The sequence below is a fragment of the Aedes aegypti genome, chromosome 2 (assembly GCF_002204515.2).
Source record: "Aedes aegypti strain LVP_AGWG chromosome 2, AaegL5.0 Primary Assembly, whole genome shotgun sequence".
Classification (NCBI taxonomy): domain Eukaryota; kingdom Metazoa; phylum Arthropoda; class Insecta; order Diptera; family Culicidae; genus Aedes; species Aedes aegypti.
Window position 1 is genome coordinate 161,533,161 of NC_035108.1, and position 72,089 is coordinate 161,605,249.

The following is a 72,089-nucleotide window of genomic DNA, read 5'->3' on the forward strand; positions in this document are numbered from 1 at the left end:
AAATTCAGATCATCAAAGTCTAAGTGGTAAAAAAAATCGCAATACTTTTGTGAAACAAGTATTTGCTAGGCCCCCTCCAGACGAGAATCCTAGCTACGCCAATGCATGTTGTCACGTTGAGAGGGGTTCCAATAAATTGGTCAGATGAAGTTAAGTATCTAGGGCTCATGCTAGATAAGAATTTAACGTTCAAAAATCACATTGAGGGCATACAAGCCAAATGTAATAAATATGTACACAGCAAAAAAAGTTGTTGAATATTACATCGAAACCGCTGCAACCAAGTCATTCCCTCGCTTGTGTTATATTACACAGCCCGACGTACTCGCGGGCTATTGGTGTAATAAACGCGACCGATGTAATTTTTCCGATGTAGTTGTTTCAACGTACCCAATACGATGTAATCGATGCGATGTAATATTAGAGCCATGTAATCTAAGCGATTTGATCGAAAAAAAACGATCACAAATTCTGCTCAATGGTTGACTAAATTGCTTTTTATTCTTATTAGCTCTTAAACTATATTTATGATTTAAAATCGACTTTTACCCATGCAGATTGGGTTAGTAAGTGTTATAATTTTGGAATTAATGAAAGCAATTTAATCAACCATTGATGAGAACTTGATGGGAAAAAAGATAAAATATGTTTTAAACAAAAAAAAACATCAATAGGGTTTATTCACAAATTTCATAACGCTGAAAATATCCGTTTTCGACACCCACCTACCCCCTAGTGACGCTTTTTATATGAATATTATCCAAATTTTGTATTGGCTGTAACATATTCAGGATACCCACCGACCCCCTTCAGCGTTATGAAATTTATGAATGGGCCCATACGGAATCATTTCAATTATCAATTATTTTTATTGCAGCATTTAGGTATTACATATTTATTGGAGAATTATTCAAATGCAGAGCATAAGGCTGGGAGGCTTCAAATCATGAATCCGAGGAACCGCAGTGAACCCTTCCAGATTAGATACGTGCACTCGAGGATGTGGTTTGGTTCCCTCAGCAACCAGTTCAATGATTCACAGAGCCCGTTCATGTTTTTCGTACCAATCTAAAACCAAAGAAAAGAAAATTTTGTATTAGTTTATACATGTTTAGGATTGTAGTATTTTGCATTAACAGATCGACAGGGGCATTCTTAGGTGCAAAGATTTCAACAAATTTGCTTCAGGAAATCTTCCTGCTATAAGTTTACCTAAAAATTTAGAAATTCTAAAAACAGTTTCCTCGTCTGATTGTTTGCAAGGAATTTCTCTTCTCGTCATCTAGTTGAAATTCCAACCACGGTTCCTCTGAGGTTTTCAAATTTATTTTCGCTAAAGAAGCCATTCGAGAATTCCGCGAGGAATTCCTGTACAGATTTCTTTTATCAAAAGATTATTGTAGGTGATTTGCATAATACAGTAACATTTCCCTAACTCGATATTGAAGAGATCATCGAGTTAGGGTGACTCCGAGATACAGAACACTTTTTTTTTAATTTTTGAGCAATTAAATTTTTATACAGTTTTCGATTTAGTCAAATTTACTGCACTGCTCAGTGATTTTCACCAGATTATAGTAAACTTAACAGATTTTTGTAGTCGGTTGAAAATTGTTGGTGCAGTTCTTAATTCTGCCATGGCTTCGGTAAATTATTCAAGAAAATTTGTTTGCGTGAACGAAATAAGAATTCTCCTTTTCAAATTTCTCCTGTTATTACTTGAGAAGTTCCTTTCTAAACTTGTTCTATCTCTATAGAGATCCTGATGAATTTATCTAAGGAATACCTTATGTAAGAGCTTTTTTTTGGGAGATTCTTCCGAATGTCGTCAAGAGCTCCTTCTTTAAAAATATCTAAGTAATTCTTCCTGGCATTTTCGAATTTCTTCAATTTTTTCTCCAAGAATTGCTTTTGAGTTCTTCCTGCAATTTATTTAAAAACCCTGCAATTTATTCAGAAACCCTTTCAGAAATTCCATCAGTAGCTTCTTATCAATTCCTTAATGAGGAAATTTCTTAAATTGGATGGGGTTTCTCACTTTTATATTGCGCATTTCTTTCACCACTGGACTATCGCAGAAGTTTTTACAAGTGCGTAATCGCCAATAAAAGTGCGCAATGGCATCAAATCGGAAAGGTGTCTTCGGGGGACTTATTCTTTGTAAATCAGAGAATAAGTGCTCTGAAGACACCAATGTGATTCGATGCAAACCCGCACTTTTATTCACACCTTCGCACTTATGAGGCCGCAGTTCGCAGTCCAGTCCGCAGTCTTCTGAAATTCCGGCAAAGTTTGATTTTCACATGAATTTATTTTTTTAATCCCTCATTTTTTCAATTCTTGCACAGGCTACATTCCGATTTTTCCTGGAGGTCTATGTGAAATTGCTTCCAAACTTTATCAAGATATTATTTTTTGAAATTGCACAGAAATCTTTCTGGAATTCCTACAAGATCTCCTGTTAAATTTGACCAAAGGTTTTTGAACCAATGATAAATTCCATCTGGAGGTATCTTATGAAATTACTCCATAGGCTACTTTTGACATTTCTTTAGGAATTGCTTATGGAGTAATTATTTGAGTCCTTTTAATCATATATGAATTCCTCTTTAATAGCTTTTAAAAATGCTTGTTAAATTCCCTCTGGGTTTAATACTGCAAAAACTTAGAGTTTCATTTGAGATTCTTCCAAGATTTCCATATGAAGTTTAATAAATACATTTAAATGTTCCTCGAAATTTCATAGGGGATTCCGAAAGGATAGATTTTAAAAGTCCTATTTTTTATGAAATTTCATTAAAATTTATACAAAGGGTAAATCATGTATTTTGGACAGGCTCAGGATATGTCTGGGAACGGCGATCAATTTACTGCATAAGAGACTAATATATTATTACTTGATGTTACTTATATGCTTACTGTCTTGATGTACTTAGAATTTCTGGGGATAAAAAAATTAAAAACTGTAGCGTTTTTAGAGACCTGTTATATATTTCGGACACTAAATATACATTTTAGACGCCTTTATATATAATTTGAACAGGTTATCTCAATATCCATACAATGGTTTCTTAAAATTACGTTCATATCATAAAGTTTAAAGAGTTTACATGTGCATTATGCATTTTTCGCTTATTGGATGTGTATATTAATGATAATAATTTCATTTAATGCAAGCAAATATTATCAGATCCACGAAATTCGCCTGCACGTGCACATGCATGCGACATTTCAGTGTGTTTTATCAGATGGCCAAATTATATCTACTGAACAAAAACCATAATCTATTTTGGATATCATCTGATTTATGCCTTATAAACCCATGTTAAGATTCTACATAGACTTGGCTTTCATATTAGACATATTTCATCACATTACCACTTTTAAACCTTTTATGAATGCCAATTTTGAACGCTATTATTGCATTTGTTCTTGAGATGTACATTCTCATGAATTCATAGGTTTCACAGATTCTTTGTTCATACAATTTACGATTTTTATATTTTTGAAGCCATTTTGTAATTGTTATGAAAATTGTCATCATGATTTAGTAGCATAGTGTCTGAATAATGCAAAAGATGATTTTCCGTACATTTATTTCTCACCATCTCATTGTAAATGAGCATAACATGACTAGCCAAGCAAACCATTTTCGACCTTTTGTCATTTCGAAGTTTTGTTTTTCGACCTTTTGTCCATAAACCCCAAATTATATACGTGTCCAAGTTAAATACCCTAGTTCCTGCAGGAGTTCTTACCCAAGAAAATTCTTTCAGGAGCTTCTCCTGGAATTTTATCTATTGATTCCTTTTGGATTTTTTCCATAATTTATTTGATCTCAGGATTTTTTAAAAATCCTCGGGCTTTTAGAACTTATCCATAGTTTTTTTTTCTACTCAAGATACTTGAGAATTCTTTGAATAGGGTTTTCACACAATACACTAGGGATTTTTTATTTCTTCTACGAATTTTTCCATGTTTAGATCGAAAATTTTCAAAAAAATTATTAGTCTTTTTTTTTCTCAAAAATTTTCTTTTTATTTTTTAATACTTTATGTAATCGCTTACCATTTTTTTTGAATTCATAAGATCTTGTATAAATCCTGCGAGAATTTATTCAAGAATTCTGAAAAATTTAGTGATGATTTATTTTTGATTCGGAGGATTTCTAGTCATAATCAAATATATTCAAAAATCCCACAGGGTTCGTAGTGACCAAGCGTCTTAAAAACTAAAAAATAAAAATAATCCATTCTGAAAAAAGGATCAAAACGAGATCATACAGGATCCAAATAAACAAAAAAAAGAAGATATAAAAGTTCTTATCGATATTTCTCAGATAATCCAACCAGACATTCCCTAAAGATATTTTCAACAGTTTTTTATGAATTTCTTTTGACATTACGACATTATTATAGTATGTTTTTGCATGATTTTCTCAGAAACTTAACATAATTTAACTCATGTATTTGCTCTAAGTTAGATACTTAGAAGATTTCTTCAGGAGTTCATTTAGTATTTTTACAGAGCAATTCCTTTAAGGTACCTGTAAGAATTAAGATAAATTTTCAGCCTAGTGATGATGTCCCAGCGGGGATTCGCTCATTGGAACACGACTGCCTTCCAAGTAGCGAATCCGACCCGTTAGGAAGACTGACAGCTGGTGAAAACGTTCCAGACTAACGCATCAGGAGAGCAAATCGTCATGAAACGCACATATACTAGGTAACTGGATCTAGGTAACTGATAACTGGTTCGGTAAGGTAACTAAGATAAAGTAACTGGGTTCGATTCCCGGTCGGTCCAGAATATTTTCCTAATGGTATTTTTTGGACTTTCCAGAGTATAGAATATCTCCGTACCTTAGCAGCTTTGGAAAAGAAAGCTCTTAGTTAAAACTGTGGAAGTACTCTTAACACACTTTAAACAGCTGATAAAAAGCTATGTACCAATAGGGATGTAATGCCAAGAAGAAGAACTTTTATGAATTAAAATTATTGAGGATAATTCCAGAAATCTTACACTGGAATTTCTTCAGGAAGTCCTGCATAAACTATTGAGAAAATTTCTAGAGAAAGTTCCAAGTCCTTCAGTAGTTTATCCTTTGATTTCCTTAGGATTTGTTCCATGATATTTTTTGGAATAATTCATCTCCAAATATCTCTCCAGAGTTTCTTCCACGATCATTAGAATTTTCTGCAAAAATTTCGCTATGGGTTTCTTTAAGATTTTAACCAAGAATTTCTCTAAGAATATCTTCAAGACTTACTCCAGAAATTCCTTTGAAGATTTTTTCAAACAATTCATCCAGGGATGTCTCTAGTGAGTTTTCGAGGATTTTATATAGAAATCACTGAAGAGATTTCTATATAAAATCCAGGAGATATTTTCTTAGATAATTTCTGTTGTAGCTTCTGTAGAAATTCCCAATAAACTTCTGCAAACACCTTCTCAAGAAATCCTGGATTCTTGGGGAAATCTTGGAGAATTCTATAGTTAAATTTCTAAGGTTATTTTTGAAAATTGTCAATCGAATATCAGATCTGGATTTAATATATCCAGCTGAATTAGCTTGTTTAGGGGTATCCAGTTTTTTACGTATTCTGATTCTACGTTGAAGCCCAATTTCAGCTGAAATCGCTCAAGAAATTTCTTGATAATCCCTTGCAGGAATTGTCTACAGCAACTTATGTTTGACTTTTCAACTGCGTACTGCGATCAGTGCAATCTTAGGCGATTCCTTGACTGAATTTCCCACGTATTAATACAGTAACTCATGGAAGAGTTCCTAAAAAGCGGTAAAAGTAAATAAAAAATATACCTACGAAGGAACTACTTGAGGAATTATTTTATGATTAGGAATAGAGTGTTGGTACTTTTCAACAAAAATTGCTGGAAAATTTCACAGAAATTTCAGTAAGAATATCTGGAAAAATAATTAGAGGATGATTACTAGGAAAATGTTTACAAATAATTGTAAAAGGTTGTATGGTAGCGTTGGAATGTTGTAGAATTTCATGGAGCAGAGCATACAGTATCATGGATGGTCAATTGGCAAAGTAAGCTTTCAGTTAATAACTGTAGAAGTGCTCTTAAGAAGCCTAATCTGAGGAGCAGGCTCTGTCTCTTTTGTTACGTAACTTCAGAAAGAATCAGTGATAACATAGTCTTTATATCCATTAAACATTTCCAGAATTACTTAGCCTTAGCTTTATCAGAATTTGAGAAATTTCAAAATATGCCTAATGGATTTTTTTTTTAATAAAATTTTCAGCGTTTTCAAATAGTTCGAACACAAAACAAAAGAAATATAACTCCTTTTTTATTTTTTTCAAAACTCTAGCCTTTGGCCGAATACCGGATAGTTGAAATAACATTCGGCCAAATAAATAATAACTTAATATTTATTCGGCCAAACAAAATCTATATATTTGGCCGAATAACACCCTGATGCTGGTCCAATTTTTTAAAAAATACTTTTTATAATCTTTGATTAAAACAAAAAGCGAGGTGTTTTGACCAGGGAAAGATTCATCGGTAAAGAATCGAACTCAGTATGAATGGGAATAAATGAGTCTTCTCGAGCTTTTGAAACCGTTTGCAGAATTTACGAAAATCGTAAGTTCTGAGGATTTCTGTATTTCTGAAGTTTCTGACTTCTGAACGTGCTTCATAGAAATATGAGCAAACAGACCGCAGACCACTGCCTCGCATAATTATAAAGGAAGAACGTGAACAGTAGGTGTCGCAAAAATATGGAAAGTCCTGATAATTGATGGGTTATATAAAAAGTGTAAATGTCCAAACGCATCAAACTACTTCGCAACTTCTACCAGATTAGTAAAAGGTTGATTTACAGAAAAAGGCTTGTGTATTTAGCAGCTTAATGCCATAGAACGGAGAAATTCTCAATTTTATAATATTTGGCATCCATAAAAAAATCAATATGCGATTACTTGAATTAATCGTTTGAACTTTTAAACTTTCCTTCGTTTCTTGAAACCTAATATTCTATTACAATTTAGTATATTTTGTTATTATTCGGTCACTATACGGCCTATTCGACCGAATAACAGATTTTATTATTCCGCTGACCGAATAATCGGCAAAATCAAAATAATCGAGATATTCGGTACATCTCTAGTACTAATGAGTTACAAAGAATATCGAATGTTGAAACATTGGAACAAATGTCACATAAAATAATTAATAATTTAAGACAAAAATCGTTGCAATCTTCTATTGCCACGATTAATGTGTTATATATTTAGATCAAGTTAGGTTAAGTAAATTTATTTGTTTTTCTCTCTTGAGAGCAGGTTAAGTTAACTCTTCTGTAAAAATTCTGGGCTGCTACTGCAAATGAAGTATAATGTTGTTAACCACATGTTAACAAAAGCTTAATTTTGTTTTACCAAATTAAGATGATAGTGCTGTCCAACACAGAACATCTAGATATAAGAAATGAATGTAATATAATTAGAAGGATTTGTTCAATGCTTGTATCTTGTATCTTTTGGATGTCAAATATTAATTATTACAAAACTAGCAAAACTATATTTAATAAAATTATTAATATTTTTTATATGGTATTCAGTTGGAGCTGCCTGACAGCTTAACTTGTCAAGGCTGAACCCTCGGTCTGATTTTTGCCAAGTTTCCCCTCTACCAGGACCAATACTCAGACGGACTAGGCTATGGTGCCCACATGAACACTGTTTGTTATTAGTATTGTGACGTGGTAGTTTTTGAAAAATACCCATATTCCCTTGCTTCTGAGAAAAGGAAGCATTGTGAAAATCAGCAGCTCCATCAGAATTTGTTTGAAATAGTAGTGCAGTAGTGTCATTACTAATACTGTCTACTCGAAATGATTTTCTGCTAATCTGCTAATCTGCTAATATCAACGCACCCCCTAGCCATGGCCAATCTGCGTTGTTTACACAAACATCCCTATAAACCCCCCTATAAACGCCCGACGCCCACCGATGACAGAGTGGGTAGGCTCGCACCATCGTCCCGCCCTTCTTACCTATTTTTGAGATAGGCAGTTCTGTCAGGGTGTAAATAGTTATTATTATGCATGTAATCAAACCGATTTACGACCTTCCACGTGTTAACGGTATGCGTATCTTCCTGTTGTGACATCACTTCTCCACAATGGCTTGGAGGTTTCCTTCTTCATTTCGGTTGTTCTGGAAAGATAATAAAACAAGGAAAGGAAGGGGCCACATCACTCCACAGAATGGCGGCCCATCTGATATTAGTTTGTGTTAAATAATTATTGTTGTGAGTAGAGATCCTGAAAGGGAGAAATGCGAGTAGGCGGTAAGCCGCCAATCGAACCGTCAAAATCCCTTTTCAAAATGCTTTTCATGTGCTAAGTAACTTGTAAACTCCTACTCAATTATGTTTTGTTGGCCTGCACGTTTTATTTAGACACAATTTTTATTTAGAAAACTATTTGGATCCAAGATTTTAGGTGCAGATTGAGCATGTTTGATAAACAAGCATCCTGTTTTCAGTTAAAGAAAGTTTAAAAAGTTGATGATTCTGTCATTTATACTAGCTATATACAAGAATTCACTGAATAAGTTTCAACGCGCGATTATAATACTTCAGTTTTTGTGCTGTTGTATTGGTGTATGTAGTGGGAAACCAATCAGTTTGGTGATTCTAACGGTAAAAAATAGCACGACGAAAGGAAAGTTGATAATCTATCATCATTATGATTTCAGTCCTAATTTCATGATCCGTTTAATAAATTCCGCGTATGATTCGGCAATTTCAACAATTTATACATGTGTATTCGAAGAAAACAGACTATGAGCATTTATTACCTTGCAGATATTTATCATTTTCTACAGCCTAATTTAATAATTCCTACATTGGTTGTAACAAAAATTTGATCTTGGGATGTTGATTTGCCTCCTAATCATAGTTTCGACAATAGTCACATGCTTACTATCCCTTATGGCAGTGTTGTTGATTCTATTGTCTATCGCTCATCAGTTTCGCGCCACCCGGCAGGGACTTGGTCCTATGTACCCAATACTCTGCTGTGTCTTAACTTCACGCAATACATTCTGTAGATGTGTGATACAGTTTGCGGAATATTATGATTTATCACTTCGTTCAGATGGAAAATTCTGTTATGGTACCATATTCACATATCAGATAACTCCCACCTGGAACGATGTAATACATCGGAGACATGTAGATTCAGATGTATGTATACGATCTATGCCTAGTTCGGCTCTGATCGACAGGCAATCAGTGTATTCAGTTTTTCAACTAGCTTGAAGCGATGAACGTTTCAAGACAAGCTCTCCACTATATCTGCTAGCAATCACCGGTCGTCGATAGACATTTCGGTTCTTTTCTGCTGAAGAAAGATCCGATTGTATGCCAAAGACTATGGCTCATGCTTTTCAATACAGCTGGAAAAACAAGAACTACACCCAGCACCAAATAGTACGTAACTATGAGGCGGACCGGAAGGTTTGATGAGCAATCCCCACCAATACTGTCTACTCGAAATGATTTTGTCATTTAAGTGCTATTCTGATTACTCCTGTCTTTTACGTAAGATTAGAGTCCTAAATGTCAATTGTCGTCAAGTCTTAACAAAAATAGGCTGTTTAGTAGTAGTTCAAGTTAATTTCATTTTTTGTTGTTAAAAGTATTTATTGATCATTACGTTCATATATTCTTAAAGAAAAAAGCCACTTTCTTTGTATGTTCAACAATTTCTCGAAACTAGCAAGTGTATCCTAATGATCGATCTCAGCGTCTTACTTTCCATAGTCATTTTTATAGTGAATATTTAAGATTAAAGTTGCCTTAGACTTCTATTACAGTCTCTTACAAGATTCACTTTTCGGTGGCAAATGCAATGCTTCACAACGCCTACTTTCTACTTGTAAATTTTGCGAAAATGAAGCTGGAATTAGATTATTTATACCGTTGTTACAAAAGAGGCATTTCTTATTATGGCAATGTAAAAACCATATTAAAATAAGGTTGTCGCCACTCATTTCTACTCAGTGAATTTTCCTCAAAGTAATATTCCCTACGTCGTACATGATGACGATGTTTCTCGTTAGCTTATAGTAAGAGTGGCTACGGATCATCCTGGTTAGGGGCGGTCCATTAATTACGTAAGGCAAATTTCGGGGTTTTTCAACCCCCCCTCCCCCCATGGTAAGATTTTTTGTATGAAAATCAAAAATAAATTGTATGGCGCGTAAGAAATCTCAGACCCCCCCTCCCCCCATAAACCCTTACGTAATTAATGGACAGCCCCTTAGCAAAAGGCAAACTGATCGACACCAATAGTATTAATGTCTAGCCATTCCCTTGCTCAACACATGGCAAAAAAGAAAATCTTAAAATTAATCGAATGGCCCACTACAGGAAAAGATTGCTACACTTTACAAATTATAAATTTTGAAATTCTGAAATCACAACAAGCAGGTCACACTACTCCAATATGCAAAATCCCTCCACGGGCCGCACAAAACCTGGTTGAGGGCCGCAGTTTTGTGACCACTGTTTTGAACTCTTATGGGAAGTATGCACTTCAACAGAAAAGTAATCGCCTATCTCGATGCGTAGGAAATTTCTTGCAAGAAATGATCAAGAAAAGCATTTTTCTTTGATCGCAGTACGCAGTTGAAAAGAAATGTCATTTCAAATGGAGCTCACCGTAGAAAATTTCTTGACCAAATAGAAAAATCGTTCATATTATATTGTTGAAATTGTATGTCTGATTTGCTGTAAAAAATTCATTCAAATGGGTCAATAAATAACTGAGATCTGGCCTTCCATAGTTGACCATTTTGTATGGAAAATCAAACAAGTTTCAAATGTTTTGTCCAATACTGTGTAGGGCCGGATCCTATTCTTGGCACTTTTGATTCACTTCGGCAGTGGGGTTTTTTGGAAGCTACTCAGCTCATATTTGGTCACATAGGCGTCGTATTGAAGTGCTTATAATTGCAAATTTTCAGACAAATCGGCCGAGAAAAAACCCTCGTGCCAAAGTGAATCATGGAAGTGCCCAAGTAACTCTGCACCCTACTTGGTAGAATTTTCGGAAATATGTCTTTTCCTTTACCTGATTGAAAGTTTTGTAACTAACAGGCTGAATGAATGAATAAAATTACAAACTTCTTAGATGAGTTTCAAAAGAACACCTTAAGAACTTAGGAGAAGTATTCCTTAAAACACCTTGAGAAGTATTCCTCAGTAGTAGAAGACATTACTGTGGAGTTACATGATATGTTCTAGCTATTTTGATAGGGACAGTTCTGAAGAACTGATTGTGTATTTTTACATAGACCCATCTGCACGCAGACTCCTGAGAAGATAACTCAGGGAATGTGAGGATGCCGCACAACCAACTTTGTACTCACCCAAACCCTTCCATGTATTGTAGATGTGTACCGAATACACAAACCCTAAGGAGCCTTAGCATCAGAAACTTTTCTCCTCGGAACCTCCTTGCGGTACTTATTCGGGGAGGTGCCAGCATAGACTTAAAGAGTGCCAGAGTGATGGTGCCAGTGCATATATCACTTTAACACATCCTAGCCGGGGCCTTCCTTAGCCGAGTGGTTAGAGTCCACGGCTACAAAGCAAAGCCATGTTGAAGGTGTCTGGGATCGATTTCCAGTCGGTCTAGGATCTTTTCGTAATGGGAATTTCGTTGACTTCCCTTGGCATAGAGTATCATCGTACCTGCCAAGCCAGCCACACGATATACGAATGCGAAAATAGCAACTTTGGCAAAAAAAGCTCTCAATTAATAACTGCGGAACTTTTCATAAGAGCACTAAGCAGAGAACCAGGCTCAGTCCCAGTGAGGACGTAATGCCAAGAAAAAGAACATTCTTGCCGTTTTAAATATTGTTACAGAGGACTAACCTCGGCAGGGCTAATCCTCTGGCATAGGCGCTGCCATTCCAGCATAATTTGAGTGTTTGTACTTACTAGATTACCATTGATTTTCACCTACTTACCTGTATCGTTATCGTTGGTTGGCTGTATTAGGGATTCACCGGATCGGGCATTCATGGATGTATTTGGTTACATTCTCCAGCTCATCCAGGTGCACAACAAAAATCCGTAGGCTTCTCTGCCATTGTACTTCCATCCTCCTGTCATGGGGAAACTTCCCCACTTCCCCCAATACCTACGTTCGGACTTGTATTCCAAATCTGTTCCTTCCATCCTGGATGTGAGTGGCACCGGAACCTTCTGCTTCCGAACGAGGAAGGTGATGGATCCGAAGAAAGTGTCCGAATTTACAGCTACTGCGACCGAGATGAGCCGTACCTGTTGAAATTGAAACGAAATATTAGTATCTTACGTGTAAAACTCGTTCTAAGGAGATTTTTTCCAATAAAACTTACCAAAAGCCGCAACGAAACTCAAAACAACACGAACTGCAACATCGACCGCCATGATGCGCAAAACAAACTATGGCAGTGTTGCGAGACTTACTATCGCATCAATGAGAGATGCAAAATAACATTCGAATCTGTGTAATATGACAACGTTCGTCAGAATGACTTGGTTGCAGCGGTTTGTGTGTAATATTTCTATATTTTAGATGTGAATATTACGCAAGAACCATGTAATGAGAAATGATAATCTTGTTTCCGTGTAATTTCAGGGCGATGTAATATAACATCAAAAATATGCTATTATGCATCTGATTTTTGCTGTTACATCGGATTTTCATTACATCGGATGAATTACATCGATGCAAATTACATTATTTTTTGCTGTGTATGTAAAATGGCTATCCCCTTATTAATAGAAAATCGAAACTTTGTTTGAAAAACAAGCTTTTGATATTCAAACAAATTTTCAGGCCAGCCATGTTGTATGCTGTACCAGTATAGACTAGCTGTTGTAATACCAGGAAGAAAGCTCTGCAGAGAATTCAAAATCAAATTTTGAAAATGATTCTGAAGCTTCCTCCCTGGTATAGTACTAATGAGTTACATAGAATATCCAATGTTGAAACATTGGAACAAATGTCAAATAAAATCATTAATAATTTCAGGCAAAAATCGTTGCAATCTTCTATTGCCACGATTAATGCGTTATATGTTTAGGTTAAGTAAATTCAAAGCGTTTTTTTTCTCTCATAAGCAGGTGAAATCAACTCACCTGTAAAAAAAATCTGAACTGCTACGGCAAATGAAATGTAATATGTTGTTACCAAAATGTTAATTAAATCTTAAATTTGTTTTACCAAATTAGGATGATAGTGTTGTTTATTAACACAGAACACCTAGATATTAGAAATGAATGTAATGTTTGGAATGATACTAATGGAGAAAATTTAAAAAAAAATCAAAGAAAAAAATCAAATTTTTGTTTACACTCATTAATTGAGTAGATATTTTTTAATGTGGAGTTCACACCTGCGTTCCTCATGTGCTGCATGTGTTGCATACTTCGTGGCAGTTAGATATGCACTATAAAATAGATCCACTCAGATATATTGTTAGTTCTATGCTAGGACAGGACGTGACAGCTCAACTAAAACTGCCCGGTTGTTTTTAAGCCGATAACCTTGACGATACAATAGCCAGTGTTACCAGTATGCTTTTTGAGCAAATCTTGTGAACAAATTCAAATATCAAGGCGCATAATTTGACTGTTTCTTACACGCTTCATCCATTTACTGCAATAGAGGATGCTTTATTTTAAAAAACTCAGGTTGAAATTCAGAACCGCAGATATTTTTGGAGAAAATTGACACAATTTCCACAGACAAACAGACGTCACACTCTCACCGATGTCCATCGACCACCTTTTTAACGGCCGATTCAAATATATGGTAGGTGGCCAATCCACCACCCACAGCGCTCGCATCGTTTTTGTTCGTGTTTGACGTTTACACACTACCGCCATCTGTTGGCCTGTCGGCCAAACACACCAATTTTAGCATTGGGCGTACATGTCCTCGTGACTATGATTTTGATCGAGATTTGTTCTAAGTGTTACGTCTGTTTGTCTGTGCAATTTCCATCATATTGGTCTAAATTAGGTTTTTTTTTATATATTTTAGTATTGTATGAACACATGCTTTGAACTTAATATCGAATAAAAATAGATTTGAAACAAAATGATTCCATGAAAAATTTCCAAACTTTTGATGCAAACTTTAATCTATGAACTAGCAACACGGCCGGGCTAGCAACAAAGTGCCCTGTTGCAATCCAACTCAACGATGTGAAAGTAGGCTTTTGCCAAAACGACCAATGAGAAAGTCCAGTTGTTAATTACACCTATCGTTTGTCTGGTGAGTAGCACGCTTACTGTCAATGATGATGTCACGCTACACGATAAGTGTTCATCTGCAACAACCAGACAGCTCACCAATCCACCGCGAGGTGGATCGTGCTGAGTTGTTGAGTTGAAGGAGAGCGAAAGAAGGAAGGCACAAAAGTCTGTTTGACAGCTCTGCAGAAAGCGCGTGCGCACGGACAGAGCGCGTGCGCACGGAAAGAGCGCGTGCGCACGAAAAGAGCGCCAGTTCGGCTCGATTTGCAATGATCGGTTATTATTATTATTTTTTCGCTATTGGATATTCTATGGTTTGGTTGATCGATGTTAAAGTTTGTTTTAAAAGCAGCTCCACTTATTTTGAAACACATTGCCGTGTACAATAGTAGACAACACAACTAATTTAATTAAAATAATTTGAAATTATAATTAGTACATATACAAAAGGGCAATAACGTTTAGGCTGGTTGTGCATTACGATAAAATCTCTTAACATAAGCAATGCTTGTTGTTGGTTCTTGTGGAAGGATCAACATGTTCGGCTTAACGAATCTTATTTTAAATATCGAATAACACCACATGCTATTGAACAAAAAGGATGTGATTACAATAGACTTTTGATATTTTCAATTCTGAACCACCGCAAAAAAAAATATTGGGAATCAAAATTCTCCTGAGAGGGATGATGTGGGGGAGGCTCATTCTAATTAATATTGTCGTTCAATTATGGGGATAAATTAAAATTGTTATTGTTCTATACATACTTATTTATTATAATTACCTGTAAATATTGATACAGCACAATTCAAGAATTTAAATATCAAATAGCAAACATAGATATGGTCCGTGTTCAGACAGACTGAACCAAGTGTTTTTTTCAATCGAGTAAGAAAAATGTACTCCAAACATGTGAAACATCAAAATATTATAGATATTTACTGTAATAATGGAACTTATCTATTTGATGATACATTTGTATCAAAATAACATGGAAGATTTAAAATTGATGGAGTTCTTTACGTATCCTTAGAGCTCCAAAATTCATCTAGTCTGGTCTGTCTAAACACCGACCATATGATTCTCAAAAACTCATGAGAATGGTATTTTACTCTTTGAACTGTTATTTAATTTGGATGTGTTTAAAAGATTTATAAATTTAATTTATTATTGATGTTACGAGCTATGTCTGTAGTTAAACTTAATGCTACACAAGAAATATATTTGAATCAAAGTATTTTTATATATAAATCATATGAAAAAAAAATGTTCCAGAAAGTACTCTAGAATTCTTTGGGAGCGTCTCCCGGGATTCTTCCTTAAATCATTCATGAATCCTTCAAATCCTCTCTGGGATTGTTCTGCTGAAAATCTTGAGATTATTTCTGAATTTTCTTCCAGATATCGCTTTGGGATTCATCCAAAAAAAACGTTACCATTCCGGTATTACTTCTGAGATTCTTTCGGATATCCCATTGCGATTATTCTGGGCATCTTTTTGGATTTTTTTGCAGAACTCTGTATGTGATTTTGCGTGTATCTCCTTAAGGATTACTTTTGAAATCCAGGAAATTAAATTCTTTGAAATTCTTGAAAATTGTTTTCGAAATACTATGGAAGATTTTACCATAAATCCTGATGCAATCCATTTGGATATTTAAAGAGGATTTTATCAAAAAATGTACGACTCTACTAGAAATTCTTCGAGAATTCCTCCGAAAATAACTCTAGATTTTTATCCGGAAATACTTCTGGTATTCTTATGAGAATGCCTCTGGTATTCTTTCAAAAATGACTTGAGATGCTTTCGGAAATCTTTCTGAAATTCTTCAAGAAATTCCACTGAGATTTTTACGCCAATATCTTTGAAATACTCCTGAGACTCTTACAAAAATCCTGTTGGAGTTTTTTTTCGGATATCTTTCTATTCTAAATTTTTCAATAAATTTTGCTGGGATTGTGCTGTAAAACCTACTAAGATTCATCCAAAAATACGACTGTCATTCTTCCGGATATCATTCAAGAATTCCACCGGAAGTTTTCATGAGATTAATCGTTCTGGTATTTTTCAGAAATTCCATTGAGATTCTTAAAAATATCCTTCTGAAAAATTTTCTGAGAATTGTTTTGGGATTATAGAAGGATTTCCAGAAGAATTCCAAGGCGATTCACAGAAACATCACTTCTGTATGAAGGATTATCGTTAATATCTGAAATAATCCCATGAGAATTCTAAATCCAAATTACAGTGATATTCAAAAGAATCCCAGAAGTTATTTCGCCAGAATCCCTGAAAGATTTAAAGGATATTCACAGACATCCAGAAGATTTCATGAATATTTTCCAGAATAATTCCGATGTCCAGATGAACTGCAGAAAGATTCATGGAATAATTTCAAACGGGATTTTCGGAATCATTTGAAATTAACTTTTAGAAGATCCTCAGAAAAAGAAATCAGTAATCAAAGTAATCGAAAAAATCTCATTATTTCAAGCAATGCTCGTTGGTTCATGTCGAAGGATCAACATGTTCGGCTTAACGAATCTTATTTTAAATATTGAATGACACCACATACAATCAAACTAGTATGTGATTACAATTCTAAATCACCGCAAAAAAAAATATTTAGAATCATATTCCTTCTGAGAGGGATGATGTGGTGGATGCACATTCTAATTAAAATTGTCGTTCAATTATGGCGATAAATTAAAATTGTTATTGTTCCATAAATACTTGTTTATTATAATTACTTGTTAATATTGATACAGCATATAAAAAGACATTGGTCCAGAAATTACTCCAGAATTCTATGGAATTTCCCTCCTGGGATTCTTCCTTAAATCACTTATGAATCCTTCAAAACCTCTCTGGGATTGTTCTGGAAATCTAAAGATTATTTCTGATTTTTCTCTAAGTTCTTCTGGAAATCACAGAATACTTACAGATATCGCTTTTGAACTCATCTAAAAAACATCGTTAGCATTCCGGTACTATATCTGAGATTCTTTCGGATATCCTTTGTGATTCTTCTGGACATCTTATTGGAATATTTGCATAAATCTGTATGTGAGTTTGCGTTTATCTCCTTAAGGATTACTTTTGAAATCCTGGAAATCAAATTCGAATCGAAATTCTCGAAGATTTTTTCGGAAATTCAATGGAAGATTCTAACAAAAATCCTGATGCAATTCTTCTGGATATTTTTAGAGGATTTTGCCAAAAAAATGTACTACGACTCTACTACAAATTCGTCGAGAATTCCTCCGAAAATAACTCTGGCCTTTTTCCGGAAATACTTCTGGGATTATTATGAGAATACCTCTGGTATTCTTCCGGAAATCACCTGAGATGCTTTCGGAATCCCTTTAGAATACTTTCGAGGATGCTTCCGAAAATCTTTCTGAAATTATTCTAGAAATGCCACTGAGATTTTTACGTCCATATTCTTGAAATTTGTCTGGGACTCTTCCAAAAATCCTGTAGGAAATCTTCCAGATATCTTTCTAGCATTCTTTCGGGAAGCCTTCTGGGATACTTTCGAAAATCTTTCTGAGGATCCTTCAAATCCTTCTGTTAAGGATTCTTGCAGAAATTCTTCCCGAATTACCTCTAGACTCTGGGAGTTTCCTGAATTTTTCAAGAAAACTGTTATTATTTCGACTATCTCTCTAGGATTATTTCGGAAATTCTTCTACAATACCCCCAGATTTCTTTCTGTTATCCTGCTGGAGGACTTCAAAACATCTTTCAAAGATTCTTCCAGAAATTTTATTGGAATTTTTCAAGAAATTCTGCTGGGATTCTTCCGTAAAACCTGCCGAAATTCATCCGGAAATACGACTGGAATTCTGCTTGAATGATAAGCATTCAAGAATTCCACCGGAAGTTTTTGTGGGATTGAACCGTAAATTGTCCTGGTATTTTGTTTAAATACATTGAGATTCTTAGGGAAAAATATACAGGATTCTTAAAAATATCCTTCTGAAAATTCTTCTGGAAATTGCTTTGGAATTAAAGGAGGATTTCCGGAAGAATCCCAGGTCGATTTACAGAAGAACCACAGAGAAATCACTAAAATATTATCAGGGAGATTTCTAAAGGAATTATTTTAAGGATTCTCGTAAATTCCTGAAACAATCTCAGGAGAATTTCGAATGGATTTTGAATGTTTTTTACAGTGATATCCAATACAGAATCCCAGAAGTTATTTCGCAAGAACCCCTGAAGATTCAATGAAAAGTCACAGACATCCAGACGATTTCATGAATATTTTCCAGAATAATTAAGATGTCCAGAAGAGCTCCAGAAAGATTTACGGAATAATTTCAAATGGAATTTCCAGAACCATTTAAAAGTCACTTTCAAAAGATGCTCAGAAAAAGAAATCAGTAATCGAAGAATCTCATAGGTATTTTTTTAAAGTCCCAGTGACTGTCCGGTAGTTTTCTTGGAGGATTTCCATTTGAAGTCAAGAGGGATTTTCAGAAAATTCTGCCAAGGATTTAAGAAAATTTTCAAGGAAAATCAATGATAAATCACGAAAAAAATCAAAAACACTTCCTTATGAATTTCCAGAAGAATCACAGAGTTTTTTTTTTCTCAAAAAATCTTAGCAAAAAATTCTAAAGAATCACGAAGGAATTTTCGGAATAATTCTGGATATACAAAATTATCTCAGGCAGAAACAATAAAATCAATAGCAATAAATCTGTAAGAATATAAGAAGGATTTCTGTAAGAATATAAGGAGGATTTACAAACAATTACAGAGGAATTTTCGGATGATTTCCATAAATAAAGATTTAAAAAAATCCCCGTCATCTGGAAGATTCTTAGCAGGATTTTCGGAAGTATTCCACAGGGATTTCTGGGAGAATTCCATTGGTATTTACAAAAGAATTGCAGAGGAATTTCCGAAATAATCCCAAGAATTTGCACGGAAGAAAGTGAAGTGAAATAATAGATTTTTTTAATTATAGTCTCAGGCGTCTTTCCGAGAGTATTCTAGAATAATAGGTATAATCTAAGACATTTTTCGGAAAGAATCTCAAAGGGATTTTGAAGAACTTTCAAAAAGTTTCACGGAAGAAATACTGAAGAATTACGATGAAAATATCAGAATTTAAATAATAATTTCGATTGGATTTTCAGAAGAAATCCCGAGAAATTTTGTGAGAATCCCCGAACCCAGATTTTTAAAATAGATTCCATTACACTGGAAAGCAATCATTAAATCATTTTCGGCAGAATTCCAGAATTTTACGGCAGAATTCCAGAATTTTACAGCAGAATCCTGAAAGGATTTCCATAATAACCCAAGATGGGTTTCTGGGATAGTCCAATAGGAAGTCCCAAGGAGGTTATTGGAAAAATCAGAGCGATCAAAGAAATAACTACATATAATAATTTCAGAAGGATTTCTGAAAGAATCTCAGTGAATTTTCAAGATGTCCTCTAGCAACACAACTAATATATACTAATATTTACAACTCAATACTTAATTATAAATTGCGTTAAGGTGATTATAGAACAAAGCCACACCTCAAATTTTCAAAAGCACAAGACTTGAGAACCAAACAGCTCTCACCGTTGAAAATTTATCCCATTAGTCACCACCAGCAAGCAAGCAGATTGATTGGTTTTCAACGCAAACTGTTGTCAGATTCTCCAGTCTTGTGCCCTTGTTTGGCTTCGTTTTATAATCACCTTAAGCTGAGTGTACGCCATCGGATTGACGGTATCGAAGTGGATTAAAAACAATTATAGGAGAACGTGTGTAAAATACATATGAACTGCGCAGAATACATCAGACCGATTTAGCATTGCTGCGCACTTCTAAAAGCATTTTATTTTTATTAAAATGTTTGATAATAGTAGAACGACAATGATCATCAGTTGATTTTCCGCTACTGTTTTTTTTTTAAATCACAATTGTTATTTCTTTCCGTGCACGCGCTCGGGAAATGAATCTGGCCATGGTGCAACAACCGCGCTACATTCGATGAATCCTATGCGACAAAAATTGTCGGCGCTATCCGTCAAATTCGCTCACCAAAGCTATTTTGGTGACTTTAACATCACAGCTATGGTCTTTTTTGACAGGCAATTGGTTTCGTTTTTGTACTTTGACCTGTCACGTCTTGTCTTAGGTTCTATGTGACGTTTGCTGCATACCTTGCGGCAGTTTAGCGCTTTCAAATATTTCTACACTGAGCCCTATTTATAAACCAGTTAACTCTCCCTTACTCGATATTGAAGGGACCATCGAGTTAGGGAGGTATCGAGTTAGAGAACACAAAACCAATGCAACTGCGATCCAAGGGACCATCGAGTTAGCCATGAAAACCAACTTTTACTACACGCTAACTCAGAAGTACCCATTTAATGGGTTCCATGTACCCATTTTTATGACCAGTACTGAGTTGTCAGAAAAAGGGTATTTTTTAAATGTCATAAAAAGGGTACTTAATCCCCTTAATGAAGTTTCTAGTCGTTAACTAATGATGGGTACATAATACGCATGCTGCTTTGAAGAGCAGCAGCGCCATTTTTCAATTGGCTGTGCGGTGGCGTTTGTTTTTGTAAAATAAATATTTTTCTTTCCTGTAACTATTTGTAAATGGGCAATAATATTAAACACATCTCTCAAGGTAAGTAATTTTTGGTTTGATTAAAGGATAGTTATTTTCATTGTTTTCATTCTAGAATGATTACTGCATACAACATCCGAATATGGCTGTGGCGCAGACAATTTCGGGAGCCGATGTCCAATGTGGAAGGTTGGAATTGGATAGGAAGAATATCAGGGAAGCGTCCTGTAAAATATTGGCTGTATGGTCCATTGAATGATCTCCAATAAAGCATTACATGATACTAAATAATAAATATTGATTGTTTCATTTACATTAGTTTGAGATTGTTTTAAATTAATTTTGTGAAAAAATCAACTTGAATGCAGAGCGAAATGAATGAAAAAAAGAGGGTTTTTTACCCATTATTGTGAAACCAATCAAGAGTGAAATATACCCATGTTTTGAAGTTTCGGCCGAATACTCTTTAAAGAGTAAATGGGCCGTACCCATTTAATGAGTTAAGCCACTTTAGTTGGAAATGGGTACGAAAGTACCCATTAATGGGTACTTCCGGGTTAGCGTGTATGGTTCTCTAACTCGATATCGAGATACGGAATATCGAGTAAGGGAGAGTCAACTGTATAATACATTCAAATATCGATTTTATATTTTATTTTCTTCATCATTGAAAAAGCTTATTATTTTATGAACTGACATTGAATGCATTTTCTTCTCAGAGCAATAAGACAAAGAAGAACTGTTTTTTTTTATTTGAATGAATCTTACTTAAAGCTGGTTGGATTTTTTTGATGTGTGCTTTCGACGTCGAATTTTGAAATGTCAAATCATGTTCGAAAATAATCGAAATGGGAGAAAATAGAAGAAAAACCAAAATAAACAGTCAAATTTTTCGCCGGTTTACTTCTCGTATCGCAATAGTTTTGTAAAAAGAGTATTAGCGTTTAAATATAATAGATTAAGTGGATACTGCAAACATGGATGAAGTGCCAGCAAGCCCAGAATTAGTGAAGAAACGGAAATCCCGTCGGAAAACGTTACATTTCAAACAGCGCACGTCTCTTACGCTAAATCGTGACAGGCCTCCCGAAGTGCAGCAACAGAATTCAATAGCTGAGGATGATTTACCGGACGATAGCAGATTCGACGAACCTGCTGAAGAATCGAATGTAGAACCAGAAATACCCCACGAAATCAATCTGCTGTATTTCGATGTGGACACCATGGACATTGCACAGACTAATGAAGATCCGCTGGTGGCTGCTGCTATCATAGAAAAGGCTAATAAAATTGAACCAGAAAATACTACACGACCTTCAGAGGATTTCCTAGCCAATGTTCAGAAGAAATTCGTTAGAGTAGAAGAAGTCATTGAAGCAGACATAAAGCCGGAACCGGTGGACTCAGTTTCGGAGACTGCGAAGGAAGCAAATGCAGTTCCGGTGGGTAAAAAGGCAAACTATAGTTATACTCAGTTTGATTTGGACACCCAGATGATCGGAATCTGCGAAGCTGCTGATATTATTGCTGGTTTGAACACCAATCCGGAACACGAGCTGAACGACTGGAGTAGCCCCTTGAAACAGCAGGAAGAGGGCGAAATTGTACAGGTAAAACCTGAACCTCAATCGCAGGTTCGACGACCGGAAACGCCCATTAAAGAGGAACGAAGAAAGGATCGCTGGAGCAACGTGAGGCAGTCTTCGTTATCTAGAAAGTCGATATGTAAGTATGAATATTAGGGTTTCCCAGAACAAAAAACTACTCGATAAGTCATGGTCCTCACCCCTAAATTGAAATTCCGGGGGCGAGGGTGCCATGTACCCCGAGCCCCCTCATTTTAGACTCTCCACAAGTCTCGTCAAACATCTTTATAGTTAAACTTATACAAATAATTAGAATCAAATTAACAGTACATACTTTTTAGATTCGTATCATATGATTTGACAGATTTGTTATTTTAATAAATCCAGAAATTCGAAAAATATTTTTGAAAAAATACCTACGAAGTAAAATTAATTCTTTGCCTTTCGTAGACCTCGTGACCGTGCGGTTAGTGTTACTAAGCATTTTGCCGCATCGAGTCAAGGGGCGTGGGTTCGATTCACGCTTCAGTCCGGAAAACTTTTCATCAGGGATGTATTGCGACTGTACCACTAGGCGTTGCATGCTAGTTCGTTGTCTAGTGCGATGCTTCCTTCAAAGGACTAATCGTCCAATGGAAGCATTAACGTGTCGAGTCTTAAAAAAATACGACATAGAGAGTTTCAATTGGACGTGCAATCACAGACATATGGACAAAACACTTTTGTATGTTTCATGAAACTAAACTTTTGTACGGCAGTGTCTTTTTAGTAGATAAAACATAAATATTTTCTAAAACAAATACGGGGGGACGTCATTTGGCATAAAGTCATTTGGCATAAAGCCGTTTGGCATAAAATAATTTGGCATAACGGTCGTTTGGCATAATAGTCATTTGGCATAATGGACGTTTGGCATAATCATTGAAAACTGAGTTGCTATGCTTTTGGCATTACCATTGCTAACATTCTCATATGTGATTTTCCCTTCTTTTGGTCATAGGCTGTTCTTTCTCATTACGTTGTTGAACTAGTGGTTTGCATTGTGACTTCTAAGATTTTCATTGACAATTTTGCCTTCTTTCCTTGGCATTATAACTACCGTGAAAGCCCCATACTCTGCGCACTTAAGGCTTTTCAAATTTCAAACAGCTGTAATTAATTGAAAACAAAACACAATACTCTGAAATTTTGGGAGCAAATACTTATTGATCTTATGTATAAGGAAAAAATATAAAAGCTTTACTAAGTAATGATTTTGATTGCAAATTTTTAATTTTTCTCAAGGGTGTCCGTGTTCCTAATTCTGCGCACTCATTTTTGCAATGCTCCTTATTCTGCGCATTTAGGTTCCTAACTCTGCGCACTCGATAAATTCTTTATAACAGTTTAAGTATTTTACTAAAAGCATTACTAGCATTTGAACTTTGAATTAATATTCATTTTCTTGCTTTATATGGCTTTACGTCCCCAGTGGAGCGTGGAATGTCTCTTACATAGAAGTTTACTAAGTGAAGTGAATTTTATTTATAACTCAATCTATGATAATTACTGTTACTGAATGCCATTAATTGCAACTCTCAAAATAATCGAAATCATCATATTACTTCCAAAACATGTAATTAGCTTGGTTTTCTAAAATCTAGAACATACAAAAAGGGTACAAACTACGTCTTTTTTGCGTTCACCCTAAGCGTGTAAAGGAAAGTTAGCTTTGTCTGTTTATGTGTTTTCACTAAAAAATATAAAAACCAAATTTACTTTGGTTCGGGGTATTAAATAATTGTCTCGGATTCGGGTCGGATCCGGGTTTGAAGATAATAAATAAGAACCTGGTTCTGGTTTGTTATACGAATATCGTATGTAAATACGAATATCGTATGTAAATACGAAGAATAGTTTAAGCGAAAGGGTATATCCATTCTTAATGTATCTTTCATCGCTCAATCGAGAAGTATCGTCGCTCTGTATAAGCGTGACGTAATTAATGAACGATTCGTATTGCAGATCAATAACAGTACTTTATTGGCGTTTCTATATAGCAAATACAATTAAACCTCGATGTTCCATTACTCGATATTGACTCATGAAACTATACAAAAAATCAAAATTATTTTATTGGATGGTTAGGGAGCATTCAAAAATTACGTCCATCGTTCAGGGGAGGAGGAGTCTACGAAAATATGACAATTTAGGTACTGTAAAAATCGCGTCAGGGGATTGAGGGGACGGAGTGTAGAAATCCTTAAATTATGATGGACGTCATTTTTTAATCTTCCCTTACTATGATGGTCCCCTCAAACAATTTTCCAAAGCATTTCTATTCCATATCTAAATGGTGTCGACAAGACAATGGTTCCCTTCAATATCGACCTCTGGAGGGTTGATTGTATGTTGAAAATAACGTTTTATAACTGCTGCGCATAGTAAGGAACATAGTTGAAAAATGGTTCCTTACTATGCGCTCTTAAGAAGAAAAAGAAAATGAAGAGAAAATAAGTTGCACTTTACCAGTGATGATTGCTCGATAAATAAACTAGTGCCTACATACTAAAAATCTGAAGTATATTCTCTTTAATTTGCTTCAAATGACTTAAGTGATGAGGTACTCTCTTAGCATTTTTGCTAACGGGCAGTCAATTTGGACGTTTTTCAATATTTTTAATGCTATTTTATTTTTTACTAGTGGTCCCGGCAAACTTCGTCTTGCTATCAAGTAGGCTGTTGAAAAACGTCATGGATCATCCCATACAAAATGACAGTTCCGTTCACGCTCGTTTTTCCGACATTCCCGGTAAATATCCTGGGATTTTTATACACACAAACACGTCGGAACCCTTGACGAACAAAACGAAGGAAGAATCATTTAAATCCTTTGACCCGTTCTGAAGTCATTTCGTGACATACAAACACCATTCCATTTTTATTTATATAGAAGATTAAAGTAATAAACGTAAATTTGCCAAGAAAATTTTTCGCGTTTTTTGTTTCTATTGTAGCAATATATGGAAAAAAGTTTAAACAAAAATTTTAAGTATTTTACCAGATTTTGGTAAAAGTGCGCAGAGTTAGGAGCTGCGCAGAGTTAGGGGCCCTCACGGTACTAACACTTTCATCGACGAATTTCCCTTCTTTTGATCACCAGATCTTCTTTTAAGTAGCATTATTTAATTTTTTAATTTCTTTTCTTTTATGCCAAACGTCCATTATGCCAAATGACCATTATGCGAAATGACCATTATGCCAAACGACTTTATGCCAAATGGCTTTATGCCAAATGACTTTATGCCAAACGGGGTAGCCCCAAAATTTTCATCAAAAATAACCATTTTTCATAAATTGATCGGGCAGAATTTCCGAACAATATGTTTGAAAGTTGATTTGTTCATCTAAAAAAGCATATTTTCCATCCTATGGTCGAGTACCAGGACTTTTCGAATAAGTTTTTTTTTTAATTCACTAATGCATACAACTTCAAATCACTTGGTTTGTTAATTTTGCATCTCGTTTTTGTCAATTACAGTAATTCAAGAATGCCGTACTCCTCCATCAACTGGCAATGTGAAAAAGTGCATTTCTATGGATTTCAGCGACGATTCGGATAATGAGTTGACAATAGATTTCTCCAAGATCAAATCATCCCAGCTTAGAAGACGACTGGAGAAAATTCAAAGCTATATAGAAAGTCCTCCTCAGGCAGTGCGTAAAACTGCTACTAGAAGAACATTTTCCAAGAAAAAGCTCCAAAGCCCCCATACTCCGGTTGCTGTTCGCAGACTTAGTTACGAGAGTACATATTCTGACCGAACTAATGGGAATGAACTGGAGCCCGTTCGTCTATCGTCTGACGAAGAAATGGACTGCTTAAATGAAACTCAACAAAACCATCAACCCGAAAGCCAAGCTGTGGTCGACTCCAGTCCGGAGGGCGACAATTTCGATTCCAGTTTACTCATCAAAGCGAACATAAATCAACTTTCGCAATTCTTCTCACAATCTGTACCATCGGCTACAAAACCCAAACCCGATTCTGAATCTTTGACAAAAGAACCACCGTTTTTCGGATTTCCCCCAGAACCATCGTCTCCGATTTCCTTAACTTCGGACCCAGGCGGCTCACCGAAAGTTCTGAATATAGCTTGGTTGTTTCGAAATGATTCTGAAACGGAAAGCGAAGGTGAATTGACAAGGTTCACTTCTGAGAAACACATTCATCGTCTGCTGGATGATGATGACGATTTTCTTGTACAGCTGAATCCAGCAAATAAAAAAGAGGAATCGATGGAAACGGTGAAACGTGGGTCACCAAACGAAAAGAAACAAGCTTTCTGCGATGCGGATTTTGTCATGCCTTTACCACCGGTCCAAGAGTATGGCAATAGGTATGTCTTAGAATTAATAGCTTCCTCCATGCATCAGAATCCTAGTCATTACTTCTTCAAACTAGAGAACTAAATATATAAAAGATTAGAATACAAACTGTTGTATTCCACTCATTTTTTTCCCTTGTTTCAAGATCATTCTCGGCAACTGGGAAAATCAAGACTTGTCACTTTCAACAAAGTTTAAAAATGTAACAAGGACTAATAAATGTTCCTTTGATTACTATAATATCCTGTTCTCTTTGTTTGAAGCAGTTAGGACTAGGGCTCACTAGTAGATCTTTACCCCATAACGCACCATGAAAAGGTGATCTACCCGCGTTATTGGTCACATTTTTCCAGTTACTCTTTCTATCGTTTTCATATAAACTCATTTGAGAATGCATCCAAAAATTTACCCAGAAATTGTTCCGAAACATTCTTCAAGGGATTGCTTTAGGAAATCTATGAAGTACGCTTCCAGGATTGCCGCACTGAATTCAACCAGGAATTCCTCTAGAAATTTCTCTAGGATTGTTTCTCGCATTTCATACTGGGATTGCTCCCGTAGTGCTTTCAAGCATCTCTTAATTATAGTTCTCAAGTAAAATTTCCATGGAGTCTTCAAAATTTCATTTGAGATTTCGCACCAGCAAACACAACAGCAATTATTCCAGTACCTATTTCCTCTGATCATTCCTACATTGTTTTCTCTTATTTTTTTCCGGGGTTCCTTCAGAACATTTTCCAAGATATTATCCAGGGATTAAATTAAATATTTTTTTTAATGATTATTTTAGCCATTTTTCTAAAAAAATCGTCTATGACTAGATTTTTTCAGGCATTTCTAAAGTAATTACTGAAAATTGCTATGTCAATTCTTTAAATACATCCTAGGAAAAATAATTTATGTGAGAACTGCTGTGAAAATGTCTAAAATAATTTCAGGAGAAATCTTAGAAGAAACCACTGGAGTAACTCCTGAAGGTATCCTTAGAAGTTTCTGGTTGAAATCTTAAAGAAATCTTAGACGACAATTGGTCGACGTTAAGTCAGAGCGGACCAAGAACACATTTCTCATAGGGTAGAAGCACCGGTTTTGGCCTTACGCCAGTTGTAGTCATAGTGGATTATACACCGTTTTACATAGCCAATCAGCTTGAAACCTTTTGTATTCAGTAGATCACATTCATATGATAGAGCTACATTCATTTACTCGTCCAAATTGATTCAAAACATAAGAAAAACACTTCATTTTCCTTATAATTTTAACTCACATACACCTAATTTGGCCACTCTTATGAGAAATCAATGCAATTGGCCAATTTAGGAACCAAAGTTAAATCTCTGGCCGAAACTGGTTCCGTTGGCCTATATTGACCAACGGGATTTTCAAAGCGAAAAAATGGTTTTAGCTCAGTTTTGATATTTACACACATAATATGGATTGAAAGCTTGCATTCGACATATTTGTAGTATAAATACGGCTTCCCATTTATTTTTTTATTGACTTTTTCTCTTAGGCTGGCCAAAACCGGGGCTTTTAGCCTATTTTGAGAAAAATGGGCACTTCGCAATTTCTCAATTTGCGGAAATATTGGATCAATATTTCCACACATCATGGTGTTCCCTCCCCTAGGTTATGCGACCTTGCTGCGATGGGAAAGCATAATCCATTGGCCCTTCTAGATGGAAACCAAAGGCGTAACCTGTAGTGGTGGTATCACATTTTGACATTTTTGCTTAAAGCCGCGTCATAATTTAGCTGGCATAGACGCACTAATCTCTCGGATGTGATCCAACGGACATTCTGCGTCGTTGATAGCGTTGATGCCCATTTCAAATAATTAATCTATTCGAAGTGGACATAATTACTATTGGCGACGATCAGTTGGCAATTTGCTAACCAGAATGATCCGTAACCACTCTTACTATTAGCTAGCTAGTCACATCGTTATCATGTACGACGTAGGGAATATTACTCTGAGGAAAATGACTAGTAGATTCACTGAGTAGAAATAAGTGGCGACAATCTTATTTTAATATGGTTTTTACATTGCCATAAAAAGAAATACCTCTTTTGTAACAACGGTATAAATAATCTAATTCCAGCTTCATTTTCGCTAAACTTACAAGTAGAAAGTAGGCGTTGTGAAGCATTGCATTTGCCACCGAAGAGTGAATCTTGTAGGAGACTGTTATAGAAGCCTAAGGTAACTTTACTCTTAAATATTCACCATAAAAATGACTATGGAAAGTAAGACGCTGAGATCGATCATTAGGGTTCACTTGCTAGGTTCGAGAAATTGTTGAATAGACAAGGAAAGTGACTTTTTTCTTGAAGGATATATGTGCGTAATGACCAATAAATACTTTTAACAATAAAAAATGAAATTAACTAGAACTACTACTAAACAGCCTAATTTTGTTAAGACTTCACGACAATTGACATTTAAGCCTCTAATCTTACGTAAAAGACAGGAGTAATCAGAATAGCACTTAAATGACAAATTATTCAAAACCATTTGGACTAGACAGTATTAGTAATGACACTACTACTCTCAGAAGCAAGGGAATATGGGTATTTTTCAAAAACTATCACATCACAATACTAATAAAAAAACAGTGTTCATGTGGGCACCATAGCCTAGTCCGTCTGAGTATTGGTCCTGGTAGAGGGGAAACTTGGCAAAAGCCAGACCGAGGGTTCAGCCTTGACAAGTTAAGCTATCAGGCAGCTCCAACTGAATACCATACAAAAAAAAAATCCAGGTACGTTTTACTTGAAATACTTTCAACTGCATATTAATCTCGTGTATCTGGCAGAAATTTGGAAAAAAAAATTTCTCGGTCACCAGGCATTGGAACTAATATGTGAATATGTATTGTATATTGTGCTCGGCAAGAAAAATCCACGGAATTCGAATAACTGAAGATATTGATATACGTCGCAGTGATAATAAAAATAATCAAATGTTTCAGATTTAGCTAATTTGAAACATTCGCGTTCTTGAAGAACGAAAAAAATCAAACATACACGGAGAAAAAAGTTTGTTAAAAACAAACAAAATCTAGTGGATTTCAACCTAAATTCCACATTGAATATTGCACAAACAAAATATTAGTTTACTTTAACAATGTCACTTTATTGAAACAAACTAAAATCTTGTGTTGATGTTTTTGCAAGAATTCAATCAAATTCAAACATATTTTTGTTAGCAACAACCAACATTTTGGTTGTTTCATTTGACGTTTCTTGAAACAACCAACGCGTTAGGTTATTTCAAACTGGAAACATTAGTTTGGATCTAACAATCCTCGTATTGAAACAAACAAATTTATTGGTTGAATCTAGCAATCTTTTAGTTGTATAATGTGGGTTGCTTTTTCATTTTTCATCATTATTTTATGAATGAAATAATCAAAGGAAGGAGAAGTTTCAAATGTTTATTTTTGTTCAAATATCCAGAATTACAATGCATTTTATCGTCAGACCGTCCAAAATGCGCAGCGATCTTTGCATAGCATTTCATGCAAGATAATGGGTGGAAAACATCAAAACCTGTGTGGAAAACAATGTTGTTGTAGCTTGGTTTGATAAAGAATTTCATTATAATTTATAACCTACTTTTTTAGACGTAAGTCGCATATATCAAGCGAAGCCACAAAACCATTGTGGAGGCTGGCATCCATTGTCCATTATCTGAAAACAGATTATACAATCAACTAAAGCTGGATCACTCAATAAAAAAATGAATAATATGCATCACTTACCGTACAAAACCTCATGAAAAGAGTAACAGATCAAAATAATTACTACTAGTAGTACTGTAAATTTTCCACTTTCACTAAAACTTCCAACGAGAAAAAGTTAAATGGAGTTGTCCACCGCACAGCAATTCAGTTTGATATTGAATATTGTTTGAATCTAACTAATGTTTTAATTTGATTCTCAGATATCTGAACAAAAACAAACAACCTAAATAATGGTAGAAATAAACAATAACTTATTTGACATAAACGAATAAATTGGTTTGAAATTACCAAAATCACTGTTAGTTTTTACTAAAACCTAAGATTGGAACAACCATTTTATTAGTTAATTTCCAATGGATTCTCCAGTTTGAAACAATCATACTTGGACCTGAAAACAACCAAATTTTTAGTTTGAAATTCAACCAAAACATTGGTTGTTTCAAACTGGACTGATTTTTCTCCGTGTACTTGAATTTTGACATTGCGTTTGAATAGGGTCCTAAAACACGCAGAGAATTAACAACTATTCAAAATAATAAATATTATTTTTGTTTTAAATAAACCTTTCAATTCGTTGCAATCAAAAAATGCGTTGAAACAACAATATTTTTATCAGAATAAAACACAAGTATTGTTGAAGCAATCCGCACAAGAAATTTGTAGAAACAACAAAAGAAAAACTTTACAACAAATGAAAGTTTTATTTGTTTCAATTTCTTTCATTGATGATTCAATTGATCATGCGTATAATATAAAAACTGGCCCGCCATTTTGGTTTTGATTGGAAACGGTGAAAATGTAGATATTTCTAGTGCGTTAAATTAGACCAAAGTGCAAGACGTGCAGAAAATTTTTGTTTAAGGAGGTCAGGTCATCGATTTGTCATCACAGTTTCGGAGTATCTATAAACTATAATCTAGGCTATTTATGGTAAGTTTTGGTATATCTTTCTAAATTTTTGTTTTCATTAAAGAATTTTCAATTATTGCAGTCAACATCTACACGAGCTGATGATTTCACGCTTTTGCTTTGTCGCGGAGCGAATAAAGCTCATCTTCAAATCAAACGGATTAAAGAGCAAGTTTCATATACAGGGTGTCCGCAAATTATCCGAACAGCAAAATATTAGAAAGATGACCTCGCATTGAAGACAATGAAAAATCAATGTCCATGTACCTTTAATAATATATCTATATGTTAACACAAAATACAACTTTAAAAAATTTCGGAATAATTGCTTGTTACTGAGATAGGCAAATTTAAATTTTTCGGAAACGTTTTTCCTGAGGGCCGCTAGTCATACTGGAGATGTGTTATCCCTAAAACCTGAAAGAGATGATTCCAAATGTCCTATTATTATTTGAAGTAATCTACAGGTAGGTGGCTTCAAGTTAGACTGGAAATAGAAAATTGTACGGTGCAAATCCAGTGAGTTGTATGGACATTTCTCTTCCGTCATAAAGCTCGGAAAACAGCTCCCTCTAAGACACCTCAATACATTTGGGTTGGTTGTGCAATTATTTGAAATCGGAAATGTGTCAAATTTACTTCTTAAGGATATAATAAGCCAATGTTTAAAACCATGCAAGAATATTGAATTTATTATGCTTGATTGTATAGAGCCATGTCTTCAAAGTTTGTACGGATAATTTGCGGACACCCTGTACTTACGTAAAATGAAAATAGAATAGGCTTTTAAAACCGATTATCGTAATTTATTTCATAAAAATAAAGAAACGAGGTTTCAGGGTTTCATGATCAACAAAAATAAGTTTTTATCTCAATAAAAACATTGTTATTTGTTTCAAAAACGATAGGTTTTATTTTAATGCAAAGAAATTGTGGTTTCAAAAGAAAAACAGATGAATCAAAAATTAATTTTGTTGCGCCACAATAAACCCAGCTGTCAAATTCAACAATAGGGAAAGTGTACCAGCTATGGCCATAGTGGTTCCCTATTTGGCCATATGTGAAATTTCTATAATTTTCACATTTTCAATCTGTTTGAATGTTTTAACAGCAAGACATATCCTTTATCTTACTGCTAAAAGACACACAAACTTTTAAAATGAGGAGAGAATAAAATTATCGCGTATGGCGAAATAGGGAACCACTGTGTCCATAACTGGTACACCTACCCTACATATTTTTAAACCAAATAACGAGTTGTTATTGAAACAATGAAAGGCAACTATAAGCCGGCAGACAGATATATTGTTGTAATGATACAGAATATATTTAATTTTAAAATTGTTTTCTCTGCGTGAATGTTTAATGAAATCTTATTTTTATTTAATAACAAGAATGAGCATGTTACGGCAACTACTCTAGCCATTTTTTCTGCTCAAATAACGGCTATATCATATTCAAACTTTAATTTAAAAAGTGGGTCCGCAAATGAACCTTGACACTTTTGATCATGTTTGACGTTCGCTTAGTCGACAAAAACACCACAGGGCTTTTAGTTTCAACACTAGGGTTGTTCCTATCTGACAATCTGGAAGGGACACAGAAAACAAAATACATCAAAATTTTGAGTTTGAGCCAAGGGGTGTGGCAAAATCTAAAAAAAAAACATAAAAAATGTTTTTTGGACATAAACAAACAAAAAACGTTAAAAAATGAGTTAACATGTGTTTTTGGTCAAAGCGTTTGACACTAAAATTGGGACAGGGCTTTAGGACCCCATTGCGCGCAGATTACCGCCGTCGCTGAATGCCTTATAAATGTGAATGTGGATTAACAAAATGAAATCTGGAGGAATCCCATGTAAATCCTTGGATGATTTCTTACAGACATACCTGCAGGAATTCGTGTGGAAGCACCTCTGGAAGAATTCCTGATTAAACTATTGAAAGAATCCGTGAAAAAAACTTGTTGGAAATAGTGTAGGAATTTGCGGTGTAATATCCGGCGAAATTCCTTCATAAATATCGAAACACTTGGATGAATTTCTGGAAAATGTCATTGAGGCAGGCATGATAAAAATTGTGCAAGAATACGTGAAAATTGGTGAATCTCTAGATAAAAAGTGCTGGTCCAATCTCTGAAATAGTTCCTGCAGAAATTTCTGAACAATACACACTTATATTATTTAACAGGAATCCGTGAATTTCACCGTAACTCAACAGTTGAAAAGTTCGGTGAAATAAATTAATGGAGTACGGTAAATTTTTACACTTTTCGGTAAAATTTCACCGGAATCCGTAAAATTTCGACGAAATTACGGTGTTTTATTTTACCGTTATTATTTAAGTGTGTATTTTAGGGAACCCCTGAAGAATCTTTTAAGGAATCCATGATGAAACTAAAGGAGCACTATCGATAGGAATTCATGTAGAATTCCATGTAGTAATTCTTGTATGGATTCCTGGAAGAACTCTAAAAGTATCCCACATGGAATTCCTTATAAAAATATCGTTAGAGAAATTCGGAAACTAATTGCAGCTTTAACCTGATGAAATGTTAGAAGAAATTTCAAATTTTCAATGGATTTCTTTATGGAATCTAGGAAAAAAATAAAAATTTGGAGCGATTCCTAGTAAAATCAATGAGGGAATTTTTGAAGAAACTGAAGAATTGCTGGAAACGTTCCTTGAATAATTTGTGAAAAATACCCAGATATAGGGGGAAGTCCTGTATGCTCGGACACTTTTCGTTTTAAACTCATAATTCCAAAAGTACATTACTTCTATCGAGAATTTTGTTACTAATTGAAAGCTCTACGATTGAACAAGAGGAAAAAACATGTGGTTTATTAAACCGTCGAAATTTGTTTTTGAAAGCAATCACACGTTTTGTAAAAATGTGCATACATTTTTAGGTGTCCTCTATGCCCGGACACTAAATTCAGTTAATTCGTACAAGTGAACCAGTTGATGAAAATTCATACCAATACAATAGAATGAAGATATAACATATGTTTTTTATGCTTCATATAAATTGATCAGTGTTTTAGGCACTTTTATCTACAAAATCAGTGTTTTCCAGGGGTCCAAAATCAAGCTAAAAACAGCCATATAAGTGTCCGGCCCATAAAAGGCCCATAAAGCTCTAATTTCATAATCTGTGAAGACAAGAACGTTATATTCTGTGTAACCTAATAACTTCCCAATAGGTATTGTATTATGGTGTTAAACTCTTAAAATTTGCCCTTGGTTTCTGAATAACGACTAGTGCCCGGGCTTAGAGGCTGTCCGACCATACAGGATTCTCCCCTACACTGTGAAATTTCAATTCGATGCCATGCAGGGTATTCTGTTCCCTTACCCTCAACGGGAAAATTCCTAAATTTGTATATTAAATTCTGGTACATATGTTGTCAATGGAGAAATGCCAATGAAATCCCACACTAGTAAGCCTTCAACGAGAACCTCTCTCGAGTATTTTTTTTAATTCGATGGAGCAGCAACGAACTTCTTCATATATGTTGATAAATCTACATTAAATGTTGAGTAAACATTAAGAAATATTCAATACTTAATAAAGTTTAATTTGAGAAACCTAAAACAATTAAAAATGCTGACGTTTCATTGCACACTCTATCAAAAATATAGTTGTTAAAAACTATATGGTATAGTTTTTTTTTAACAAAATAATGTCAATTAATCAATATTTATAATTATCTCCAAAATAACTGTTACTGATGGCGAAGTTAAATATGTTTTAAGTGTTACGTACGAAAATCTATTTCCAAAGTTTTGGCTATAGGAGGAGTTAATCAACAAAAATAAGTTTTAAAGCCCTTATCCATATTCTAGGACCCTAAAAGATTATTTATGACAAAAGTATTTGTTAACAAAAACTAAAAGTGATCAAAAAAGCACTGAAGACAGATTTTCGCATCTGTGTTTTCAACAATATTTGTGTTACATAGATGATCCGATTTTGTCAGCCCCATTTTCAAAAGCCCTTCTTAAAAATGTAGGCTTTTTTGTATTTCTTGTCATTCATTCATTTAATTAGATAGATGTTATCAGATAACACTGAATCAACAATTTCACGCCACAAAACTCGGTTCGTGGCCGCATCTTTCCATCTTCGGTTCTGCCCCACGCTCGCCAAATAGATACGTACTTGATCCGTCCACCTAGCTCGCTGTGCTCCACGCCTTCTTGTACCAACCGGATCCGAAGCGAACACCATCTTTGCAGGGCTGCTGTGCTTTTCATATGTTCGGCCGACAATGTCCATATCATCCGCGAAGCAAACAAATTGACTAGATCTCATAAAAATCGTACCCCGGCTGTTGAGCCCGGCTCTCCGCATAACAACTTCTAGCGCAATATTGAACAACAGGCACGAAAGTCCATCACCTTGTCGTAGTCCCCGGCGGGATCCAAACGAACCGGAATGTTCGCCTGAAACCTTCACACAATTTTGCACACCTTTCATCGTCGCTCTTATCAGTCTCGTGAGCTTCCCGGGAAGGCTGTTCTCGTCCATGATTTTCCATAGCTCTACGCGGTCGATGCTATCGAATTCCACCTTGTAATCGATGAAAAGGTAATGCGTTGGGACCTGGTATTCACGAAATTTTTGGAGGATTTGCCGTACAGTAAAGATCTGGTCCGTTGTCGATCGGCCGTCAACAAAGCCAGCTTGATAACTTCCCACGAACTCGCTTACTATAGGTGATCGACGACGGAAGATGATCTCTGATAATACTTTGTAGGCCGCATTTAGAATGGTAATCGCTTGAAAGTTCTCACAATCTAACTTGTCGCCTTTCTTGTAGATGGGGCATAATACCCCTTCCTTCCACTCCTCCGTTAGCTGTTCTGTTTCCCAGATTGTGCCTATCAGCCGGTGCAGACAAATGGCCAGCCTCTCCAGGCCTATCTTTATGAGTTCAGCTCCGATACCATCCTTACCAGCAGCATTATTGTTCTTTAGCTGGTGAATGGCATCCTTAACCTCCCTCAAAGTGGGGGCTGGTTGGTTTCCATCGCCCACAGTACCGACGAAGGCTTTTCCTCCGTTGTCCCGATCTCCATTGCCTGTGCTCTCAGCACCATTCAGATGTTCGTCGAAGTGCTGCTTCCACCTTTCGATCACCTCACGCTCGTCCGACAAAATGCTTCCATCCTTATCCCTGCACATCTCGGCTCGCGGCACGAAGCCGTTGCGGGATGCGTTGAACTTCTGATAGAACTTGCGTGTTTCTTGAGACCGGCACAGCTGTTCCATCTCCTCGCACTCCGTCTCCTCCAGGCGGCGTGTTTTCTCCTGAAAGAGGCGGGTCTGCTGTTACCGTTTCCGTCTATAACGCTCCACGTGCTGCCGGGTCCCTTGCTGCAGCATGACCGCCCGCGCTGCGTTCTTCTCCTCCAAAATCTGCCTACATTCCTCGTCGAACCAATCGTTCCGTCGACTCCGTCCCACGTATCCGACGTTGCTCTCAGCTGCATCGTTGATGGCTGCTTTGACTGTTCTCCAGCAGTCCTCAAGAGGGGCTTCATCCAGCTCACCTTCTTCCGGTTATGCAGCTTCGAGGTGCTGCGCGTATGCAGCTGCGACATCCGGTTGCTTGAGTCGCTCTAGGTCATACCGGGGCGGTCGTCGGTACCGTACGTTGTTAACGACGGAGAGTTTTGGGCGCAGTTTAATCATCACCAGATAGTGGTCGGAGTCGATGTTAGCGCCACGATAGGTCCTGACGTCGATAATGTCGGAGAAGTGCCGTCCATCAATCAGAACGTGGTCGATTTACCACGTGATTTTGTCTGCTGTGGTGATCTCCAGGTGTATCGGTATGGAAGGCTGTGCTGGAAGGAGGTGCTACGAATGGCCATATTCTTGGAGGCGGCAAAATCAATTAGTCGTAGACCGTTTTCGTTCGTCAGCCGGTGGGCGCTGAACTTTCCAATCTCGGTCTGAACTCCTCCTCCTGGCCAACCTGAGCGTTTAGATCTCCTATGATGATTTTGACGTTGTGGCTTGAGCAGCTGTAGTACTCGCGTTCGAGCTGCGCGTAAAAAGCGTCTTTATCATCATCAGTGCTTCCGGAGTGAGGACTGTGCACGTTTAATATGCTGAAGTTGAAGAACCGGCCTTTGAGCCTCAACTTGCACATTCTCTCATTGATCGGCCACCACCCGATCACCCATCACTATAAAAGCTGTTTCCAGCTCGTGTGTGTTGCCGCAGCTCTGGTAGATGGTATGGTTACCTCTATACGTTCGCACCACACTTCCTGTAGCGCTACGATGCCGAATCCGCGGTCCTTCAGCACGTCGGCGACTATGCGTGTGCTCCCGATGAAGTTGAGAGATTTACAATTCCACGTACCGAGCTTCCAATCGCTAGTCCATTTACGTAGCTGAGGTCTTCGCCGATTGTCCCGGTTCGTATTCTCTCGTTGATTATTCGTTGCTTGATGTTTTTACGGCTGGCTTGCAGGGCCTGACACCAACCCCCTAGATTTCCGGAGGACCATTCTCCCTAAATGTTCGGAGAACCATGGTGCGCAGTTTAGCTTAGAGTCCTTCTCTGGCACTCGGGCGATGATCAGCCGCCCCTGACGTGGGGAACAGACGCTGTTGTGAGCCACTCCTAACATGGAGTACAGACGCTCCAGGTTTTGCTGAAGCAAAGCTATTTTATTCCTGCAGGTACGCGAGGTACGCCATGCCCAGCCATTTACCAACCAATGGTATGCTCACGTATTTCTTTCAAATTATATCTCTACCGTTTATCAGAATCCTTTCCCATATCCAAACTCCCAGTGTGCAGTGGAAATGCAGAGGACCCCATTTTCTTCTATAAAGCAAGTAACACGTCAACATTTCCCTCCCATCCCCAAATTGTCCTGCATTCGGACGGCTGGCGCCGGTATTGTTTGTTGTAATAATGAGAACACCAAGATTTACACATTGAAGATGCTACTGATCCTAAGTAGCGTCTGTAGTGGCGATTCCCTAACCTCAAATCTACCTGTTACACGAATAGAAATTCTTGAATTTACGTAACAAATTTGCATGTAATGAGGAGAAATTTTGCTAGGAAGGACGATTTCAATAATTAATTGTTTGATTTATAATCTAAATTTGCCGAAATAATCAGTTTTAGAGTCGTAGAACAGGTAAAAAGTGAGGTTACGAGTCGCCACTGAGCGTCTGTTGGTTCCTTGTGTAAGTACAGCTGTTCTTGCAGTAACGGAGTAGCAACTGCAGGCGGTTAATCATGAGTATGAACTCGATGGTCCCTTGAATCGTAGTTGCACTGGTTTTGTGTTCTGTGACTCGATACTTCTCTAAGCCGATGGTCTCTTCAATATCGAGTTAGGAAGAGTTGACTGTAACTTGAACAGGTTTTGGAGAAAATTCGATAGTAAAACGGTGAAAACAATAAGTTCTCCACAAAAAGAGGCTGATAAAATCCGGTAAATACTGTAGTATGTGTTATGTCTTGATAATTCTATTGATTTTTAAAAATTAAGTTAAGAAGAGCTAACTGTAGTTTTTTGAAACATCATCATTTTTTTTCTTTCATACAGACCAAAAACTTTGTCAGCCAGCCTTGCAACAGAATGTGACCTACCCCCAGCCAGCAATGACACATGGGAACCCCATGTGTTCCCATCCGCTGGAAACATTGGAGTCAAAATATCCGACATAGCTTTGGCTAAAGCTCGCACTATCTGTGATCAAAAAGAAAGAAAATACGATAAAGATAAAGCTTTCCACATCGCTTCGCGTGTCGAGACATGCGCAGTTTCCATTCCGGAAAAGCCATCTTTCGGCGGGTTTTGTACGGCAGGCGGTAGTAAGGTACACATTTCGGTCGAGGCCCTTGCAAAAGCCGAACAAATATGGAAGGAAAATGAAGAAAATGTGGACATGAATTCACCTTACGGAAGCATCATTGGAGGTTCTGATTGGCCCAAACCGACGAAAATGAACGATAAACCGGAAATAGCACAGCAATCGTTTGATGGGTTTCAAACTGCTGGAGGAAGCCGTGTACAAGCATCAGAAAAAGCTTTGGCAAAAGCACGGCATATTTTAGATCAGATTGAGTCTGAGATGGAAACTGCAGATAAAGTCCCCGATAATAGAGGAAGTGATTGCTTCGGATTTCAGACAGCTGGTGGTAGCACGATAAAAGTATCTGATAATGCCATGTCGAAGGCGCAATCGATTCTCAGACAAATAGAGCTTGACATAGAAAACGAAATAAGTGTTACTGATGAAGATCCTCTAAGCAAAAGAGAACCGATAAATGTTTCAGATTCTACCAAAGCTCAAGCAATATTTCGTGAAATTGAAAATAAATCAACCAAAGCTGAGCCTAGTAATAGTATAAAACGTCTTCGTGATGCAAATGGTTGTGGAACAGAAACGCCTCCCAAAAAGTACAAACCAGAGCAAAGTTGCAATAATGTCGTTAACAAGTTCTCTACTAGCACGCCAAACTTACATGGTAAAGCAACAAACTCTTCAGTTCGTCAAAACGGAAAGCATGAGCTAGATCACTTTTTTGGAGATCTAGATGACCACGAGTTCCAGCAGCTGTTCTGTGGATCGGAGGCAACCGCCCCATATAGCCATAGAGCTCGTCCTATGAAGCAAGTTCGGCTCTCAAATCGCTTCGATGAATGTGACAAGGCGAATGCTGACGACCATCATGTACCAGGGGAAGCTCATTGGGATGATAGCTTTGGAGACGTCGTTGCCAAATTGAATTCAGACGAAGGATTAAAAGTTGCCCCACATATAGCAGAAGCCAGGAAGCTGTCCATGCAACGCCAACAGAGTTACATTGAAAATAAACCACTGGAAGAGCGGAGGCCAAGGTTGACCGAGTTCATTAGCAAGAAACAGATGATTGGAAGATCGACTCTGCGACAGTTTGTTGAAAACAGGAATCCTTCGGCAGAACCCTGCTCTGTCCCAGAAAAGCTACGAGACGTGAATGCTGATAATGCGATGAACTTTAAGTTCGATATGATTGAATTTTACACGTGAGTAATTCTAACAAATTTCTACAACCAAATTTAAGTGATTTTATGATTCATTGACTCCTTTTACAGTAAAACTGAGTGCTTGGAAAACGTAGATGGCATTGTGCTAGGTGATTCAAATACAACTACTCTTTTCTTCAATGAACGCTGCCAAGCAGGACTTCCGGAGTTCAAGCTAGCTTTCTTGGCATCTCCAGGTATCGATCCAGCACTAGTTCCTGCAGGGTGGATCGAAAACTGCTGGGTGTGGACCATTATAAAACTAACGTCAATGGAACGCAATTTACCGGACTATTTCCATGGGATTACAACGCTAGAAAATATGTTCAATCAAATTATGTATCGGTATCATTTAGAAATCGATAGTGCCAAACGTTCTGTGATAAGGAAAATGCTGGAAAAGGACGACATCGCCAGTAAACGAATGGTTCTTTTTGTATCACGAATATTTCGTGGATCAGATCCATTTGAAGTAGAGATTGAGCTCTGCGATGGATGGTATCCCATCAGATCAGTATTGGATTTTCCTCTAACTCAAGCCATACTCAATGGGAAAATTACAATCGGTACCAAACTTATGATTCAAGGAGCAGAATTATTAAATCTCAACGAAGGATGTTCACCTTTGGAAGTTCCGGCAGATGTGCGGTTGAAAATCCACGCAAATTCTACTCGTAGAACTAAGTGGGACACTCGGCTTGGATTGTATAAAGTGCCTTTGAATTTTGTGATATCTGCAGACGACGTTCTTGACCGCGGAGGACTCATTGTTAGTTTAGAAGTAATAATCCTACGAGTGTACCCATTGATGTTCGTCGATAAGACTCAGCGAGATGCTCTTGGATCTGGTAAGCGTGTTATTCTGTTGAATAAAATTTTTAAATTCAAAAGATATTTTTTCCCAATCTTCCCACAGTATTGCGTTCGGAACGAGTTGAAAGACGCAGGACATTGGAGAGTGATAGCAATCGTTTCGAGAGCTTCCAAGCACTATTCAGTCAAATTCAGAAGGATGTACAGGCGGAAAAAGTTCAACCAAATGGTCGTCGCCTGATCAGCAAACTAACGCGTGCAACAACTACGGCTGAGTTGGTGGAGCTGATGGAGGCCGGTTTGGATGTTTCTTGCTTAGAGGTATGTTGAAAATTGTGTCAAAAGTCGCCATTTAGTAGTGTACCATGATCACGCCTAATTCTGGACAGCTTTTAGGTAGTTCTACGCATTTCCAATCAATTTAATTTTTTTTTCTATCCTTATTAACAAGATTTTTAGCCCTTGGCTAGTTAATTTCGGGGCCAACGGTTTAACTTCCCTTTTACATTTGATTTTTTTTTTTGCAGATCGAACTTACTAGTACCCAACGGGAAGCCATCATGGACCACCAGCGGCGTAAGCAGGAAGAGTGCCTCCAAGAAGTGAATCGACGTATCAAAGAACGCATGAGTAGCGCTGAAAGCAAACGCAAAGTGAGTTCATTGCTAAAAATGCGAATCACAGATGCCCGAAAACCAGAAAAAGTGCTTCTTCTATCCATATGGCGACCACCGGAGGAACTTTGCGACTTGTTTCAAGAGTCAACGGTGCTAGAAATAAGGAATGTCACTGCTAATGGAACACGAAACGGCGAAGTGCAGTTGACAGCAGGTAAAAACAGTTCCTTTAAACCTTTGGATCAGCGGCAACGTGAGCTCCCGGTTCAACAAATGAGAACTTTGACGAGGATAGCTGATATAGACGCTTCAAATTTCCGGCCAATGTTCAATGAATTCGATACGATTGGCATAGTCATCCTGGTTGGTGCCATAGAAAGCAAAAAATTTCAAACAGTGTATTTGGCAGACATTGACAAAAATTTACTTTGCGTAAATTTTTGGTCCGGAATAAAGGAATACGCATACGAAGATGTCGTAAGAGAACGAGTAGTACTCTGTATATCCAATCTCCAGTGGCGAACGATTAATGCGCTTAGTGTAATTCCAACCGCGTTCGCTACCGAATACACTACTTTTAGTGAACATTCCAAGTCAAAACACTTCGTTGAAGAGTTTCAAAGTTTACACGCCACCCTGAAAGATGTAAATCTGGAGGTGTTTTACGATGAGTGTAGATTTAAAATAGCAGAACTGAAGGATAAAAAACTTCCACGATACAACGGCTTCCAAACACCATTACGAAAAAGTTCAACTACTACTCCAATGCGATGCATACCCGGAGCCAGTATGAACGCCAATACTGCCACACCATCTGATTTCTCTCCTGGCGTTGGACAACCTGTTAGCTTGCAAAAACGAAAATTGGAGCAGCTGGCTGCATATAATAGTCCCCCAAAGCTGAGTCCCATCATTATGCGATACAATCCACGCGTGCGAAAAAATTTTAAAACTCCCGCGAAGTTGGAGGATCGAATCAATCAGATAGGTGAAGATGATTCGTTATGTTGATTATTAATGTTCATTGATTGTCACTATCAACGTTTTAATAGATACGGGTTTTCTTATTAAAGTTATTGTGTTACTGTATTTACAAAGAAATGTTTATTTTTTCTCTGAAAAAGAAATCCCCAACTCTATACCAATGTGTGTGCATTGTACTCCATAGCTATAGAGAAACTAAATAAGTATGAAGCAAACGAAAAGATTTGCATCGCATAGTCCGCATCCTTTTGGTTATTTTTTTTCAATTTTTTTTTTTCAAATTTCAAATATTTTTATTTTTACCTTAGCTATTACAATTTGTTTTTAGAGTTTAACTATCGAGATATGGACTTCCTTACAACCAGGGCCGCATTTACGGGGGCGAGGGGGCCATGGCCCCCGCGCCCCCACATTTTAGGGGCCCCTACAGATCTCGACAAAAATATTTATAGTTGAACTTTCAAGAATAATTAGAATCAATACAATAGGACATACTCTTCGGAAACGCATCATATGATTTGAAAGATTTTTTTTATAAATCCGGAATAATGGGCGAAATCTTTCGAAATATGTAAAATACTAAAACAAAATATTCAGAATGACATTTTGTTGACTTTACGAGAAATAAGAAGATCTAGAAAGATTCAAACACGATATGAATAAACAAGTCCAGTGCCATCCATTTGCTTAAATTCTTAACGATTTTCTAACATGACTTTTCCAACTACAACGAAAGCTTTCTCAACGAAGTTTAAGACTAGGCTTGAATGCAATTTATATATCTGCAGATCATGTAAAAGATTGATTGATTGATTTGCTTAATTATAGAGACTACTAGAAGGATCCCAGTATTAGTCCCTGAAGATACTTCAGATGAAATCTCTGGAAAAATCACTGGAAAATTTCTTGAAGTTTTTACATGAGACATGTGAGAGGAAATTCTTAAAGAACCTGTTGAAAAGCTGCATTACAGTCCTTGATTTTTTTTCTTTGGAGCTTGTAGCACTGCAATAATAAGATTCTAGAGCGCATTTTGATTGAAATAAAGATCTTAGAGATCTTCTATTAAAATAAAAGACTATTCAGAGACTTTCATTAAAATAGAGACCTTCCCAACAGCTGAAATATGTTTGAGATTGGTTGGTTCAACTCTTATTCCGTGAAAATGTTAGTTGGGAAGTCTCTAGAAAAAGACCTGCTACCGGCCCTACAGCAATTTCTTCAACTCGAAATAAATCTGGTTGTTCAACAACTTGAATATTAAACATAAATAGAATAAGCATAATTTAAATTAAGGTATCTGTATGGAGAGAATCGTCATATAAATTTTATTGTTGACATTGACATTAATTGACATTGACAAAAACATTAAATTTAACCAGTAAACATATAAAATGTACTAAGGTGTATTAAATATAAAAAAAAACATTACCTACATTAGTTTAAATTTCAAATTGGTTTACGTTCATAGAGGATTTGAAGTATTTTTTAACGTTATAAAATAGTTTGACTCTAGTAATGAAAACCTTATAAAAACCTTATATGTTATTTTTTCTGGGAAAGGGCCCCCACAAGATATTGGCCCCGGGGCCCCTACATTTCTAAATCCGGCCCTGCTTACAACAATGACATAGAACAAAAAACACATTTTGTGATAATCAACGACAAGCAACTATTTGGACAAGGAAGGAAAAGCACAAAAAAACCTTCGAAATTGCTTAGAAAAAAGACAGAAAAAAGAAAAGCTTAAATATAATATCACATCACAGCTATGCGGCCAGCTCTTGTAAAAGAGGATTTACAGATGACGAACAGCTGTCCAGGAATTTAGGCATTAATCTCTGAAACCAATCATCGATCCGCTCAACGCCGGCAAGTCGATGTACCTCGTCAGTCGGATGAAAAGGGCTCAAATCAAGAATCATCTTGAGCAAACGATTTTGTTTAACTTGAACTTTCTTCCGGTGTGATTGTGCACAGTCGTACCAAGCAGGAAAGCCATACGCAACCGTTGGCCTGAGAACGGTTTTGTATAACAGGGCCTTGATACCAGGGTCCAAACGGGAGCGTCTTTTTACAAGAGGGTACAGCATTTTGACGACCTTATCGCATTTTTGAAGGCAGTTGGTCACGTGACATCCAAACTTTAGCTTCTGATCCAGGGTTATACCAAGATAACCGACATTTGGTGACCATGGAATGTCCACGCCGTTGCAAGAAACGTATCTCTGGGGTAGATGACGAGGGCTACGACGGCGAGTAAAGAAAATGGCTTGCGATTTCGTAGGGTTGACTTTCACCTTCCATTTTTGTTGGTACTCTTGGATGGAGTTCTGGGCATGCTGTAGCGTGTCGATTATTGTTCCTGCGTCGCGATGTGAGGTAAGAAAACCAGTGTCGTCAGCGAAAAAAATAGTACTGGACTCCGTTGACTTTTACTATGTCGGCGGAAAAAATGTTGTATAGTGTTGGGCTCAGAACAGAACCTTGAGGAACACCGAATGGTACGGACATTCGATGAGACGTACAACTGCCACGTTTACAGCCACTTGGAAGGAACGATCCTTCAGGAAGCTTCGCATTATTTTCAGAATCGACATCGGAAAATTACCAAGCAAGATCGCTTCTTGCCATACTGAATCGTACGCTTTCTCTACATCAAGGAGGATTAGGCCTGATGATTTACCTTGCTGGAAATTACGTTTTACCTCCTTCACCATCCGCACGATTTGATGGCTGGTAGAATGTCCTTTTTGAAACCCAAAATGTTCATGAGGAATCAAACGAACTGTCTCCAGGTGTTTCTCGATGCGCGTCAAAATGACGCGTTCGAAAAGTTTGCTCAATGTTGGCAACAAGCTGATTGGTCTGTAGTTAGAAGGTATGGAATGGTCCTTGTTCGCTTTCGGAATGGCGACAACTATAGCGTGTTTCCAGTCAGCGGGAAAGTAGTATAGTTGGAGGCAAGCGGAGAAAATTTTAGCGAGAACTACATACCCTTTTCGGGGAAGGCGTTTTAGAAGCATGTTTTTGATTCCATCATGACCAGGCGCTTTTTAAGGTTTCAAATTGCGAATGATTGTGGCAATTTCCTTGGGCGGACTAACCAGGAGTTATCGGCCACAGGCGGAGAAAGAGAAATCTGTTCGACAGAACGCTCAACAGCTTCAACAGTGTCCTTATCACTAGTAGCTTGATTGTTGTGAGCAAGCGCGAAACTTTCAGCAAGCTGTTTGGCCTTCTCCTTAGGACAAGCGTATAACGTGTCTCCACTGCGCAGTGGAGGGCTGTACTTAGTCGTTTTCTTTAAAGCTTTAGTGATGCGCCAAAGTTTATTATCGCCCCGCTCCATAGTAGCTAACGTGTGAGAAAACTTGCTGAACCGTGCGTTTGCGCATTCCCCACGAATGCGATCATTTAACGAAAAAACAATTTGTTTCAGCATAGGATCTCTGGTTCTCATCCACTGCCGTCGACGCCGGTTACGAAGCTGGATGAGGAGTTTTGTTTCGTCGGGAATTTGCGCTACATCGTACGAACGAGGGGTGATCAGCGGCACAGCAAATGATTCTGCGTCGAGAAGAGCGTCTTTGAAGAAATTGAGCGCAGTATTAACTCCATTTTCATCGCGGATGTTGGAAAACATAGAGTCGTTTGGACACAATTTGGTGTTAATCAACCGTTGGTAAGCAACCCAAGAAACAATTATTGTTGGATGAGATGTTTCTTGAAATTGCATAATTAAACTATATGTTTATTTAAAATTGATTTGTTTGAGTCGAAACAATTGTTCAACTCATGTTCACCCAGAAATGGAGAACCTATTCAACAACTGAGGTTCTAAAAGCGTGATATATAAACGTCTGTTCGATCGCATGCACTCAGATGTTCTACATTATAAACACCATGAAAAAACAACATACACTTTTATTAAACACTTAAACCCCTAAGCTGTATTTCAAAAGTCTAAAAGTGACAGTTCAACGTTTCATAAACAATAGTGTAAGACATATCGATGTCTAATTGTTGAAGAGAAGTGGAAAAAATCATTAAACGTAATAGTTACTAAGATTATCAATAATAAGCATAATACAACTTTAATTCCACGCTTCTTCCACCTTAGTACATACAAAACATGCCGAACAACATCGTTCCGTGATTGTTATTCGCCTATGGTAAATATAGAGTTGAACAGACAGAATTGAATAAAGGTGATAATAAGGTTGCTTAAACATTCAAATAAATAAACAAAGAGGAACAAAAACACAAATTAATTTTGAGCGTTTTCATCTCAGTGTTATGTTTATAATAACAAATCGTATTTTGGAGTCATCTGAAAAGCTATTATTTTTATTGATTATCACTAGATACATTTTCTCGACGAGGCTCGATCTCCGGATCCTTTAATTGGCAGCTGTCTACATCCACACTGTTCTATCCATGTTTGTAAGTTTCTGCAGTATTATAGGCGTACTTAAAGAATAGATATATAAACGAAACACTTGCTAAATTACCGTTTTTTAAATGGTATACAAACATTTTTATCACTGTTGTTTATTAGTGCTTATACAAAACCATCAACGCAACGTTGTTTCCCGTTTGATCATTTATAAACGTATATGTTTGCTATAAGCGCTACTAATGTTCAATAAAAATCGATTAACCACTTCTAAAACAAACTGGTAACACTGACTTTCTGTTCATGGTGTCTGAATGTCAAACCAAAACAACAACAGTTCTGTCGATCTCTTTTTCCGTATTAGTTTTTTTTATTGTGAAAAATGGGTAAAGGTATGTATTACAATTCTAGGATTCATTCTAAACTTGAAGAATATAATATATTGCATGCTCTTACAGACTATTTTGTGGTGGTACAAACAATAGAGGCTGGTAAGCCAGTGTTGACAGTGGTCCCACACAAATGGGTGGATGGGAATACTCTCTTATGGCCCCCCAAGCAGGCAAATGAACTACGGAAGAATGCTGCATCGTTGCCCATGTCCTCCTGGAGTAAAATGTCCTGTTCAGTGAAACGTAAATATATTCCAACTTTCGCGGATGCTGAACAAGAGGCTGACGAACTTTCGGGCCTATCCACCGACGCTTCAGATTTTGCTCCAAGGCGCAAGAAGAAGTTCAAGAAACCGGCATTCAACAAGGAGATTGATTTAAACCATCTGGTAACTGGTCAAGGTAAGCACCATTTGAATATATACGTAATTTTTGAATTTTCCCTAAATCAAATTGAATCGTACTGATATTTTCCTATTTTTCAGCCGGATGCGGATAGAATTATCAAACAAATTTCTGATAAGATCGAGATGGTAGCTGAAAAAGTGGTTGACGAGGTAACTGTAACAGTCCTCAACTCTCTGGAGACAATGTTGGCGAAAACAGCAGCAAAGATCGAAATGCAAATAGATACTGCAATTCGCCAAAAGATGTGCGACCCATATTCTGAGGCATCATCATCCTTCCAATTTTGCCCGGTGACGACTACGGATGGAATAGACGCATTGGAAGAAAATCTCAATAATGAATCGTTTGCCAAGCAGTTGGTAGGTGTTAATTATTTGATTTAATATATGGATTTTTAATATTGACGAATCTTGTACTTCATTCTCAAACTTATTTTTAGTTCGCTCATATGAAAAGGATTATTGGACACACCGGCGATGCCTGTAACGGATTGAATATTGCGTATGGATTGATTGACCACTTTTTCGACAGGAAGTTGATGCTATTTTGCTCTTGGACGGGTGAAAGCAGAGGAGATAGCGTCAAATATCCTATGAAGAAATGTGTCAATATTCTTGACATTTTCTTCAAACTTATCTGTAGTGTGAATAGCACATTCTCACGTACATTGCTTGAAGATTTCTTCAAGAGGATCACAAGAAACTCAAAAAAGAGAAGCGAATCAAAAGGCAAGCGACAATCCACAATTCACCGAAGGGCGAAGACAAAAAAGGAGAACAAAAGTAGCAATTCCGGTGAGTAAATCTATAACATATATAAACATTTTGGCATGGCACAGACAAATAGACGTCAGGTTATTTTTTGATTTCCTTTTTTGTGTTACTTTAGTTTGTCTGTGTCAAAATTTTGAAACGTGGTAGATTACAAATGAACAACATATTAGCACTGTTAGGGCAAATGTACCACTACATAAGGCCAAACAGCTAAAATGTTCTTCTACAATAGCAGGGCTGGTAGCAGGTCTCTGTTAAGAAATTTGGTCTCTATTCAATGCATCGTAAAAAAATATATAACCAATAGTGCTATTACCGATTAAGTTTAAGTGTTTTTTTAATATTATTTCAATACAATACAAGTTTGATATCCTCAGATTACTCATGCTGTTGTTCCATACAGAGAATTTCAGCTTTATGTTGTAAGAATTACCATTATGTTATAATTCAACAATAAAATATACTTTCTCAACTCACTCTTAGACTTTAAAAATTCAATTGAATTACACTAATTTGGGATATTCAGAATATACTTATGAATTATTAACTAATAAAATACGAAATTTAAATATAATTTTCATTATAATGGTAAAATTTAATAATTTAAACAAAAAGTTAGGTAAAGTTTGGATTGGTTTTAGTTTACTTGATATCTTTAGTCCCTTTTTGTTTTGTTTTCGGTTCCTGTTTTGCCCCTTTTTCAGGTAAGAGATCTTTAAAGTTCCTTTTTTTAAGTTAGTCGCTACCAGCCCTGTCATAGACATACTGAAATGATTTCATTGCAACAAAATGTGTTTGGGTGCACCATGATTACCGAGAATGTTTTAGTAATTTATACAAAAAAGGTAGACAAGTAAACAACAAAGTTCTGTAACTGGACTCGTTTTTAATTTTATGTTCATATTATTTTCAGATTTTGATTGTGCTTTAGGACTATCAAGTGTTTCTGCCACGCCGAATCTACTCCCTGTTGACCAGGATAAACCAGAAACGTCTGGAGTGCACGTCGATGAAAACGAGGACTATGAAACCAATTCAGAACACGAAGAAGAAAATTCGCTAGAAGATTCTGATGACGATTGATATGAGATTTTGATTTTTTTTTCATGAATGGAGATATAAATTCCGGTTAAGATGAGGAAGAATACGGGCGTGCAGATACAAAATTCAAACGGAAGTAATGTTACCAAACTGGATGGAGGAAATGTTTTAACGTTTTTAATGATGAACTGAAGATGTTGTTTTGTTTTTTTTTAAACAATTAGTTAATTAGAGCTAATAACGACCATTCATATTATTTTATTTGGATATCGACGTTTGATAATTTGATACAGATAACATGCACGAATAATCACAACAATCAATCAGATTCAAATGTATGTAAAAGCGGAATGTAAACATAATTATTAACATTGTAAGGAATTACAACAAACTTGCACATGATGTCTTCTATACTATAAGCCTTCGACTGTTTCAAATGAGAAATCTGAGCTTCGTAAATGTACAAAAACGACGAGCGAATAGGTAGTTTGAAAAAATCAGTTTGATAAACTAGAGCTTTACCGTGTACTAAAACATTATTGTCAGGATCAGTCGAAGCGTCAACCATTTGAACAATTTCAAATTCCTTTGTAAAAAACCACGAATCTTTAAATACATTATTGATTTCTAACCCTTGACGTACTTCACACAGAACTAAATTGCCTCGTTTTATAATGTTGGGAACAAATCTCGCATTGTTAATGTTGAAAGGAAATCGAGTCTTCTCTAGTATTCTGTTAGCCACTTGTTGTAGACAATTTTTTCCCTGCCTTACATAATTTTTCAATTGAAAGAGATAACTTTCAAAGGGATAGGCTGAAATTGAGCTAAGAGAACCAAATCTTTGAACGTCACCTACAACGTGTTCAAGGTTATGAATATTACTCGTAACAAATTCCTCGCCATATATTTTTATGAAACCTTCAATAAACTTTTCGAAAAGAATTTGCGCAAGGGATAGCCATTTTTTGAAATACTCTGAAAAGCATATTCTAACCGCAATGAACAACAGCAGAAAATGACTGTACAATTTTTCGTCAATGAAGTCCTTGAGTACCACTATGCTGACATAGTTTAAGAAAGAATGCCATTCTGTCCCCTTCCAGAAGGCCAAACAATCTAACCCTCGCATTTTACGATGTATTTCTTTTGGTAGTTCAACGTTTACAACTGCATCTGATAGTTGTTGTATTTTCAATGCGGATAACTTTCCTTCATATCCTAGGGATCCATCTCTCCATCCTGTTAAAAGCCGTTTCATTACACCTAATTCCAACAAATGGAGTGAATCGGCAACAACAAAATCTTTTACCATGTCGAAATCAGGCAGCTTCAAAATCGGCGAATCTTGACCAGCATGGTGCTTACCATAGTCCTTCGGACGAAATTTAAGATCTGTTCGCAATGGACAATGAAGCGTGGGAAACACAACCGTCTTGGACACGTGCGAATACTCTCCATTAATGGTACATTTCAAACAACCATTTTTTCCGTTAAAGTTGACTACACCTATAAAACATAAAATATATAATCAATAAAAGAAACAGGTTTTCTTTATAGTTAAATATACTTTTAACGAAAGCACGTGCCGGAGAGTCGCAAATAAAGCAACGTATTTTAATCTTTATGAAGTGACCCTTAATGTAATAACCATTTTCAAGCAATGGTATTACTTCATTCACAAATGGTGCTAGATACTCATTGATGTCAGCTGGTTTTGCTTTACCCAAAAAGATTCCAATAGGCAACGGTGGTAACTCTTTCATTTCATGGACGTTACATAGTATGGGCCAAAGTTGAAATTTAGAGCTTTTATGTATCGGCAGGCCATCTATGTTGATGTTAATGCTTATACATATATCACATGATACATTTTCAAACCACTTTTCAAGGCAAGCTGCTAGTCCATGGTGCCAGTATTTACCACCTGAAATCCCATAGCATAGTTGCCCAATATTCTGAGGTGTTTCAAGAAGCGTCCTTGGGTCCGTGGGTAAGCTTATATCGTTGTATTTGTCTTTAAGCAGCCCCAGTAAATCCTTCAACGCGTTATGAGTAATGTTGTGACGAAGAGACCACGATCTTATTGCTTCTCGCGAACTTTCGATTGTTGGGCTCGGTGGTTCGCTTTGCGGATCAACCGGGTCATGAAGTTGTTCTAATGCAATACCGTTTGAACTATCAGCCTGACCGGTTTGTAAAACATGGACTTGGTCGTTTTTTTCAGGAACAAACCTTCCTGATACTGGATTATGCGGAACCGGTGTTGAGTTGATAACGGGGGACGAATTATGAACATTTATGGATTCTGAGCCAACGGGTTGATGTCCATCTGTAACATCCACATTTTATTTTGAATATATTATTGTAATATATTAAAAGGATATATAGAGTAAAGAACTGTTTGGGCACTTTCATGTTTCACTTTGGTATGGGGGGTTTCTCTCGGCCGAATTGTTTGAAATTTTGTAATAAGAGGCATTTCAATAAGATGCGCATCATGGCCAAATATGAGCTCAGTGGCTTTCCGAAGCGAAATAAAAGTACCAAGAACAGAATCCGGCTCCCTACCTTCTGTAAAGGTTGTTATTTTTCGTACGGCTGCAACAGCGATCGAATTTCTTGCTGTATTTCGATTCACGCGCAGGGTCTTAAACATAAGCCGATATTTTTCACGAATTAACTTCAATTTACGATGATATGTGCCACTTTTTTAAACTTTTTGGTAGATCTATCCATATTTACGAAATAACAGAGCGTGACACCATGAACATCAGTAGAACGAGATCAAGAATAAGTTTTGTTTCAATTGTTCTTGTAATGAATCCTATTTCAAATATAATTCAACAAGGCTGAATAAATAGTTTTACCAACTTTTGCGAAATTCATCGGTTCAGCTTGTAATATTAAGTTGTTTTCTCATATTTCAAGTCATTTGAAAAAAAGCTTTAATTACTACATAGTTAAGCTGCTGCTGTTAACGCATCTTTCATCAACATTGTTTGTTAGTGGTTACAAAATGTTCCAAAGAAATGTTATTTCAAATTTATATTAGGCATTATGTTTTTTTGTTGAATTACACATTTGCACAAATATTGTTCAACATTATATAAACTTTTTTCCATTGCATGTTTGATTGTCTATAACAACTTCCAACATGGAAGAATCTGCTTTTGTTCAGCTTTTATTTCAGAAGCTGTTAGGCTACCATTATAATATTTTATTCAATTATTAAAAAACTTCAATTCAATAAGTTATAAAAACAACAACAACTTGATGAACAAAAGCGCTTAGTTTAGTGAGTGAAACATTAAATCAATACTTAATTCAACTCATAATCTTATTCAACTACTAGCGCTTTTGTTCAATGTTTATGCAATAGGCAAGTTTATTTATTGCATTGAATTGTTTCTTGGGAAGCCAGTCTGCACGTGCATAGTAGCGAACAGTGGCAGTATTTGCCACAGGATCGGCCGACAAACTGATCTCGAAGGTAACGGGCAGGTGGTCAGACGACAGCTCATTGTGAACGATTGGTTTCGAAATGTTGACCAAATTGTTAGACAGCACAATGTCTAACGTGGATGGGCTTCCTCACCCTGCAGGAATAAACGTAGGGGAGTCAGGAAAGTTGATATTGAAGCCGGAGTGTGACGCCTATTGACACAGGATACTTCCAGCTTTGTTATTCTTGACACAGTTCCAAGAACGATGTCTGGCGTATAAATCCCCAATGACGAAATACGGTGAGTTTTGCGTGACCAAAGAGCGGATTTCACGTCTAAACTGGGAGCACTCAGAGCCCCGACGCGTACCAGGGAAGTATGCAGCGATTATGCATATTTCATTATTACCAGTCGTTGAGATGGTAACTCCTGTAGCCTCGATTTTTTTGGTCAAAATATTCAGCTGCTTGAAAACCAATCCTTTACGCACAGCTATTAGTACACCTCCTCTGCCGCCTTCATCACTTGATGGCCGATCGAGACGAACACAGGAGAAATTTGGGTGAAGGAATGAAGTATTTGGGCGTAACCAGGTTTCGGTGACGACAGCTACATCTATGCCATGACGTTGTACAAAGTCGAAAAATTCTAGCGATTTGCTGTGAACGGATCTTCCGTTCCAATTAACTATGCGCAGGCAGGGTGGACTAGCCATTATACACATATTTGATAATTAGCTCGGATAGAGCTAGAAATTGTTGCTCCTTAGAGCGGCAGCCTTGCAACCGATAAAAAGGTCCCTCGCCAGGCAAAGAAACTCGAAGATGGAAAAAAGATCTGCACGTCGTTCTGGTTGGCCGGAACCTTGCAGTACTTGCGAGAAAGAAAGTCCTTCCGCGGCGCTAGGATTGTTCAAACGATTTTGAACGCTGGAATTGATCCTAGGTAGAGAGGTCGGAGGTGCGCGGGTGTTCAGCATCGTAGTTTTCTTAGAAGCACGCTGACGATTTTCTTCGAGTTGCTTGATATACTTCAGTCGGCTGGGGCAACCTCGGAAGTTGGCTGTGTGATTACCACTGCAATTTGCGCACCGAATAAGACTGCGCGAGACGGTAGCATCCTTGAGGTTGGCCTTCACCGGGAGCTTGCAGTTTGCAGTGAGATGTTTCTCCCCGCATTTGACACAGGATGGAGAGATGTTACAAAAGCGCATTCCATGACCGAAGCGTTGACATCGATGGCACTGGACCGAATCTTCAGGTTTTCTGGTGAAAAATCTCCACTTTACTACCGTGTTGAACAGAGTCTTGACACCTTGCAGCTCCGAAAGCTTGGTAGATCCTTTCTCAAAACAAAGCAGATACAACACAGTTTCTTCGTAACCATTTTGCTTTCGAGAGAAAATTTTAACATCTAACCGGCGCACTGCATTGAGCAACAATTCCTCCTTCAGCTCCGCCAAATCATACAGTGCGAGACCCGAGAGTATGAATCGTACGGGCTGTTGGTGCGATGGGGTGTAAGTGAAAAACTCCGTGTTGGAGTCTTGTAGCACCTTGATGACGGCATTGAAAACGTTCTCGTCCGTCGCATTCAGCTGCGTGCCAGCTTTAACAGCTTTCAGTTGGTAACCGGACTGCGGGATATCGGCCAGATTCATCAGCTCGCGGGAGTGTTTGGTACCTTTGCTTATGATTGTGATGGGAGGAGGACGGCGATTCTTCTTCGGGGCATTGGGTGGCGATTGCGATTTGTTGTTTACGTTTCCATCTGGGTCGTCAGTGGACAGCGTTTCGAAGAGGTTCTGTGTAGCAACCATCGGTTGGATTGATGTTCCGATCTCCATCGGGAGGAAATTGTGATCGTCGGCTAGGGAAGTCTGGCAGTGGGTACGTTTTAGCCGCTTGGCATCGTTACGATCACCGGAGTCAACGATTGAGGTTACCGACGGAGTTTTATCGTAGTCACGGCGAATAATTATGTTGGATTGCGAACTTTGCACATTATTGCGCGGAGTATTACGGCCCGAGGCGTGATTATCCACTTTAGTAGCACGAAGTTATTTAATCGGCGAAAAAATGAGCGAAATCAACGAATAACAACGCATTAAATTTTACTGCTTGTGCATCAATTGCTTTGACAGCTCGAAACTGACCTTTTGGTTATACCCTACCGTAAATCAAGTAAAACATCCAATAAGCGCAACATACTTTCTTCCTAGAATAAAAGATTTCGTTATCTGTATAGAGTACTGTATACATGGTAAGGAAATTGGAAGGGTAAGTCATTTAGGGGGAATTGCTTTCATAGTACTCTCTACAATAAAGTTACATAAAATTTGGCTTTTCTGGACCACAATGAATGAACTATAAATTTCTTTCGATATATTACACAAAAAAAATCTTTAAATCATAAATAATTGTGCAAATTTGCGTTAAATGAATTTATTCAATGGTTCAGCAAAGGGTGTCTTGTACCTGGAAATATCAGGGAATTTTATGTTCAGTGAGGATCTTTTGGAGTTTTAAATTTTATCGACATGACTGGGTTTCTAAATTTTTAATTTATTTGATCAGTAAAAGATTCACATATCTAGGGGACCTTCCTTAGCCGAGTGGTTACAGTCTACGGCTACAAAGCAAAGCCATGCTGAAGGTGTCTGGGTTCGATTCCCGGTCGTTACAGGATCTGGAAATTTCCTTGACATCCCTGGGCATAGAGTATGATCGCATCTGCCACACGATATACGAATGCGAAAAATGGCAACGAAAGTTCTCGGTTAAAAACTGTGGAAGTGCTGAAATTTCTCGCTCCCCAGAGATTTCATCTGAAATACTTTCAGGGACTATCTTCAAGAGTTTCCTCTACCAGTTCTCCCAAAAAAAATTTTGCGGAATATTATTCAGAGATTCAATTTATTTGTTTTTTAATTATCTTAGTAATAATCTAGAAAATCTTCTAAACTTTTTGAGAAAGAGTTAGAAATCCTTATTTATCAAGAGTCGTCACGAATTTATTTCAACAATTTCTCAGATTTGTAGAAAACTTCATTCACATTGCTTTGGAGAAATACCTGGAAAAGCTCCTGGAAGAATGCTTGGAAAAATCTTTGAAGACTTCCTTGAGAAATCTCTTAGAATTAATGGAGGAATTCACAAAGAAATCTTAGGAGTAATTCCTGCAGGTATCTCTAGATGAATTCCTAGTAAAAATCTTAAAGAAATTCTGAAGACAAATTTTGTAGGATATCCTGAGAAATCTTTGGAGGCATCTCTGGAGAAATTTCTGATTGAATATTCCAACATTTTGTAGGATCGATGGGAGAATCACCGGATAAAATCATCGAGGACTAAGGGCTTTCTTGGAAAATATATGAAGGAATTCCTGATGGATTCCCTGAGGTAATTTTTGTGGTATTTTTAGGAAAAATCCAAGCTGTATTTTGAGACGCCCAAAACCAAATTTTTGAAGAAATTCCTTAGAAATGTTCTTGGAGGGATTTCATGGGAAATATTCACTAACTGAACTCCTGAAGAAAAATGCAAATCTCTTTAGTAAAGATACACATCCATCTATCAGACCTGAAGAAATCTTCAGAGTTATATCTGAAGCTTTGGGCAAATACCTGAAATAAATTCTAATGAACTTCATTGAGAAAATCGTTGGAAATTCATACAGTAATACAAGCAGTATTACAACCTTTTTTTTTTTTTTTGTTTTTTACAAGGGGGAAATCTGCAAACAGATCCCCTGAGAAGATAACTCAGGGAATGCGGGGATGACGCACCAACGACGACCCGCTAAAACCAGCCTATGCACTGTGCATGAGCAATTCATTTAGAATTGCTCAAGTGGTGAACAGTGCATCGACATGACCCTTGGACTCAGACCCTCATCTCCCCGGAACCACCTTACGGTATTTCTTCGGGAAGGGACCAGTGCATATAGCACAACACGTGTAGCAGAAGTAGCCTAGGCAAACTGCTTCTCCTAGCCGACTTAAACAATGTTACAAGGGACCAGCCTCGGCAGGGCTAATCCTCTGCAGCCAACTCTTGGTCGGCGCGCCATAGACGCTGCAATTCTAACATAATGTGAGTGACAGCCGTAGTTACTGCATTCCAGCACTCGGCATCCGCACACATTCTCTCTATAATATTGTCGGGGGACGTGTCCCCTCCGCATGTAGTGAGCATGCGACCTCTCACAACAATGAAACGGGGGCAATCGAACACGACATGCTCCGCTGTTTCCTCTACACCAGCACAATTGGGGCACGCAGGAGATTCTGAGTGCCCGAACCTATGCAGGTACTGTCTATAGCAACCATGTCCTGACAGAAACTGCGTCAGGTGGAAGTTCACTTCCCCATGGCTTCTACCATACCAATCTGACACATTTGGTATTAGTCGATGGGTCCATCTACCCTTAGTGGAGTTATCCCATTCCTGCTGCCAGCTTCTGAGCGTTTCCTCTTTACACGCGTCGCGGACTCCTCTGGTACCCCTTTGTTTGAAGCATTGAACATCTTCCTTGATGATGAGCCCGATGGGCGTCATCCCGGCTATGATGCACACGGCCTCTTTAGATACCGTCCGGTATGCACTTGCTACTCTTAAGCACATTATTCTGTACGTGCTTTCCAACCGCTTTAGGTTTCTGTTCGTTCTAAGCGCTTTTGACCAGATTGGTCCTCCATACCTTAGTATGGATAGCGCCACGCTTGCCAGCAGCTTGCGTTTGCTGGCAATTACAGCAGAGCTGTTAGACATCATCCTCGAAAGCGCCGCTATAGCCGTAGATGCCCTTTTACAGGCATATTCAACGTGGCTAGCGAAGCTCAGCTTGTCATCGATCATTACCCCAAGATGCCTAAGGGATCGCTTGGACTCTATGGTGCAATCACCTACCGAGATAAGCGCCCGTTGCTCGGACTTGCGGTTGTTGACCACCACCACCTCAGTCTTGTGACGGGCCAGTCCTAGTTTCCTAGACTTCATCCATTCCTCAACCAGGGAAATAGAGTGCGCTGCTGTCAACTCTACTTCCTCCATCGATTCACCATAGACCACTAGGGTGATATCGTCGGCGAAGCCAACAATCTTAACACCCGTCGGAAGGGGCAGCCTCAGTACGTCATCGTACATCGCATTCCATAACAGCGGGCCCAGGATTGAACCTTGAGGTACTCCCGCGGTAATTCGAACGCTTTTCTGCCCCTCCTCTGTGTCATACAGTAGAATCCTACCATCAAAATAGCTTTCTAGAAGCTTACACAACTGCACCGGTACCTTGAGGCGGTGAAGCGCGTGTGCTATTGCTTCCCAGCTTGCGCTGTTGAACGCATTCTTCACATCCAGAGTGACAACCGCGCAGTAACGGGTGCCGCTCCTTTTATGCTCGATTGCCACCTCAGCTGTTTGAACGACCGACTGGATGGCGTCCAGAGTAGATTTCCCTTTTCTGAATCCAAACTGGTTGTTGGACAGGCCGTCCGCACTCTCCGTATACGGTACTAGTCTGTTGAGAATCAACCTCTCCAATAGCTTGCCCGTCGTATCTAGTAGACAGATAGGTCTATACGCCGACGGGTCACCTGGTGGTTTCCCCGCCTTTGGTAGTAGCACCAATTTCTGTCGCTTCCATACATCCGGGAAGATTCCTTGATCAATGCAGCGTTGCATCGTGGTTCTGAACATGTCCGGATCCGTGTTCACTGCCGCTTTTAAGGCAACATTCGGGATACCATCGAGTCCCGGTGCCTTGTTTGACGCGAATGATTTCACGACTTCTGCCAGCTCTTCGTTCGTCACTCTCGCCACTTCTTCTCCTTCATCTGCCGCATACGGCGCTGGGGGCCATGGGCTTATGGGATGGTGCGGGAAGAGTACATCGATTATCGATCGCAGCAACTCGGGCGATTTCTCTTGGGGCGCTATGGCTCCTTTGGTCTTAGCCATTACCACTCTGTAGGCGTCACCCCATGGACTAGAATTGGCACTCTCGCATAGACTTTCAAAGCATGCCCGTTTTCGACTCTTGATTTCCTTTTTGAGAGCCAACTTTGCCTCTCTGAATGCTGCACCGCGTTCCTCTCTTTGTGCTTCTGTGCGTGCGCGTTGCATTCTTCGTCTAGCCCGAAGGCAGATTGCTCGAAGATTTGCAATTGATTCGCACCACCAATACACTGGCGGCCTGTTCTCTCTAGGAGGGGCTTTTCTCGGCATGGAAGCATCACACGCTCGTGATATCATAGCAACTAGCTCTTCACCGTTTAGGTCCAGAGTGTTTCGTTCGCGCGTACGACGAGAGCTGTACACATGGAGGTTGTATTCGCTGAGCACACACTGGAGGCACCTCGTAATCCTGATGATGAAATCATTTTCTATTCGGCAGTTCAACTGGAGAAAAGATTCTACCCACAGAACCAGTAGAACAACGTGCAATCCTTCGAAGTAGCTGGAAATTAGCTCAATACATTTCCGATCAGGTTTGGAAATTATGGCTTAAGGGGTATCTGCCCGTCATCACAAGAAGGAGCAAATGGTTCGATTAAGCCAAAGACCCGGCGGTCGGAGATTTGGTTCTGGTGGCTGGCGATACGGCGAGGAACCAGTAAATTCGGAGACGAGACGGAAGAGTGCGGCAATCGCTCGTACGGACATCGTCAGGGACCCTACGAAGATCCGTCACAAAGATAGCTGTTTTGGACGTCGTGGAGTCTAGTGTGTAGCGACTAGACCTTTTTAAGTAGCCGAATTCAGACACTTTCCCGCTCACGCTTCCCTTAGAATTTCAATCGAGTTAGACTAAATAATTCATCATTATAAAAGCACGTTTATTCTTCCCAAAATACATCAACAAACTGATTCCTCTTTTTCTTTCGTAAACCTATGCCTACTATGATCTGCATTGATTTAATTTTCAGTACTAATTAAACAGTTCGTTGGTTCACGAACATATTTTGTTTTAACTATACTCTGCTTCTAACCTCTCATAATCCCTACATAGTGCACCAGGCTCGATATTGCACTCGATTTCAAACCCTTGCCAGGTCCACAGGCGGGGGTATGTGATGACGGGGTCCCTTGTTACGACTACACCGATGGATGCGATGCATAAACCTGGAAAAACATTTGAAAAGGGCTTTTCAGAAACGTTGCTGGTGAGCCTTTTTTAGCCCGCCCACGCAAATTAACACCACTATTTGAAAGATTGGTTCTTCATGATAGTGATATTGGTGAGCGTGATCGAGTTGAATTGGGCCAAACAGCGGCCTACAAAGCCAATGCAAAAAAAACATTCTCGCAAAATTGTTGTTCCGAGCACTTTTAGAACTTTTGATTGCGCAACTTTTTGCCGAAGAAACTATGGTTCTATCTCTTATGGTTACAGAGTTATCAGAAATTTTCTTCGAAAAAATGGTTGTTTTCAAATGCCGATATCTCCGAAAGGCGCAAACGGATATTCAATCTTTTGTCATCATTAAAAAGATTATCTCTTTCTCTGTTGGTGGTGAATAAACTGTAGGAACGTGTTTGGTTTGAAAAGTTTTGAAAATAATATGTTTTTTAACCGAAAATTGTCCATAACTTGCAAAATAATCGAGATAGCTCTTCGGTGCCAGCAAAAATGTGCAAAATTGACAGTTCTAAAAGTGGTTCATACAAAGTATTCATAAAAAATAACGCTCTAAGATATATTCATCATAATTCGAATTTTATATGGTAAAGAAAGCGAAAAAAGAGATATTTGCTGGAACAATCGAAATAACTGTCCATGGATTACTGTTGAAACTGCTTCAGCAATTAACTTTCCGTAACTCCTAAGATTTCGCCTACTGTGATCGATCTTATATCAATACATATATATTCAATTTTAAATGACTTTACATACAGTTATTTCGGTTGTTCCAGCAAATACCTCATTTTTCGCTTTCTCTACCATATAAAATTCGGTTTATGGTGAATATATCTTAAAGCGTTGATTTTTTTATGAATACTTTGTATGAAACACTTTTAAAACTTTCAATTTTGCACGTTTTTGCTGAAGGCACCGAAGAGCTATCTCGATTAATTTTCAAGTTATGAACAATTTTCGGTTATGAAACATATTATTTTCAAAATTTTGTCAATCATTTCAAACAAATAACGTTCTCACAAGTTTTTCACCATAAACAGAGAAAGAGATAATCTTTCTGATGGCGACAAAAGATTTAAAATCCGTTTGCGCCTTTCGGAGATATCGGCATTTGAAAACAATCATTTTTTCGAAGAAAATTTCTGATAACTCTGTAACCATAAGAGATAGAAACGTAGTTTCTTCGGCAAAAAGTTGCGCAATCAAAAGTTCTAAAAGTGCTCGGAACAACATTTTTGCGAGAAATTATCGCATAAAAAGTTATCAAGAAAAAACTGATTTTTCAGTACCACCCTAATTTTGTTGTTAAAAAAAATCATAACTCGCGAACCGTAAGAGATAGAAATTTGAGTTCTTCGGCAAAGTTGCTTCAAATCGGTTGTTCTAAAACATTGTAGAACATTGTGTAGTCCTAAATGCGTCAGCAAAAAAGTTTATGTGCTGATCTCGTAAACCATGTGGGCCACCCTAATTTTACATCACTGAAAAAAATGTCCTAAAAATATGGAGAAACTTTGCCGAAGACACCATGTATCTAAAATTGACGGTTTAGGCGCAATCATTTTTGTCTTCCTAGATATGGCTTTGGGACCAATGTGCAATGTTTACTAATATCGATGTGCCCTTTTGAAATGTTTGTCCAGAAACCGACGACCAACAGCAAAAATGACATAATACGGTACAAAGGAATAAATATGTAAAATGTCTCTATCCCCTTATTAATAGAAAATCAAAACTTTGTCTTAATAACAAACTTTTGATATTCAAACAAATTTTCAGGCCAGACATGTTGTATGCTGTACCAATATGGACTAGCTGTTGTGATACCAGGAAGAAAGCTCTGCAGAGAATTCAAAATAAAATTTTGAAAATGATTCTGAAGCTTCCTCCAATACCAATGAGTTACATAGAATATCCAATGTTGAAACATTGGATCCACACTTGGAAGGAAAAATATAAAAGCTTTGTAAAAATACGGGTTTGATTAGTATTTTGCAAACGCCGTGATGCTAGTGCTACTATAGGAGAGTGATTCCAAGCAACAGCACCAAAATTTGGTAAATTTTTTAATTCATTTTTTTCTATTGAGCTGAAACTTTGCACAGTTTTCCAGTTCCATCTAAATCGTCATTTTCCGATATCAAATCTTCAAGTTGAGTCACGACTAACTTTTCAAAAGGGTGTATGTGAAAATGGTTCAAAAATATTCAAAAAGCTGCACAGCAAAAACGGTTCGTTCGATTGTTAGACAACTAAAGAAACAAAGTTAGACAACTAAATAAAGATTCCAAAAAAAATACACAGTAAAAAAATTATTTTTTTTTGCATTAAAAAACATAATTTTTGACACAAAAACTCAAATATCTGAAAACCCTATCGGAATACCAACGTAATTTTTTGAGGGAAAACGGTCCATTATATTAGCTATCTACCATAAAAATTTGGTGATGGTAAACCAATAAACAAAAAAGTTATGACATTTCAAACATGTCACAATTTTCACATTTAGTAGAAAAAATTTTTTTTTTCGGTGTAAATAATTACGGGAACCGCAGTTTGTTGCTGATTTTATTGTTAAGGGCCTTGCGTGAATTAAACAAGTCGTTTTCATGTATTCATTAGTATTATGTATATTATATGTATATATATTATGTATATGTATAAATATTATATGTATATGTATATACAAGGTTCCAAATAATCGTATCGGTGAACACTCATCTCGATTTTTTGGCCGATAAGGATCACAAATCTCGACGGACCTTGTTTGATCGATTCGGTCACGTACACAGCTGTCATATTTTTGCAGATGTGAGCTTTCGTCGGTTTCAGCATTGCCCGTAACAAAAAAGCTCTCGAACATTCATTTTAGTTCATTCAATTGTCAAATCTATCGGTCTCTCAATCGGCAATAACAAACATTCATTTTCGGTGAAAATCGGGAACTGATTATCGCGGTTTCTTTTTTTTCACATAATCAGGTGATAATTAGTTGCCATGAGTGTAAACGGACATTTTTTAAGAGATAGATATTGGCAGCGGTTCTGAAATATCGACTGGTCCGCTGGATAGATACTGTAACCAATACCCGAATGACAAATACCCGAATGCGATATTGTCTGTTTCATTGACAACAAAACGCACCGCCAACTTTCAAACAAACCGACTAAATCGTCGCCAGCAAACGAATCAAAGGAAGTGATTTGCCGTTGTGTTGGTAAAACTGGTGAAACGTCAAATTCGCACCGACTGGTTGGCTGGCGACGATTTTGGCGACGGTTTCACTGGCGACGATTACAAATCGTCGCGTCCGATAAGGTGCAAAATTTACAATATTCACTCAAATACAAAAGATACAATCATTTTGGTTTTACTATAATCAGAAATCTTACCGGGTGTTTGATTTTATGGACTTTGAGTTGATTTTTTGAATACATCAATGTGATCCATTCATTACTGGCTGGTTGTGTTCAATGCATCGAATGTTCAGAGTGATCGGCTGTTTGGTTATTTAGATTGACTCTATGAGAAATAACCGAATACCATTTACCCGGAAGTGACATTTTCCTGAATTGTATATGGTACAGTGAACCAGACACAATCGTATAAAACTGAAACTTCTGATGTATAAGAAACCTTTCTAATGCCAAATTTGGCCTTCGGCTATTAATTTGACCCCATTTTTGATTGAACGAATGATGAGCTAACAAATAGTTTTATTGTCAAAAGTCAGTTGATTAATTCTCGTTTTTTTAGTGACAACGTGCCTTATTTGACACTCGAAAAGAATTAAGAGTCTCTAGCTTGAATCTACACTTTATATTAGGACTTTTAGTCGATGGCTAATTCATTTCCGAACTATCAAATAGCGGAAAATCTTTCGAGTTCTGTTGTAGCAACAACTTAAAATGATAAAACTGGCTTTTGGTTTTGTGTTACTTTGATAATATGTTGTACAGAATCTGTAAAACATGAGCAAACATGATTCTCCATCCTCTTTCTTGTTATTTATGGTCTTCCATAATATGATTTATTTTTTCTACTTATTGTTGATTAGTTGAGTAGTATCTTCCTTCTTTATGGTGTTACGTCCCAACTGGGCCAAATTCTGATTCTCAGCTTAGTGTTATAATTTGCACCTCCAAAGTTATTAGATAAGAGGTTTCTATGCCAATGGATCATTTTTGCATTCGTATACCGTGTTGTAGGTGCAAAAATACTCTATGCTCAGGAAAGTCGAGAAAATTTTCTTAACGAAAAGATCCCCGACTGATGGAATTCGAACCTACGATCCTTTCGGGTATTTGTTATAGAATCATTTAGATTGATGCAGGAATGCATCAGGAATGAGTCAACTTGGAGCTGTTATCAACCACACTATTTGTTAGTACATGATTCGTTCAAATAAAACGGAACGATATGGTCGAGTATCTAAATTTTGGATTTTGAAGGTTTTTTATGAAGCAGAAGCACTAGTTTTTGAAGATCGTGTCTGATTCACAATACTATATATAATTTGGGTAAATGTCGCATTCGGGTAAATAGAATTCGGGTAAGTGTCGCATTCGGGTAAAAGGGTTTCGGGTATTTATTATAGAATCGCTGGATAACATAGATAGAATCACTGAAAGCCATTGAGTGGCTAGGAACAGAAAACATTTTCCTAGCTAATTTTCACAAATCAATTTCAAATTCCGAATCTACTTTTTATGTTTAATTAGTAATTGGCAAGAAATAAGCCTACAATATGATCGAAACAACTTTGCCTTGTCGTACTGGTGATATTTTCATTGTGAGTGATAATCAGAATGAATGCTGAAAATCATCACGATAGAATCGGTTCATCATATTCCTGTCGATGAATATCCTATACCCAATGAACACTATTGCGAGTGAGGAAACTTAAGATTCATCCCAAACAGTGAACTAGTATCTCACTGATTCAGAAGGAGTTCATTCATCTGTCTCATAAATAAACAAAGAAGCTTTCATTCTCAGCATGAATATTGACATCATTGAACAATGAACCTAATCTTGCAGCTGTAGTGAAAATTATCACGTATCATCATCCTTGTGTATATATGTATAAATTAAAATGAATTAACAGATTACACGAGAATAATTTTTTTTTACCAGGATATTTTTTTTTTAGAGTATGATCGATGAGTTTCTAAATGTTATATATAAACTTTAAAAGTTTTGGATTTCGGTATGCGTTATGAGATCATGAAAACATTTTATTAATACTTATTTATTTATTTATTGTTATTCAATTTTTTTACAATATCGAACACTTTTGCATCATTATCAGTACAGTTCGAGTATAGTTTTGCTTTAATTTTATTTTCTGACAATGGAATGAAACAGTGAAATTTTTGGGTTCCTTGGATCGTTTTCGCGTTATTATATTGCTCGCTGAGCTCTGATGCCGTTAATTCGTACTCTTCAGTAGTAGTAAAACAAAATGATAATTTTGTTAAATCTTCTTCTTTTCTGCGATTCGCCCAATCAAATAGTTCTTTTGCAGTTTTAATTGGATGCTCACGTTCTTTGGCTAAACTTGCTCTTGTGGCCATGCGCTTTATGGTTCCTCCAATAGCATCACAAGGACCTTTGCCATGTGACGTAGCAAAGAAATGCCATTCTGCATCAATTCCGTACTTTGATTTAAATTGACATAGGCTCGAAAAATTCTTACGGTTTTTGTACTGCGATGCTGCTCCATCAGACATGAAATATATCTTTCTGATTTCTTTATCCTTATCAACGCGTAAAAAGTTAATCATTTTGGCAATGAACAAATTTACAGATACTGAGTCGTGTCTTAAATCTTCGGAAATTACAATAAAACTAAAATGTTCAATTTGCGTACTTCCATTGAAATAAATAACGAATGGATGAATTGTAGCTTGTTGTACGTTCCAGTGATGGGACTGCACTTCATCTTGCAATACAAAGCTATAGTTTTCAGAAAAATCACAAATGACTTAAAATTCACCATCTTGTAATGTATTTTTCGTATTTTTTAAAAACGGGATTGTTCTGTTTTAATAAAGTCGTGAGGAATTAAACTTTCTAATTTCAAGCAAAAAAATGACACAAACTCATCTACAGGTTTTACAATAGTTTCTAGGTCACACCTATCCGTGGTCACCCATTGCTCAAATGATAACTGATCAATATAATTTTCTTCAAACTCAGCGAATAAAGTATTTTCCAATGATGAAGAATCTGGACAATCCGAACAAGATCGTAGATAGCAATTTGATGTTGTATTTTCACACAAAAGACTACCAGTTAACATTTTAATATCCTTTGATAAATTGATTCTTTTCAAACTATGTAAGATTAGGTTAATATTTTGTTGTGCACACACAAACATTATGTGTTCCTGAATTGGATAGAAGCTTGCATTGCCTTGGACGAAGGCTTGCAAATGAGGAAAAACCTACCTTAATATTTTCGTTAATTTCCTTGAAGCGTGTATACGCTTCTTTCAAAGTAGTCATCATTAATCGTTTTTGGATTGCTTGACGCTTTCCATCTTTTTTTACAGATACATATTCTTTTTGGCCAGGCATAGCTCTACTTACTTCATCGTCTTCAAAATATTGAATTATTTTTTCTTTTGTCTCATCTGTTAATGAAGTACTCGACCTAGCATTTTTGGTTGCAAGACAGTTATTTTTGAATTGTTTTGCCTCTTTTGCTGTATTTCTATTGGTTTTGAACTCATCAATGGCGTCTTGAATAGACCACGGGCTTGGCAGCATCGACAAAATCAATAATTTTTCTTTCCTTGTCGTGGCTAGATTCGAGAACCTTTCCTTCATATTCATAATTACCTCATCGTAGTCTGTATTTTCCACATCCTCAGGTCCTAATTTGAAGAGGTTTCTTCGTACAGCTTCGTTGATTTCACGGTATTTTTTCTCTGGATAATTGACGTAACCCATCTTCGTCCATTTAATCGGAGTCACTTTTATTCCAGCTATCCCTTCGTTGAAGCGTTCGATGTTGACCTTCTGGATGCACTCATCTTCTGATTGATTTGTTGAAACAGATTTCGCTGATGGTACCGTGGCAAGGCTATCTGCACTTGGTACTTCTGGTAACTCCTCAGTTGTTGTCGGTGCATCTAGTAATTCCTCAGTTGTTGTTGTTTTCGAACTTCCTGCAACCTGATCCACCGATGATGTACAGATTGCCCGTTTGTCAACGTTTAAACGGCAGGACGTACAAATGCGTAAATTTGTATTCAATGTAGACATTGGAGCATAACCAGCCGCTTTCAGTTTATCTATGGTGCTTTCGGTGAGATTTCGTAGCTCTTTCGAACACTTTTTTCTGCAAACGGCCTGCAACAGTTGAGAAAGCGACTACTCATGTTGCTCGTTAGATTTTAATAAACAAAATCACTTTTAAGTTTTTACTGACTAGTTTGGTGTCGTTTGCTTGACTGAAGAAAAATTTTACAATTAAATCTTTTATAACCATAGTGGTAGTATATTTTTCACTAAGTGTCAAATTTGTGAAATATTTGAAATGTCATAACTTTTTTGTTTATTGGCTTACCATCACCAAATTTTTATGGTAGATAGCTAATATAATGAACCGTTTTCCCTCAAAAAATTACGTTGGTATTCCGATAGGGTTTTGAGATATTTGAGTTTTTGTGACAAAAATTATGTTTTTTAATGCAAAAAAAAAATTTTTTACTGTGTGTATTTTTTTTGGAATCTTTATTTAGTTGTCTAACTTTGTTTCTTTAGTTGTCTAACAATCGAACGAACCGTTTTTGCTGTGCAGCTTTTTGAATATTTTTGAACCATTTTCACATACACCCTTTTGAAAAGTTAGTCGTGACTCAACTTGAAGATTTGATATCGGAAATAACGATTTAGATGGAACTGAAAAACTGTGCAAAGTTTCAGATATTTTTGAAATGGTCGATCAGAATCGACTTGCATGCCTCCGTGGAATCCCTCAGGAACAGATATCATCACCATTAGATAATCTATCAATGAAATTCAAGAAGCATGAACATCTAGTTGAATAAGTTTTCATTTATCACATATCTAACTATCGCTGACAATATCATTTTTAGAAATGTGCCATGAACATTGGCCGACAAAACTTTTATACGGAATCAATCAATTGCACAGTTTGTTTGGCTTTTTCATGCAACCACATGCCGCATCGGATAGTTTCAGCAGACAATGTATCACATTAATGTACATACTGCTAGTCGATTGCAATATGTGGCTAGTTTCTTGGCGTAAAATAAATAGGAAATGTTAGATTGAAAGGAATTGGCCGCTCCAAGACACCGGTTTAGTTGATGTAGAAAGTTGGGCGGCGAGACGAAAAGAGAAAATAAAAGTTTTCTAATAAACAATTATTTTGTGAATTCCTGTGGTAAAGTTCTGATGATGCTTGCAACTGTTGATCCCAGCTCGCACCCTGGGGGGTTATGAGAGCTCAGTTGCGAATAATGCTTGTTTGGACTTTGATTGTGATGTGTGATTTTTGGAGTGCTTTCGATGTTTTCTAAGCCAAGATCTTTAGCTAACATATAGTTTAACCCTGGGAGGGAGGCACCGATACTACACACGAAATATAAGACAACGTTATTTTGAACTGCAAGATAACTCCAGCTTGCCAACAACAATCAAGGCAGGCTTCAAGACAATCGGTAGTTTCCTTTTGTTGTGCACCTTCGATCTTTCCTGACAAACATGAAAAAAGGGCAACAGTTTTCTATGCACTAAATATTCATTTTCATTGGAAAAAGTAGAACGATGCGTTTTTCAATGCTTTATGTTCAATCAGATAAAATGGTGCTCACGTGACATTACTTGCGTTATGTGCATGAATTTGTTTTTCAATCGATTTTTATCACTTTTGAAGATACGAGAATGTGTTTTAATCAGTTACGCGCTTTTTTCATGTTAGTCCAATGTTTGAGATTTGGGCTCACAGTGACGGTTCGTGACAGCGGAATCTCGGCTCACTATGACGTGCAGAAATTTTGTATTGGTTTCTCCCTCCCAGGTTTAACCCATAAATAAAACTGTTTTGAAGTAGAAGAATTTTGTAAATGATCTTTGTATTTAAAGTGAAAAATTCCTTGGGGAATTATTTGGATAAATTGAAAACTATCTTTTTTGCTTGTTTTTAATTATAAATCGTGGTTTACGGCTAACCAGCCGAGTGGAAGTTTAACATTACATATAATTTGCAATTGGATTAGATGGACAAATTGTTAGGGCGCGTTACCCCTACGCCATGAGAGGACTCATGAACGCAGAAGTTAACCTGAATTCGATTTCAGCTCAATAATCACGTGGTCCTCTTTCGCAAAGTGCACCTCTTTCGGAAGAATTAGATGCCCATCCAAACACAACGCTTTCTATATATATCCAATGCCTAGCCCGAGAGCGCATTATTTTGTAAGTAATGAAATAGCACACAACATCATCTTTTTTGAATAAATGAAAAATAAGAACTTGGCGATGATAAAATTTTCTACATCTTCATCATGAAACTTTCAGAGAGTAGCTTATCATTCTTGGTTGATATATTTAACAAATATTTTCAAATGGCATATTTTGCTGAAAAATTTAAATTTCAAAATCCTGCCGAAGCTTCTAGTTGTCGTCCAATCAGCTTAGTTTCCTCCATCAATAAACTTTTTGAAAAGGTATATTTGAACCGAATTATGGTCCATATCAACGAAAATTCATTTTTTTTGCCATAGAACTATTGATAATTTTAGACAAAATAGATGGGTTAATACCAGGGAAAAGGCTTTGAATAGGATCTTCAGAGCTGCCTGCCTGATTCATAACTATTGAATTAAGTATAATATCGAATGTTGGAACATTGCAGCACATGTCAAATAAATTTATCAATTATTCCAGACAACAATCGTTGCGTTTGACAGATACGCGTATTTCGACCTCAACTGTAAGGCCGTCTTCAGTGTCGTGTACTACACTCGACTTACAGACCTTACCCGGGTAGAAATCAGAATCCAAAATCATGATTTTGCACCCGGATATCATGATTCCGGTGTGTTTTCATCTTATGCAAATACACCATGATTTGGACTCACGATATCATGAGTCAGATTGTCGTAACGCGACACAGGTTGCAGCTGAGTGCTCGAAATAATACATCGAATGCTCGTAAATCATGATTCGCGCATCCATTTCGGATCTCTTTATATTTCTGTAAGTCAACCCGATAAAATGAAAACAAAAAAAAAAACAAAATTTTCTGTAGCAAGATTCGAATCAAGAACCTTCTGATAATGAGCCACGTACTTTACCACAGTACCAATCTATCGTGATGAATGATGGGTGATTGATGCGAATGACCTGAAGCAAAGTGCACCGCTTTGTGTTGTCGCTCTTGATGTTACGTTTATGAAGAATCTTGATTTGACTCCAGGAACCATGATTTGTCGTCCTGATATCATGGCCTAATCAATTCTCGCGTAACAATTCAAAAGGGCCAATCCTCAGATCGTTGACTCTGAGAAAATTCGATTTGAATATCATTCACCACATTTTCAATTCCTATTTTTCATATTTCAAATCAATCAATGTGATTTCTTGCTAGTTGAGTGACGATTTACTGTTACTACACACTAATAATTGATTTTATTCTGAAAACTGACAAAAATGTGGAAAATATGATGAGTTTAAATGCTTGGCCCATTTTCGATTTTCATCAAGGCATGGGCCTTTTTTATTGGCCAAAATAGAATTTTATTAGCGTGCTTGGCCCAAGGCTAGGCCTTTTCGGTTTTCAATGAATGAGCAAGAGAGAGTCATTGGCCTCTCACCATGCTAAGGCCAATGACAGTTTGCGAAATTTTCCGATTGTAGGCCTTCTTGATGGAGCGAGAACCAATCATTGGCCTTTTCGAGCGGGGGCCAATGAATGATTTGGAAAAAAGCGGTTATTGGCCGTTTTGAAAACCGAGTTTATAACGGTAAGTTTTATGATTATGTTGACAATGTTTGCATAGTTTGTGGGTGTTGGGAGATGCTATCGAATGGTATCAAAACCCGATTTGTTTACAATTTGATCATTGGCCCTTTAGAATTGTTACGCGAGAATTTATGAATTTCATGACTTGTAAATCATGGTGTGGGAATCAGATTTTTATCCGTGTACAGTTGTGGTCGAAATACGCGTATCTGTCAAAGGATACAAACTCTAGTGAAATTAAATGGTATAGTACTAAATTCGGTTTTTTCATCTACTTAATAAAATATAATTTTCTTAATCAATATATTACATATACCTACACGAAATCACGAGTTCCCATTATCCCTACACACTCAGAAGTTTGTGTTGAACGTAACTATGATGCAATGTGATGCACACCAAATAACTAATCTCATTTATGTTCTTCAGCGTTCAATCCTAGATCATGAAAATCAAAAACTTTCTTTCTTTTTCGTTCCTCGTCGATTGCTAAGAGTTCCTCCAATCCGAATTTCAA

At 37.2% G+C, this 72,089-nt stretch overlaps 2 protein-coding genes and 4 long non-coding RNA genes across 6 annotated transcripts; 5 read left to right on the top strand and 1 right to left on the bottom strand.

Annotated features, from left to right (window-relative positions):
• Positions 1 to 849: 849 nt before the first annotated feature.
• On the bottom strand, positions 850 to 12,546 carry LOC110676169. The gene is made up of 3 exons (XR_002500129.1): positions 12,417 to 12,546; positions 12,024 to 12,339; positions 850 to 1,068 (listed from the first exon to the last, which is right to left on the bottom strand). It is a non-coding gene; the product is annotated as an uncharacterized LOC110676169 (long non-coding RNA).
• An 8,262-nt stretch (positions 12,547 to 20,808) lies between these two features.
• LOC110675383 lies at positions 20,809 to 21,461 on the top strand. Its single transcript, XR_002499433.1, has 2 exons — positions 20,809 to 20,954; positions 21,010 to 21,461. It is a non-coding gene; the product is annotated as an uncharacterized LOC110675383 (long non-coding RNA).
• Positions 21,462 to 21,727: 266 nt separating this feature from the next.
• Positions 21,728 to 43,085, top strand: LOC5565252. The gene is made up of 6 exons (XM_001649542.2): positions 21,728 to 22,619; positions 26,001 to 26,859; positions 39,092 to 40,558; positions 40,628 to 41,406; positions 41,475 to 41,692; positions 41,899 to 43,085. Exons 1-6 carry the CDS (start codon positions 21,872 to 21,874, stop codon positions 42,997 to 42,999), a joined length of 5,172 nt encoding a protein of 1,723 aa, XP_001649592.2. The 5' UTR covers positions 21,728 to 21,871; the 3' UTR covers positions 43,000 to 43,085.
• Positions 43,086 to 47,514: 4,429 nt separating this feature from the next.
• Positions 47,515 to 48,157, top strand: LOC110675384. The gene is made up of 2 exons (XR_002499434.1): positions 47,515 to 47,763; positions 47,830 to 48,157. It is a non-coding gene; the product is annotated as an uncharacterized LOC110675384 (long non-coding RNA).
• Positions 48,158 to 48,243: 86 nt separating this feature from the next.
• On the top strand, positions 48,244 to 50,489 carry LOC110676171. The gene is made up of 2 exons (XR_002500130.1): positions 48,244 to 48,320; positions 49,858 to 50,489. It is a non-coding gene; the product is annotated as an uncharacterized LOC110676171 (long non-coding RNA).
• LOC110676170 lies at positions 48,327 to 48,983 on the top strand. The gene is made up of 2 exons (XM_021842986.1): positions 48,327 to 48,530; positions 48,611 to 48,983. Exons 1-2 carry the CDS (start codon positions 48,354 to 48,356, stop codon positions 48,971 to 48,973), a joined length of 540 nt encoding a protein of 179 aa, XP_021698678.1. The 5' UTR covers positions 48,327 to 48,353; the 3' UTR covers positions 48,974 to 48,983.
• Positions 50,490 to 72,089: the final 21,600 nt, after the last annotated feature.

Coding starts and splice junctions, on each gene's coding strand:
- LOC5565252 (XM_001649542.2), top strand. CDS start 21,872: ATGGATGAAGTGCCAGCAAGCCCAGAATTAGTGAAGAAACGGAAATCC. Junction 40,559..40,627: donor GATATGATTGAATTTTACAC/GTGAGTAATTCT, acceptor CTCCTTTTACAG/TAAAACTGAGTGCTTGGAAA. Junction 41,693..41,898: donor TGGATGTTTCTTGCTTAGAG/GTATGTTGAAAA, acceptor TTTTTTTTGCAG/ATCGAACTTACTAGTACCCA.
- LOC110676170 (XM_021842986.1), top strand. CDS start 48,354: ATGTTGGCGAAAACAGCAGCAAAGATCGAAATGCAAATAGATACTGCA. Junction 48,531..48,610: donor AATCGTTTGCCAAGCAGTTG/GTAGGTGTTAAT, acceptor ACTTATTTTTAG/TTCGCTCATATGAAAAGGAT.